The sequence below is a fragment of the Zea mays genome, chromosome 2, assembly GCF_902167145.1.
Source record: "Zea mays cultivar B73 chromosome 2, Zm-B73-REFERENCE-NAM-5.0, whole genome shotgun sequence".
Classification (NCBI taxonomy): Eukaryota; Viridiplantae; Streptophyta; class Magnoliopsida; order Poales; family Poaceae; genus Zea; species Zea mays.
Genome location: NC_050097.1, coordinates 44,028,838 through 44,100,745, shown reverse-complemented (window position 1 = coordinate 44,100,745; position 71,908 = coordinate 44,028,838). Strand labels below are relative to the sequence as shown.

General features: G+C 51.1%; 2 protein-coding genes across 2 annotated transcripts; one reads left to right on the top strand and one right to left on the bottom strand.

The window, feature by feature from the left end:
- The first annotated feature begins 23,889 nt into the window (after positions 1-23,889).
- Positions 23,890-25,529, top strand: LOC542368 (glyceraldehyde-3-phosphate dehydrogenase 1). The gene is given in 4 exon segments (NM_001111944.1): positions 23,890-23,934; positions 24,059-24,169; positions 24,337-24,889; positions 25,027-25,529. Coding segments are annotated over 4 exon segments (1,212 nt in total).
- Positions 25,530-27,189: 1,660 nt separating this feature from the next.
- Positions 27,190-48,701, bottom strand: LOC100193020 (uncharacterized). Its single transcript, NM_001138188.2, has 7 exons — positions 48,345-48,701; positions 48,186-48,221; positions 47,949-48,086; positions 47,620-47,706; positions 47,083-47,130; positions 46,923-46,999; positions 27,190-27,744 (listed from the first exon to the last, which is right to left on the bottom strand). Exons 1-7 carry the CDS (start codon positions 48,417-48,419, stop codon positions 27,597-27,599), a joined length of 609 nt encoding a protein of 202 aa, NP_001131660.2. The 5' UTR covers positions 48,420-48,701; the 3' UTR covers positions 27,190-27,596.
- Between the last annotated feature and the right edge of the window lie 23,207 nt (positions 48,702-71,908).

Sequence of the window (71,908 nt, the reverse complement as noted above, 5' to 3'; positions counted from 1 at the left end):
ACTTGTCCGAAGGGTCCATGTCCGAAGGTACCTGTTCATGTATTACACTCCAGAAACATTGTCAAATCACGTTTTTGAGGACCTTCGGAAGCCGAAGGCCCCCAATAGTAGCCCCTCGCAATATTAATTTATTAGGATAATAAATTGAAATTGCGATATGGACGAAGGCCCAAAGCTGAATGTCCGAAAAAACACCTTCCTTTTGCTAGAATAGCAACAGTCAATGGCAAGCGGGACCCCCCCCCACTTGCAATGCCCTGGGCGTATAAATATGTCACGACCGTGATGTCATTTGGTACGCTTTCTCGCCATCTGCTCTTGCTTACTCAGTTTTTAGCTCTTTGTGCACCAAGACTTGCTTGGCTTTTTAAGTTTTTTTTGAGCTTCGGCTTTGAAAGCAGTTTTTTAGCATTTCCGAAGATGTCTGAAGATAAAAAAGCCATTGCTGAAATGAAGCTGAGCCTCTCTGAGGAGAAGAATCTTGGCTTTATTGAATCAATATCAAAGACAAATACAGAGAAGATTACAAGGGAGATTTTGGAAGGTTTATCTGAAGATACTGGTGATAGTGATAGTTATGATGTGGAAAGCGGAGGTGAAGACTTCGAAGACCGACCATGGCGACCAAGCCACTCAGTCTTCGGAAAATCGAGTATTAAACAAAGTCATCTTGATAACATGAGGGGGAGATACTTTCGAGACATGTCAATTGTGAGGGCAGATGACGGAGAGAGGACTGTGCCAACTCCCGAAGATAATGAAGTCGTGATCTTCCGAAGCTTTTTTAAAGCTGGGCTTCGGTTTCCATTAAGCAAATTTGTGGTTGAGGTTTTAAAGATTTATCAAGTCTACCTTCATCAAATTACGCCCGAAGCAATCATAAGAATGGGAATCTTTGTCTGGGTCATGAAGAGCCAGGGCTTGGAGCCAAATGCAAAAAGCTTTTGTAATATACATGAGCTAGTATATGAGACGAAGCCCTGGGGTAAAGAGCAATATCATAACAATTTTGGTTGTTACAGCTTCGGTGCTCGCTCTGGGTCAAGCTGTCCCGTGCCGACTTTTCGGAAGAGATGGCCTGGAGATTGGATGCAGGAATGGTTCTATGTAAAAAACGATTTGAAGGCACGAGAAGGTAGTAAAGATATCATTATGCGCCCTATCTGGCAGCGCTTCGGCCTCCGGAAGCCGAAGGTGAATGTTGACGAGGCAGTCGAAGAATGCCAGAGGGCCTTCGGCGTAGTCTGCTCTTTCATCAGAACGAGGGATTTAGTCCAAGAGCACATAGCCTTTAGAGTTTGGCCACTTGTAGAAAAGTGGGAAATGCCAAAAGAAACTATCACCAAGCCTGACGAAGGTGGGCTGGTTAGGATGAAGTTCACCTTCAGATACGAGGGTAAGTTTGTTGAGCCAGATGATGACTGGCTGAAATGTATTGAAGCCACAAGCGATGAACTGCTTGGGCCATACTCCAAGACGGAAGATAATGCGCTATCAGCGGCCTTCGGAGGTCGGAAAAAGAAGAGGCTGAACAGAGTTTTTGATGCTATTGGATTCGTCTATCCTGACTACTGTTACCCGTTACGGGGTCAAAAAAGAAAAGGTACAGTTCCTGTGAAGGAAGTTGCTTAGGTCGCTCCTAGTGAGCCAACGCCGAAGAGAAAAAAGGTGAAGGTTCTTACCCACCGGCCACGCTACATTGAGCCGGCCACAGTGCCCGAATTTGTCGGCGAGGCTACTTCGGCCACTGAAGCCAAAAAACCTATACCTGCGTAGAAAGCTGAAGAGCTAACTGCAATACCGAAGGCTGAAAGAATTGAAGAACCGAAAACTAAAGGGACAAAAATATCAGAAATTTTAAGCCCTTCGGCAGAAGTTGGAGTGCCACAAACTCAAAAAGGTCCAGCTGTGACCCCCAAAAGGAAAAGGATGGTTAATGTTTTGGATGTACTGGAGACAATAAAGTCTTCCAGCTCTACTCCTAAAAAAGTTGTCGAAGCTCAAAAAGCACAAATTGAAGCAACAACCTCTGGAGCCGAAACTACAAAACACCAGGCTGAAATCGAAACTGGACCTTCAGAGTCTGCCAAGGAGAAATCCTTGGAAACCGAAGGAGAAAATACAAAGGAAACTTTAAAGCAAATTTTGTCTGAAAAAACTCTTTCTTCAACTCCCGAAGCATTTTCCAAATTGCCTGATTATATTGTACGACACGCTTCGGGCAAAATGCTATCTGAAGAGGAAAAGCAAGAAGCTCATCATTATGCCCAGAAATTAAAATATCCGAAAGGGGCGTTGATATTTAATGGCAGCGGAGAAGAAGACTTCTTGTATTGTCTCCCAGACAGCAAGGAGATCTCTGTCTGCCGGGAGATGGCAAGAAGCTTCGGATTCCCAACTCTAGAGGATGGGCTCTCAGTTTTGTCAAAAGATGAATTGGCCGACAGCTTAGCGTACAACAGCTTAAAGGTGAGAAAATAAACTTTTTGCGTGGTTAAAAATTTGTGTGTTTATTTCTTAATACCACATTCCTTTTGCAGGGCCTTATTCTTAGCAACGCCCTCAGAGCGCAGAAGAGCGCTGAAGACGAGGGATGTACCATAGCATTGAATAACCTTCGTTCCGAAGTGATTGAGCTAAGGAACGAAGGTCTTGAGAAAGATAAAATATTGAATTCATTGCTTAACAAAATAAAAGAAGACGAAGCTACTTCCAAGGCCCAAGCTGAAACCCAGAAGTGCAAAATTGAAAATCTTCAGAAACAGCTGGCAGAAGCGAAATTAAAGTGTTCAACTACCGAAGCTGACCGAGACGCCAGCGATTACTGGAAGAATCATTGGGAGAAAACAACTGCAGAACTTCGGTCTTCAAAAGAAAGATGTTATGAAAAATCCATGAAATGTGTGGAAACAATTAAGACTAGTTTCGCCAGCGTGGGCACATTTTCGAATGAAAGCAACTTTGTACTGGGAGATCCCGAAGGTCCAATCGACTGGATCAACGGCGAGGCCGAAGCTTTTGAAGAAATTTTGAGTGGCCGTGGGGACATATGCGCCTTCTCGGGTGCTAGGGGGATTGCCACTATCTTGGAGAGAAGAGGCTGTGATCATGTGAAATCCTTGGCGCAAACCGAGGCTGCCCAATCTATTGAGGATATAAAAGACCCCTCGGCCGAAGCAAGCTTAGTCGGTGGAAAATTTTTCACCGACATCTGGGAAAATGGCGGTCGGGAGATGGCTCAAGAAATTATAAGGAAAAGTGAAAAAGGTATTCACGATGCTAGAAAAGTAGCAGAGGCCGCTGAGAAAAGTGCGGATCTCGAGAGGCGAATAGGTATTGACTAATAACTTTTGACTTTATGTTGTAATTTTATGACTTCGGACTTATTTACACTTTGTAACACAGCCGCACTATCTCCTCCCCCAGAGCCCGCCGAGCCATTGGTGAACCCCAAAGCGAAGGGAGATGATGAAATTAGAAAAATGGCCGAAGCTATTATGGATAAAGTTGTTGATCAACTACTAAACGAAGCTACATAAGTAGTTTTAAGAGAAGATTAGCTGTTATTGTAAAGACATTTGGAATGTAATATTTGCTGGACAATATGTGTAATATTTTGTAATTTTGAATGTAATATATAAGCTGTTTATGATTCAACTCTTTACGATGCATGAAACTTTACGTACATACCGTTTTTGAGCCTTCGGCGAAAAAAAAACCTTCCCTTCTTTTCATGCTTCGTGAAGAATATCCATATTCCGTAAAAATATTACAGTTTCCGAAAAAACATTTATGCTTTGTGAACAATGGATCTCCTTTTCATATCGAAGTGACGAAGCTGTATTTCTTGAAAACCTATTTTGTGCCTTGGCACTTCTTCGAAACGATCTCTGAAGCTCAATATTGTAGGTTAACATTGTCTACCTTTCCGAAGGTCCATATTGCATCCCCTTCTTGTGCCATTGATGCAATATGATGTATGATGCTATGCTATGCACATGATGTAATGATGTAATGATATGCAAAATGATATTTGCGCCGAAGGCCTACACACATTCCCCAGTGGAGCACACAATCTTTTTGTCATTTTTTGGTATATCAGCGTTGACTTTTCGCTGTAAGCCTCCCTTAGGAGCTTCTTTGCCTTCTATTTCGGCGGTATCAGCGTTTATTTTTCGTTGTAAGCCTCCTTAGGAGCTTCTTCGCCTTCTATTTCGGCGGTATCAGCATTTATTTTTCGCTGTAAGCTCTGCATTCCCTTTGGAACGACTTTTGAGCAGAAAACTTACGATGCGTTCCCTTAAGAACGACTTTTGTTGCTTCGACAATATCTTGCAATGCATTCCTTCGTCAAGACCTTTAGAACTTCATCGATGTTTGAAGAAGGTATATTCATTATGATAATGACGAAGCTATTACAAGAAATTTAAAACAACAAAAGAACTAAGTTTTCAATGATTGCTCTTTATTGAGAAGGTAAGTGATAACAAATGTAAAAGCTGTTTCAAAGGTAGGATATATCTTAGTAGATGTGCTTTGATTCTGGCACAGTACTGTTGACTGTGCGAGCTTCGGACTGCTCCCTAAAGTCTCTCTGCTGGTGATTATGCTAACTCCCTTCTGGCTGCTGGCTCTGGGGATAAGCGGGTTGCATTGGTGGTGGAGGTGGGGGCTGTTGCCAAGATGCCTGAGGTTGACTTGCCGAAGCAACAGAAACTGCAGGATGGTTACCCACATACTCTGGAATGTATGGTGAGTGGTACGAAGCAGTATGCATAACCTGCTTCGGTTGGCTCTGTTGGGCTGCAGCTTCTGCTATCTCTTTCTGTTTTTGAATGGTGACATGGCACATCCTGGTAGTACGGCCCTTGTCCTCACCACAGAATAGACAGTAAATTTTCCTGGGCTGATCCCCAAACCTTCCTCCGAAGCCCCTTGCGCCTCTACCCCTTGGAGCTGGGGGCCGAGGATAGTTCTGTTGCTGCCCCGAAGCCTAGGAGGAATACTGCGGCCTTTGTTGCTGACTTCCCCTGTCGTCAGTCTGAGTAGAATGGATAGATCTGACGTGCCTAGGGTGGATTCTCCCTTCGAAGCCCCTGGTCATCTCGGAGAACCTATAAGCTTCCTCCCTTCTTTGCCGAAAGTCATTATCTGCTCGGATATATTCATCCATCTTCTGAAGCAATTTCTCCAGGGTCTGAGGGGGTTTCCTGGCGAAGTATTGGGCTATAGGTCCTGGCCGAAGCCCCTTAATCATGGCCTCAATAACAATTTCATTAGGCACTGTTGGCGCCTGCGCCCTCAGTCGGAAGAACCTTTGGACATACGCCTGAAGGTATTCTTCATGATCCTGAGTGCACTGGAACAAAGCTTGAGCGGTGACCGGCTTCATCTGAAACCCTTGAAAGCTGGTGATGAGCATGTCCTTCAGCTTTTGCCACGATGTGATTGTTCCTGGCCGAAGAGAAGAGTACCAGGTCTGTGCAACATTTTTGACTGCCATGACGAAGGATTTCGCCATGACTGCAGTGTTGCCACCATATGAAGATATGGTTGCTTCGTAGCTCATCAGAAATTGCTTCGGATCTGAGTGTCCGTCATACATTGGGAGCTGGGGTGGTTTATAAGACGGGGGCCAAGGTGTAGCCTGCAGTTCAGCTGACAGAGGAGAAGCATCATCAAAAGCAAAATTTCCATGATGGAAATCCTTATACCAGTCATCCTCGTTGACGAAGCCCTCTTGGTGAAGCTCTCTGTACTGGGGCCTCCGGTTCTGCTCATCTTGCGTAAGATGACGAACTTCTTCAGAGGCTTCGTCTATCTGCTTTGAAGATCAGCTAGTCGGGCCATCTTTTCTTTCTTCCTTTGCACTTGTTGATGCAGCATCTCCATGTTCCTGATTTCTTGGTCCAAATCGTCCTCCTGAGGCGTTGGACTGGTGGCCTTCCTCTTCTGGCTTCGGGCTTCCCGAAGAGAAAGGGTCTCCTGGTTCGGGTCCAGTGGTTGCAGAGCAGCAGCCCCTATTGCTGAATCTTTCTTTGGCGGCATGACGAAGGTCGATGCTTGCCGAAGGTGGTCAAAAAGGGTTCACCGGAGGTGGGCGCCAATGTTGGGGACTTGTCCTTAAATGCTATGAATTAAGAACAAGGCAACACAGGAATTGTTAAACGTTAAAGTCCTTCGTCCTTCGAAGCATTATTTCCCATTGGGATATAATGAGTTTCGGACGAAGGTTATGAAGGACATACCTTCATCGTACAACAAATAATGAAGAAGAATTCACATAAAGTATGAGAAATAATATAAACACTTAAATATTATTATTAGCTCATTTCTATTTTATTATTATAGAAATGATAACAAATTACAAATGTACCTTCGACTTGAAGGAAAGCAAAAGTACAAGCGTGACGCAAAAGCGAATGCCAAGTCAGCGTGAACAGTACGGGAGTACTGTTCACCTATTTATAGGCACGGGTCGCAGCCCATGTAAAATTACATCCAGGCCCTTTGCTTTTGACAATAACTCTTTTCCTCTTTAAGTCGGTTTCCTCTTTTCTGCTAACATGCCGAAGCTTCTTTGCGCACAGCTTCGGCTCTCTTCCATCCTTTGTTCTCCTTGTGTTTCTTCATACAGCGATTTTGACTTGTCCGAAGGGTCCATGTCCGAAGGTACCTGTTCATGTATTACACTCCAAAAACATTGTCAAATCATGTTTTTTAGGACCTTCGGAAGCCGAAGGCCCCCAACAATACCTTTCTCCCTGATTTGCACTTCTTACTTAGTTAGCAATCTGAATTCAAACCAATGTGTTGGGCATCTAATCACCAAAACAATTATAGAAATGTCCCAAGGACACATTTCCCTTTCACTTACTTTGTGCCAAACTCCCTAGAGGTAGAAGTACATGACTGGGTAGTCATACCCATCCGCTTCCTCATCAACCTTCTTTATCCAAAGAGTTGCATAGAACTAAGCAATAACCTCATCATTCCATGGATATTCCATTGTCATGATATCCTTCAACCCTTTCTGCTCGCATGCTCTCAGAACCCGAGTCATATCATCATCATTCATACGTTCACAACCTTCCCAATCAATCACTCTATGCCTGATGACTAGGTGCTTTTTCGATAGAATAACAAAATTGTAGAAGTCAACTTGAAAGAGATTCCAGAACCTTGGATCATGAACCCCAGGGTGCTTAAGAGTAAGAGTGGGGTTGGTGAACCTTATCTCCAGGAGAACATCGACTGCCCTCGCGCTGAAGTCAGTCAGGTCCTCATGAGAGCCCCGAGACACATTGGCCCGATGCAGACTAATGCCTCCAACAACAAGATCATCATGAGGTGGAAGATCGATTAAGTCGTCTAGAGAGTCGTCTTCCTAATGAATATGAATACCCCCAGCAGAAGATGCTCCACGGATAGAGCGAGAGGCAGACACCTTATGCCTCCCTCCCTGAGAAGGTTGGGAAGGCCTAGAGGGTCCCTCCCCCTCAATCCTGCCAGACCCTCGACCCCTTTTGGAGAGGGATCGATGAGGAGGAGGAGGAGAGGAACTAGAGATTCCTCATGAATCTCCTTCTCATCACTGATGCTGCTAAAATCAATGGTTGATGGATTCTGATGATGAACTCTAACACCCCTGGTGTTACTATTACTAAAACTTGAGCATAACATCATCAGCATTATCATTTCATATGTTTGATACACCTAGAATGCATTCACTAGGCAAAAATCTCAAACAAGTTGTATTGCTATGGTATCTTTGCAAATAAGACCCTAGTGTAGGGCACTTAACCCTAAATGAGGTTCAGAAGGGTAAAACAAAATCCAAATAGAGAAAACCCTAAAGTTTAAGTAAATTAATCATAGAATATTACTAGAATGGATCTAAGTTACATTCACACCCCTGGAATGCCAAAAACCCTAATAAAGACCCTGGAAAAAACCTAAACTTAAACCCTAGGGGGTTAAGTGCAAAATTAGTGCACTTTTGGACTAATGTGTAAAAACTATGATGTTAAGGCATATAAAGTCATTTGGTTCACATTTATGAAGATTTGCAATTGAAACCCTGAGTTTTGGACCTATTGGCAAAAAGGCCCTATTTGGGTTCTAAGACTAAGTCTGAAAATCAGTGTTTGGGCTCAACTTTGGAGCTTTGTAATTTTCAAATTATAAGGTTTTTGCCCTAGGTCACCACATCAATATTGTAGAGCTATTAAAGGTGAACAACTTTGTTTAAGGGGTTAAGCATTGTTGTTATGAAGAATTGGGAGATAAACCCAAAGTTGGGCTGTCAGTCAGGTTACTAACTGAAAAATGACCATCAGTGTTATTGGTCGAGATTTGGAATTGAAATTATGTATGATCTAGTGCTCAACTGAGTTCAGTTCCTATAGTCAAAATGTAGCTGGTTTGTAAATCTACAACTTTGCTGCAGAGATTTGGGTGAGTTGCCATGAAAACTTTAGAGAAAATCCACCCTAAACTTTGGCTGTTAGGAGCACTGAAGAACATTGCCATGGTACAGTACCCAGGAGGATAAGCTTCAGACCCTCGCCGCCGACGACCAATCCGCGTCGTGATTTGCGCCAGGGTCGGGATGGGCGCGCGGCGTGCATCTCCTCGCAAAGATCTTCTTGATCCCGGTAAGATCGCCGCGGTGGAGCGTGATGATTCCGGCCGCCACGCGGCCACTAATCACTCCGGCCATATCCGGTCATCGGCGCAGCTCCTCTTCGTTCATCCACACCCTCACTGATTTGACCGAGTTACTATCACGGCGGAACGTGGCAAGCTCGTAGGAAAGGATAGCGCTCGACGCCGCCGTTGATCACCAGCTAAGGCCGGCGATGGTTATCACCATGGCCATGACAGTGGCTCACTGCGCCTATAAATCCACCGCATCCTCACCCCCTCCGTTCAAATCAACCGAGCACAACTCTTCGTCTCTAAATTGCGAAGCCGAAGCACCCGCTCCCACCCTCGATTAGCCACCATAGCCGGAGAATCTCCCTTTTCCCCCAAATTGGGTCGCCTCGCCACCGTGGCCAGCCCATTCGGGTAAGGCTCTATCCATCTCGAATGTTGTTTTTGTGGCTCTGCATGCTAGTGAAGCTTACTGTGGCACTAGTTTGCTCAATTCGGCCATGATTTGGCGGGAACGTGTGCTCGTGATCCTGGTTTCCGCCATGATCATGGGCAGACAGTTCCCAATGAAGTTTATGTCAAATTAAAGGATGTTCCTAGATTATCCTTGATCGGTTATGCCTCCCCGATAGTTAACCATAGCAGTCATCGCCGGCCATGGCCGATACAGACCACGTCGAAGACAAACGGCGAGCGCGCCGTGGCTAGGGATGTTTCTAGAGAAGAAATCGAAGTACGACGGTATTTCTGCAAAGTGTTAGTGACTGTTTTAAATAGTGTTTTGGACTCCTTCGGGCTAATAAAAAATGCAGGGACTTATTCGCAAAGTCGTCATCGCGCACGCGGGCGCTCATGGGCGCGTCCCTGTTCCTGTGCAAGCTGGGCCGTTTGGGCTACTTTCGGCCCAGTACTGTTTAAGCTTTTCCCTTTTCTTTTTCTGTAAAACTTTAGAAATCTGTAGAAAATTGTAGAAAAATGGTAAAAATGCCAAACCAATTTTCCTAGGTTCCTTATTTTCCATAGTATTTAATAAAAGTAGTTTCATGATTTTTAGAACCAATAAGAAATTTTGGAGCATTTAAATTAGCCTAAAACATTGTTTCTGGATTTTTTAGAAAATAGATAATAATTCCAAAAATCCCCAAACTTTTTATATGAGCTCAAAACATTATTTAGAAGCCTTGGGTAGAATTTGGTATGATTTGGACCTTGTTTGATACTTAGAGCCCAAAACCCTACCCCCTGCCCTTTGAATTCCTTTACTGACTCTGGAAACCCTAGGTTCTCGGAGAACCGTGAAGGAAAATTATACTCAAGACTTTAGAAAATAAACTTTTACTATCCTTGCATCCTCATGAGCATTACATGGGCATTTATTCTTATATATATATATATATATATATGATTATATCTAGAAAACGAGGAAGAAGTTGAAGTAGAAGAAGAGAAGACTTCGCCACCACCACATACGGAACATCAGGCAGGAAATTACTTTTATTTTGACATTTGTGGATCCGAGCCTGAATCACCTGTAAACCAAGGCAAGCCCCGGTGCATTTGCCACCTCCTTGATGTTTTTAAAATCTTTCTCACTTGCCTGATGCATTAGGTGATAGGAGTTGAGTGCTAAAACAATTCCTGCATTACCTTCCTTGAATTTGATTACCTTCCTTGGAATCCCTGTTTTACAAAAAGGTTTTTCCTATGCTTAGTCTTGCTCTAGCAAAACAAAATGTTTTGTTTTTACAAAAAAAGATGATGTGGCAAAGTGGGAGGGATGTTTTTGAAAATAAAACTTGATGGTGGATCCATCATGGCCATGATGGGTTCAACATCGGAAAAGATGTACCTCTACCAGGTACCAAACTTTGGGTTTGAAATAATTAAGCTGAGACCGGGCGGGTGGACTTGCACGAGAAAGGAGTCTCGGTGTAGTGTCTCCGCCTGAGTCGATTAAGGACCGTGCCGATGTAGGCTTGCTGACCGAGGACCCTTTAACTGGTCACATGCCTCGTCATGGGTAAGCTTTGCCTCGGGCAGGCTAATACTAGAATAAGATAACACGCAATGGGCGTGGAGAGATAGTGAGAGTAGCGTGTACCCTCCGTGGCAAGAGGCTGGATGGTGGTGTAACTGTGCTCTCGGTTGGCGTGAACCTGATCTGGTCTTAAGAACCCTGGTGGTGAGTTGACATATGCAAGGGTTATGTGCTACATATATCGTGTGATTGGAGATCCTCAGCGAGTATAATCGATTCGGATCGCCGTACCTTCGCGGTTATGAAGACTTGGTCACTGACCTATACGTAGATATCCAGTAAAGATGAAGGGTTGTTAAGAAATTGGCTAGTGCAGGTCAAGTGTTTGAACTAGGGTAGAAAGAACTCTAGTTGCAGGTAATCTTACTTAACCTGACAAATTAAAATTGGATTTTTAAGGATCCACTTTAGTAAGCATTTCTGCAAACAGAGCCATTGATTATTGATAAGCCTTACCTTGACTCCCTTAAGCCAGCATACCCTTGAGAGTCTTTTCTTTAGTCGGGTAAGACTTGCTGAGTAATTCCATACTCAGGGTTTTATTCCCCGTTGTTTTTAGGTGAAGAAGCGACAAACTTTTGTTGCTTCTGTTCTAAGGTGGTACCAAAGGAAGAGCACCAGGAATGAAGTTGCGGGAGGAAAGGATCCTCCATAAAAACTTTTTGTTTGATACTTATCGGGAGGAGTTTTTGCCTCCCATGGTTTGTAATAATAATTCTCTGCACTCGTATATTTTATCCTGGATTGTAAATATTTAACTCTATCTTACTTTTAAATAAAACTAAGATATTGTAATTGCTTCCGCACTTCCGCATCTCCGATGATTTGTAATGTCTGCGTGACGGGTGAAACGCTCTTGGGAAAGGTAAGAAAAGCATATACCGAACTTGTCAAGTGATTCAGGGGCACCTGCAGGGTTGTCTGAGGTCCGTTGGACAAGGACAACTGTAGGTGAGCCTAATGACTTGGGAGGTTCCGTCACAGCTGGTATCGGAGCGAAGCCCATCTCTGCAGATATTATGAGGCATCTTCAAAAAGAATTTTCTAAAGACTTATCTAGAAAATTTCTTCCCTTCCTATCTAAGTATCTCTGAAGAGTTTATTTTAAAGACCAGATAGGAAGAGTGCAATGTATAGAAGGTTGAGTCAACTCAGGTTGATTCCGTAATTACACATGCATCATGCTAAGAGTTATGCTAATAAGATTCCCCCTTTAGAAAGATGCCGCCACGTACAAGGAAGACTGCACGCAAGTCAACCGGGTCGATCGGTGTACCTCGTCACCAACTTGCCCCGAGACATGACGACAGCAGTAGTGGGAGCAACGATCCGATTGGAGATCTGGAAGCACAAGTTAATCAGCTTCAAACAGAACTCCATCGCAGGAATAACATATGGGTCGCGGATGGTGAGAGGATCAATGAATTGAGAAGCGACATCCGCCACCTGCAAGACCAGCTAGCGGATTGGGATCTAGCACTTGACTGGGTTGTGAGCTCTCGTTCACTAGCCTAGGCAAAGGAAGCTAGAGCTCAAGCCCGCATAGAAGAGCTTAGCTCAGCTGTTGATAACTTGCAGGTATATTGTAATACATTACATGAAGAAGTTCATGTATTGTATTCACAATTACACCCGAACGTTCCCGTGGATCCTGTCTAGATGGGAGCCGGACCATCTGGAACGGCAGGAGAAGCCTTTGGAGGAGAACTGGACCTTTTCAGGCCCCCTCCTTCAATGAATTTGGTCGACCAGTGGTCTCCTACGTCCGACAGCGAGGCTACCAAGAGTGACAAGAAGCAGGAATAGTATAGTGTAGAAGTAGTACTCTTGTGTAATAGGGGGTGCAATCCTATTGTAAAGTACGAGTCTGTAACATTACATTTTTAAGTAATGTGAAATGGATGGTTTGTATGGCATATCATACTGCTCCAAATGTTCTTTGCCTCAGATGCCTTCCAGGACTCGCGCTCAGGATGGGGCTGGTACCTCCCATGGGAGGGAAGCGACCCCGAATCCACCTCCAGTACCCCCGACACTTGCCGAGGCCATCAGTGCCTTGGTAAACGCTACAGCAGACAATACCCGCTTCCTGCGGGAGATGGCAGGTCAACAACTTCAACAACAAGGCAGGCGGGCCTATCCGCAAGGCCCTCGTGAGACATCTTATCTGGACTTCTCTGAGACGCGCCCTCCGTTGTTCGTCAAAGCAGAGGACCCTCTCGAAGCGGATGAATGGATCCGCGTCATTGAACAGAAGTTTGGGCTCCTTCGGTGTTCAGAGGTTCAAAAGCCCCTATTCGCAGCCCAACAATTATGTGGCCCTGTCAGCACATGGTGGGGAAATTTTATAGCCGTTCAACCGGCTGATCATCAAGTAACTTGGGATGAGTTTAAGTTGGCCTTCAGAGAGCATTATATACCTGAAGGAGTTCTCCACATGAAGCAGGAAGAGTTCATGAAGTTGAAACAAGGCGGAGATACTGTCACCCAGTATATCAATAAATTTAATCACTTATCCCAGTATGCAATCGATCAAGTCAACACCGACATAAAGAAGAGGAACTGTTTCATGAGAGGCTTGAGTGATCGGATGCAAAGAAAGATGGCTACCTGCATCGACCTTACTTATGGAAGGGCTGTAAGCACACCACTGGCAGTCGAAGCTAAATATGCAAGTTCCGGAAAATCCAAGGGAGTTGGAGGCGACAGGCCCAACCAGGGGCCTGAAAAGAGACAAAGGTTGGTCATCCGACCTTTCAATCAAAATCATTCTTCATCATGCCCACCCTCCTTCCCTTTCAAGCAACCAGTGTTCATCCGTCCTACCCTACCCCCACTGCTACAAATCAGTCGGGTGCCCCTGGCACTCGTTTCCCTTCTCTTCCCAGCTCGTCAACAGGTTGCTTCAACTGTGGAAAGTCCGGGCATTTCATTAAAGACTGTCCATACCCGATGCAGAATCAGTCAAATAATCAACAGAGTTTTGGGAGTTCTAAGGGAAATGCGGCAACCAATACTGCGGCCAAAAATACACGGAAAACAGGACGGATCTATTACACTCAAGTGGCCACAACACCGGAAGGCGAACCGGTGATGATGGGTACGTTCCTCGTAGCCAACCACCCTGCACTTATTATCTTTGATTCGGGTGCATCACATACTTTCATAAGCAAAAAGTTCATGGAGAAATATTGCATTCCATATACTGAATCAAGGGAAGGGTTTAAAATACATTCGCCTGGGGGACAAATATTTACCAAAGAAGTGGCTTATCAAGTGCCCGTAACATTGGCTGGACTGGACTTTCTTACTAATATGATTGTTCTGAAAGGCCAAGACATAGATGTAATTTTGGGCATGAATTGGTTAGCCCAACATAAAGCTATTCTCAATACTGATCTGAGAACAATCAGGTTGAGTTATGGCCAAGAAGAAATTCTTTTGTCTATCCCCGTAGCCATTCTAGCTAGACCAACTGGCAGAGTGTATGAAGCCATCATACCAAAGATCAAAGATATTCCGGTAGTATGTGAGTTCCCAGACGTCCTTCCAAAAGATTTGCCTGGATTGCCACCCGAAAGAGATGTAGAATTTGTAATTGAGTTGAAGCCCGGTACGGCTCCTATTTCTAGAAGATCGTACCGAATGCCTCCAAATGAGCTGGCAGAACTTAAGACCCAATTACAAGATCAACTTGAGAAGGGATTCATCTGGCCAAGCTCGTCACCATGGGGTTGTCCAGCCATCTTCATCAAGAAGAAGGACCAAACACTTCGAATGTGTGTGGATTATAGACCCCTTAATGAGGTTACTATCAAGAATAAGTATCCTCTTCCTCGGATTGATATTTTGTTTGATCAACTAACTGGAGCGAGGGTATTTTCCAAAATTGATCTCAGGCCGGGCTATCATCAGATCCGTATCAGGCCCGAGGATATACCCAAGACCGCATTCACTACACGGTATGGATTGTTTGAATATCTGGTTATGTCTTTCGGACTGACGAATGCTCCTGCCCACTTCACATATCTGATGAACTTGGTATTTATGCCCGAGTTGGATAAGTTTGTGGTGGTCTTCATCGATGATATCTTAATATACTCCAAGAATGAAGAGGAGCATGCTCAGCACTTGCGGATTGTATTAACGCGCTTGAGAGAACATCAGTTATATGCTAAGTTCAGTAAATGCGCGTTCTGGCTGGAAGAAATCCAATTTTTGGGACATGTGTTATCTGCCAAGGGGATTAAGGTAGATCCTAGCAAAGTCAAGGATATTTTTGAGTGGAAACCCCAACCACTGTTTATCAAGTCCGAAGTTTCCTGGGACTAGCTGGCTATTACCGCCGATTTATACCGGATTTTTCTAAGCTTGTGAAACCAATCACGAGTTTATTAAAGAATGAGATAAAATTCAATTGGTCTTCAAATTGTAATGAAGCCTTTGAGAAATTGAAGATGTTATTAACCACTGCTCCGGTATTGGCTCAACCGGACATTAATAAGCCCTTTGATGTGTATTGTGACGCATCAGGCAGTGGTCTCGGCTGTGTATTAATGCAAGAAGGCTGAGTAATAGCTTATGCTTCAAGGCAGTTGCGCCGGCATGAGGAGCATTATCCAACTCATGATCTGGAGCTAGCTGCAGTGGTTCATGCCCTGAAGATCTGGCGTCATTATCTGCTAGGTAATATCTGTCACATTTATACAGATCATAAAAGCTTGAAGTATATCTTCACCCAGTTAGAGTTGAACATGAGACAAAGGCGATGGCTTGAGCTTATTAAGGACTATGAATTGGAAATTCATTATCACCCAGGCAAGGCCAATGTAGTGGCAGATGCACTTAGCCATAAGGTTTCCTGTCACTGTCTTACTGTGAAGACCTCTGACAATACACTATGCCAGGAGATGGAGAAGTTAAACCTGGGAATGATCCAACACGGAGCCTTAAGTCAACTAAAGCTTGAGTCAGTCCTTTTACAAAGGATAATGGATGCTCAAAAGGATAATGAGGGTATGAAACACATCCATGAGAAAATAGAGGTCGGAAAAGCCAAATGTTTCAGAAAGGATGATCAAGGCATTGTATGGTTCAACAACCGCATAGTTGTGCCGAAGAATGAAGAGCTCCACCAGCAAATTTTGGATGAAGCACATCTTAGTCGCTATTCTATTCATCCCGGAAGCACTAAGATGTATCATGATCTAAAGCAACATTATTGATGGACAAAGATGAAAATTGAAATTGCACGCTATGTGGCAAGATGTGACACCTGCAGATGTGTCAAGGCCATACACATGAAGGTTGCTGGGCCATTGCAATCATTACCGATTCCAACATGGAAATGGGAGGATATTAGTATGGAATTTATTGTAGGATTACCTAGGACCACCAAAGGGTATGATTCTATCTGGGTTATCGTAGATCGACTTACGAAGATTGCCCACTTCCTTCCAGTCAGGGTAAAGTATACAGTGGCCACGTATGCAGAACTATACATTGCCCGTATTCTCAGTTTGCATGGTGTTCCGAAGACTATAGTGTCGGATCGTGGACCGCAATCCGTGTCCAAATTTTGGGAAGAACTTCACAAGGCTTTGGATACTAAGTTGCTCCATAGTTTGGCCTATCATCCTCAAACCAGTGGACAGACTGAGAGGGTAAATCAAATACTTGAAGATATGTTACGGGCTTGTGCTTTGGAATTTCCACAAAAATGGGATGATTGTTTACCATTAGCGGAGTTCTCATATAATAATAGCTATCAAGAAAGTATTAAGATGGCACCCTTCGAAGCTTTATATGAACGACGATGTCGTACTCCGTTAAATTGGTCTGAACCAGGTGAAAGAAGCTTCTTCAGACCTGATATGGTAAAAGAGACCGAAGAAAAAGTTCAGCGAATAATTCATAATTTGAAGAAAGCTCAAGCTCGTCATAAGGGTTATGCAGACAAGCGACGACAACCCTTGTACTTTCTAGTTGGAGATTATGTCTACCTGAAAGTTTCACCGATGAAGGGGGTATCACGTTTCGGGGTTAAAGGGAAGCTTGCACCCCAGTATATTGGCCCTTTTCCTGTACTCGAACAATATGGACCAGTGGCATACCGACTTCAGTTACCCGAAACCTTGTCTGCAGTACATAATGTGTTCCACGTGTCTCAATTGAAGAAGTGTCTTCGGGTTCCCGATTGAACCGTTGACGTAACGGATGTTGCCCTAGAACCAGACTTGACATATTCTGAGCACCCTATTTGAGTCTTGGATCAAAAGGACAGAATTACCCGAAGAAAAACTCTCAAGTTTTACAAGATACAGTGGAACTAGCATTCAGAAGATGAGGCTACATGGGAAACTCAGGACTTTTTAGAAAAGAATTTCCCAGGCTTTTTACCCTCATGTAATTTGTAAAGTGTATACAATTGTTGTAAAGGAGTGAGCCCCAAACCACCCCTGCCTTGTACCAAGAATAAGGAAATAAAGACAAGTCGTGTTTCCTTTTCCATTACTTACCCTAGGACTTTTAATCTCGGGACAAGATTCTTTTATGGGGGGAAGGATGTAACACCCCTGGTGTTACTGTTACTAAAACTTGAGCATAACATCATCAGCATTAGCATTTCATATGTTTGATACACCTAGAATGCATTCACTAGGCAAAAATCTCAAACAAGTTGTATTGCTATGGTATCTTTGCAAATAAGACCCTAGTGTAGGGCACTTAACCATAAATGAGGTTCAGAAGGGTAAAACAAAATCCAAATAGAGAAAACCCTAAAGTTTAAGTAAATTAATCATAGAATATTACTAGAATGGATCTAAGTTACATTCACACCCCTGGAATGCCAAAAACCCTAATAAGGACCCTAGAAAACCCTAAACTTAAACCCTAGGGGGTTAAGTGCAAAATTAGTGCACTTTTGGACTAAAGTGTAAAAACTATGATGTTAAGGCATATAAAGTCATTTCGTTCACATTTATGAAGATTTGCAATTCAAACCCTGAGTTTTGGACCTATTGGCAAAAAGGCCCTATTTGGGTTCTAAGACTAAGTCTGAAAATCAGTGTTTGGGCTCAACTTTGGAGCTTTGTAATTTTCAAATTATAAGGTTTTTGCCCTAGGTCACCACATCAATATTGTAGAGCTATTAAAGGTGAACAACTTTGTTTAAGGGGTTAAGCATTGTTGTTATGAAGAATTGGGAGATAATTAAACCCAAAGTTGGGCTGTCAGTCGGGTTACTGACTGAAAAATGACCACCAGTGTTATTGGTCGAGCTTTGGAATTGAAATTATGTATGATCTAGTGCTCAACTGAGTTCAGTTCCTATAGTCGAAATGTAGCTGGTTTGTAAATCTACAACTTTGCTGCAGAGATTTGGGTGAGTTGCCATGGTACAGTGCCCGGGAGGATAAGCTTCAGACCCTCGTCGCCGACGACCAATCCGCGCCGTGATTTGCGCTAGGGTCGGGATGGGCGCGCGACGTGCATCTCCTCGCAAAGATCTTCTTGATCCGAGTAAGATCGCCGCGGTGGAGCGTGATGATTCCGGCCGCCACGCGACCACTAATCACTCCGGCCATATCCGGTCATCGGCGCCGCTCCTCTTCGTTCATCCACGCCCACACTGATTTGACCGCGTTACTGTCGCGGCGGAACGTGGCAAGCTCGTAGGAAAGGATAGCGCTCGACGCCGCCGTTGATCGCCAGCTAAGGCCGGCGATGGTTATCACCATGGCCATGGCAGTGGCTCACTGCGCCTATAAATTCACCGCATCCTCACCCCTCCGTTCAAATCAACCGAGCACAGCTCTTCGTCTCTAAATTGCGAAGCCAAAGCACCCGCTCCCACCCTCGATTAGACACCATAGCCAGAGAGTCTCCCTTTTCCCCCAAATTGGGTCGTCGCGCCACCGTGAACAGCTCGACCGTGGCCAGCCCATTCGGGTAAGGCTCTGTCCATCTCGAATGTTGTTTTTGTGGCTCTGCATGCTAGTGAAGCTTATCGTGGCACTCGTTTGCTCAATTCGACCATGATTTGGCGGGAACACGTGCTCGTGATCCCGGTTTCCGCCATGATCGTGGGTAGACAGTTCCCAGTGAAGTTTATGTCAAATTAAAGGATGTTCCTAGATTATCCTTGATCGGTTATGCCTCCCGATAGTTAACCATAGCAATCATCGCCGGCCATGGTCGGTACAGACCACGTCGAAGACAAACGGCGAGTGCGCCGTGGCCAGGGATGTTTCTAGAGAAGAAATAGAAGTACGAGGGTATTTCTGCAAAGTGTCAGTGACTGTTTTAAATAGTGTTTTTGGACTCCTTCGGGCTAATAAAAAAATACAGGGACTTATTCACAAAGTCGTCGTCGCGCGCGCGGGCGCACGTGGGCGCGTCCCTGTTCCTGTGCAAGCTGGGCCGTTTGGGCTACTTTCGGCCCAGTACTGTTTAAGCTTTTTCCTTTTCTTTTTCTATAAAACTTGAGAAATCTGTAGAAAATTGTAGAAAATGGTAAAAATGTCAAACAATTTTCCTAGGTTCCTTATTTTCCATAGTATTTAATAAAAGTATTTTTATAATTTTTAGAACCAATAAGAAATTTTGGAGCATTTAAATTAGCCTAAAACATTGTTTCTCGATTTTTAGAAAATAGATAATAATTCCAAAAATCCCCAAACTTTTTATATGAGCTCAAAACATTATTTAGAAGCCTTGGGTAGAATTTGGTATGATTTGGACCTTGTTTGATACTTAGAGCCCAAAACCCTACCCCCTGCCCTTTGAATTCCTTTACTGACTCCGGAAACCCTAGGTTCTCGGAGAACCGTGAAGGAAAATTATACTCAAGACTTTAGAAAATAAACTTTTACTATCATTGCATCCTCATGAGCATTACATGGGCATTCATTCTTATATATATATATGATTATATCTAGAAAACGAGGAAGAAGTTGAAGTAGAAGAAGAGAAGACTTCGCCAGCACCACCTGCGGAACATCAGGCACGAAATTACTTTTATTTTGACATCTGTGGATCCGAGCCTGAATCACCTGTAAACCAAGGCAAGCCCCGTGCATTTGCCACCTCCTTGATATTTTTAAAATCTTTCTCACTTGCTTGATGCATAAGGTGATAGGAGTTGAGTGCTAAAACAATTCCTGCATTACCTTCCTTGAATTTGATTACCTTCCTTGGAATCCCTGTTTTACAAAAAGGTTTTTCCTATGCTTAGTCTTGCTCTAGCAAAACAAAATGTTTTGTTTTTACAAAAAGATGATGTGGCAAAGTGGGAGGGATATTTTTGAAATAAAACTTGATGGTGGATCCATCATGGCCATGATGGGTTCAACATCGGAAAAGATGTACCTCTGCCAGGTACCAAACTTTGGGTTTGAAATAATTAAGGTGAGACCGGGCGGGTGGACTTGCACGAGAAAGGAGTCTCGATGTAGTGTCTCAGTCTGAGTCGATTAAGGACCGTGTCGATGTAGGCTTGCTGACCGAGGACCCTTTAACTGGTCACATGCCTCGTCATGGGTAAGCTTTGCCTCGGGCAGACTAATACCAGAATAAGATAACACGCAATGGGCGTGGAGAGATGGCGAGAGTAGCGTGTACCCTCCGTGGCAAGAGGCTGGACGGTGGTGTAACTGTGCTCTCGGTTGGCGTGAACCTGATCTAGTCTTAAGAACCCCGGTGGCGTGTTGACATATGTAAGGGTTAAGTGCTACATATGTCGTGTGATTGGAGATCCTCAGCTGAGTATAATCGATTCGGATCACCGTACCTTCGCGGTTATGAAGACTTGGTCACTGACCTATACGTAGAAATCCAGTAAAGATGAAGGGTTGTTAAGAAATTGGCTAGTGCAGGTCAAGTGTTTGAACTAGGGTAGAAATAACTCTAGTTGCAGGTAATCTTACTTAACCTGACAAATTAAAATTGGATTTTTAAGGATCCACTTTAGTAAGCATTTCTGCAAATAGAGTCATTGATTATTGATAAGCCTTACCTTAACTCCCTTAAGCCAGCATACCCTTGAGAGTCTTTTCTTTAGTCGAGTAAGACTTGCTGAGTAATTCCATACTCAGGGTTTTATTCCCCGTTGTTTTTAGGTGAAGAAGCGACAAACTTTTGTTGCTTCTGTTCTAAGGTGGTACCAAAGGAAGAGCACCAGGAATGAAGTTGTGGGAGGAAAGGATCCTCCATAAAAACTTTTTGTTTGATACTTATCGGGAGGAGTTTTTGCCTCCCATGGTTTGTAATAATAATTCTCTGCACTCGTATATTTTATCCTGGTCTGTAAATATTTAACTCTATCTTACTTTTAAATAAAACTAAGATATTGTAACTGCTTTCGCACTTCCGCATCTCCGATGATTTGTAATGTCTGCGTGACGGGTGAAACGCTCTTGGGAAAGGTAAGAAAAGCAGATACCGAACTTGTCAAGTGATTCGGGGGCACCTGCAGGGTTGTCTGAGGTCCGTTGGACAAGGACAACTGTAGGTGAGCCTAATGACTTGGGAGGTTCCGTCACATGAACCATCTTGAAATAGATGAATAAACAAAGTATGAGATGGAATTGTTCAAGGTATGAAACATCATATGCAAAGGAGGTGTGAGTGGCAGGGTCAGTTCAACCGTTCATATGAATAGTTCAACTGGATATGAACACAACACATAATCTACCTTAACAAATGCATACAACAAGGCTAAACTTCTTCAAGAAAGTGTTCCATATGCATACAAACATAGATCGGGGCAAAAGAGTAAAAATGGAGAGTTACCTTGATCTAAGAATCTGGACGATGAATTGCAACCAAAGTGGTGGAAATGGAGGAGGATCTCCCTAGGAGTAATCCCTCCAAGTTTCAAGAGATTTGAGTGGGTGGATTTGAGGGATTTTGAGGGGAAAAAGATAGAAAAGAGAGAGGGCTCAGGTCTAGAGGCGACTAGGCTGGAGGAGTTGAAGTGGGGGGAGAGAGAAGAGGGGGCGCGGGATAAAAACCCTGGGCACCACTAGTAGAAACCGGTTGTACCGGGGGTCAGGGCCAATTCAACCGCCTCCTGTCAGAGATGCCTAATTGTTAGACTGGCAGCAGGGCAAGCTGACAGGAGCAGAGCAAGTGAGTCAGAAAAGTTGTCAGTTGACTTTGTCCAGGGGCATGTTGAACCACCCCTAGGGGCCAGCTGAACCAGTTTTGGCCAGAGAAGAACTCAGCTGACCCTAGTTGTGCTGAAGCTCAACTAGATTGAACTAAAGTTCAACTGGTTTTCACCAGTGAACTTCAAGAAGATTGAGATTTTTATATGGCAATTATTATGCCATTCTCAATCAAAGTTAGGGATTTATAGATAGAAATATATGTTTTTATATAGTTTTAAAATTCAACCAAACATACAATCTATCTCAAACAATTTTGTGTGCAAGCCTTCAAGAGACGTTACGAGAATCTAAAATATTTAGTTCACTCCTAAGAAAGAAAAATCTAGTCTCACCATGAGGTTTGGTGAATATATCAGCTAGTTGATTTTTGGTCTTTACATAACATAATTCAATATCTCCTTTGGCTTTGTGGTCTCTCAATAAATGATGTCTAATATCAATGTGTTTAGTTTTAGAGTGTCGCACGGGATAGTTTGCAAGTTTAATGTCACTCTCATTGTCACAAAGTAGCAGAATTCTATTAAACTCGCAACCAAAGTCCTCGTGGTGTTTTTTCGATAGCAACTGGGCACAACATGCACTAGCTGATATGTACTCAGCTTCTGTAGAGCGAGTGCAACACAATTTTGTTTCTTAGAACTCCATGACACCAAGGACTATCCAAAGAATTGGCAAGTCTCCGTGGTGTTTTTTCGATCTACTTTGCAACCGGCAGAATCTGAGTCAGAGTAGCCAAGTAAATCGAAAAAGAAGCCTTTAGGATACCAAAGTCCTAGTTTTGGGTGTGAACTAGATATATTAAGATTATCTTAACAGCAACTAAATGACACTCTTTCGGGTTAACTTAAAAGCGAACACACATGCACACACTTAACATTATGTCAGGTCTAGATGAACATATGTAAAGTAGTGAACCTATCATGGATCTATAGAGCTTTTGATTGACATATTTACCTTCTTCATTTAGGCCGAGATGACCATTTGAAGCCATTGTAATCTTGGTAGGCTTCACCTTTTTCGTGCCAAACTTCTTCAACATGTCTTGTGTGTACTTGGTCTGGCACATAAAAGTTCTTTCCTTTACTGTTTCACTTGAAACCTTAGAAAGAACTTGAGCTCATACATCATAGACATTTCAAACCTATTTGTCATGACCCAACTAAATTCCTCACAAAGCTTATCATCGGTACATGTGTCACATGGGATCAAACCAACAACCTCTATCTCATCGATCAGCAACATCTCCTCTCTCCAGGCCACTTGTTGAGTGTCAGGTGGAGTTAATCTCGTGACGGCTCCGACCTACGAGTCCCCGTGGAGCTGCCAAAGGACTCCTCTCCGCCCCGTGGCCAAAGACCAAAGCTCTACGATTTCTTCTTCCTATCCTATGGTGCTCGAAGCTTAAGATCATATGGGATGGGAGTCTGCCCAGAGCATTTCTAGGTGCCGAGGTTGGAGGAGACTCCAGCTCCATGTGTTGCATGCATCTTACCACACGAGTAACAGTAGAAAGGCAGCTTATCAAACTGAATTTCAACCACTCCGGTTTTGACTCCTAGGATCAGTAACCTAGCTAACCGGCGCACTAGCCCCCCGGTGTTCTTTGATGTCTTTGCTGCTGAATCTGATCTGCTCGTTTGTACCGTGTCCCAGCCTCCCAGGCGTCGACCCGTCTTTTGCATACCACGTCGAACTCGACCCCCCATCCAGAACGATCGATTGATCTCCGCGATCCATTGCACAAGGCATGACCCGACAAGCCGTAACAGGGGAGGGGCGGGCGGGCGGGCACGGAAAATGGGCCACACGTTGATCGCGCAGGAGGGCGGCCATCGACAGCCATTCGTCGGCCATGCTATCCGAAATCTGATCCCTCCCCGAATCCCGACCTCACGATCCCCGATCGCGGCCACGCGCACCACAAACGCGCGCGCCCCCAATCCGCCAACTCGTATCGTATATACGCGCCCGCTTGTTGGCTAGCATCGTCATCTTGTCTTGATCCTCTGGTCCGTGGCCATGGCGTCGTCCATGCTCTCCGCTACCACCGTGCCACTCCAGCAGGTATGCCTCTCGTGCCGCGTCTCTCTCTCCACCCGTGCTGCTACGTAGGATCAATGGTTTGCTTGCACTCTAGCTGCTCCACCGGACAAGCGAGTAGTGATGGTTCTTTGATGTTGTACTCCAGGGGGGCGGCCTGTCCGAGTTCTCCGGGCTCAGGAGCTCCGCGTCGCTGCCCATGCGCCGGAATGCCACCTCCGACGACTTCATGTCCGCCGTCTCCTTCAGGACCCACGCGGTACGTGCCTGCCCCGGCCGATCGATCCACCCTCATGCAGCCGCGTAGGAAAGTAGCTTTGTATCGTATTGCACGTACGGCCGGCTTTGGGGATTCACACGTGTGTGTATGCGCTGCTGCTGCCTGGCTTGCTCGCTCGCTCGCTCGTGCATCACATCAACAACCAGGTCGGCACGAGCGGCGGGTCGCGGCGGGCGCCGACGGAGGCGAAGCTGAAGGTGGCCATCAACGGGTTCGGCCGCATCGGGCGCAACTTCCTGCGGTGCTGGCACGGGCGCGGCGACGCCTCGCCCCTCGACGTCATCGCCATCAACGACACCGGCGGTGTCAAGCAGGCGTCCCACCTGCTCAAGTACGACTCCACGCTCGGCATCTTCGACGCCGACGTCAAGCCCGTCGGCGACAACGCCATCTCCGTCGACGGCAAGGTCATCAAGGTCGTGTCCGACCGCAACCCCAGCAACCTGCCGTGGGGCGAGCTCGGCATCGACCTCGTCATCGAGGGCACCGGCGTCTTCGTCGACCGCGAGGGCGCGGGGAAGCACATCCAGGCGGGGGCCAAGAAGGTGCTCATCACGGCGCCCGGCAAGGGCGACATCCCCACCTACGTCGTCGGCGTCAATGCCGACCAGTACAACCCCGACGAGCCCATCATCAGCAACGCCTCCTGCACCACCAACTGCCTCGCGCCATTCGTCAAGGTGCTCGACCAAAAGTTCGGTGCGTATCGATCTTCTTCACTCAACTCGAGTCGAGCGCCGCAAACTTGATGCTCCCTCCTTGTGATTATTGCAAATCGGACAAACCTATAATAACGGTGTATATATATATATATATATATATATGCATGGATCAAGGCATCATCAAGGGCACCATGACCACCACCCACTCCTACACCGGCGACCAGAGGCTGCTGGACGCGAGCCACCGCGACCTGCGCCGCGCCCGCGCCGCCGCGCTCAACATCGTGCCCACGTCCACCGGCGCCGCCAAGGCCGTCTCGCTGGTGCTCCCCAACCTCAAGGGCAAGCTCAACGGGATCGCGCTCCGGGTGCCCACCCCGAACGTCTCCGTCGTCGACCTCGTCGTGCAGGTCTCCAAGAAGACCCTCGCCGAGGAGGTGAACCAGGCGTTCCGCGACGCCGCGGCCAACGAGCTCACGGGCATCCTCGAGGTCTGCGACGTGCCGCTCGTGTCCGTCGACTTCAGGTGCTCCGACGTCTCCTCCACCATCGACGCCTCCCTCACCATGGTCATGGGCGACGACATGGTCAAGGTCATCTCCTGGTACGACAACGAGTGGGGCTACTCGCAGAGGGTCGTCGACCTCGCTGACATCTGCGCCAACCAGTGGAAGTGAAGCGTTGCATTGTAATAGCACTTTGTAACTCCTCACCCTCCACAGGGCTTTGGGATTCACCCCGAAATGACTCACTTTCGGTGAAATTCACCCGTTTCGGCGAGGTCGTCCGAATATACCGGCCAAATGTTTCCATTGGATTTCAATTATTAGTCAACTCTAGAGTTGAAACAAACATACAAGTTCTTCATTCAATAATCAATATAGAAGTGCATATCTGTTTCCTCTTCATGCCTCTTGACCAAGTTTTGGCCAAAAATTCAGTCAAATCTTAGTTAAATCTGTTTCCATCTTTTTTTCTCTCTATCACGTGAATTGTAATAGGTTTGGCCTGGTAGGCCTACATCTGCAGATAGTTTGCGAAGGGATTTACATACGGATTTCACAAGCTCAGTTACACTGCATTTTGAATTGCGTCTGGAAACAGCGTGCACCAATTATCCGTGATCGGTTTTTTTTTTTTTGGCCTCCTAGGTAGCCTTGCCTTCCATTGTCGTGCCTCAGCTACGAGTAGTTGCCGTAAAAACATTGGTGGCATTTGGTTCACATATTTGTAATATTTATAATATGATAGGTAACTTAAATCCAACCGTAATTGGATACCACACTAGAAACTGATACCGGCCTATTTAAATTTATTACCACTGGTACTCGAGCGTGAATCATTATCATTGTCATTAACGTTATATTTCGTGAATCAAGCAACACCATTGTTTTCATTGCGGAAAACATCTCCATTTCTCCATTTCCAGAGTTGCCAGCAGCACAAGGCAATGAACATACTACTCTTCCCATAATATTCAGACGCTTTGCCTGCCAAGTTGAGAGGGATGTCTCAGTTATCTCGATGTAGGTATTGAATGCAGAGGCTGCCAGTCTATTTTGCTGATAGACGGAGGCCTAGATAGTGTTGTGGAAGAACACCATTACCTCTGATTTGACAGTCTCTCAGGCCGCTCCGTAGAAGGATGTTCCAAAGTCATCAGGTCCGGAGCACTATGGCGTTCCATGGACAACATTTGATGTGTCTTGTCTTGCACTGAGAAATGATGTGCAAGCGCAGCCAACGGTTCAAGTTTGTCTAGAAAGAGCGCTGAAATATCACCCGACGATGGAACTGACGAAGCTGTCAATTTGCATTATTGCACTCCCTGCCATGTTGGCATCTCCTAAGATTTTTCATTGTCGAGGGACGGATTATAATCGACTTCCAGCAAAGGAAATCGCAACGTTGTATGATGTGGGTTTGTATGTAATGTAAACTGTTGGTCGCAGCTTCTCACGTATAGATCCCAACTCTTTATTCAGAGATGACAGAATTATCAAAATTGGACCCGACATTATTTCTTGGGTAATTCATTCAGGATATATACATTGGTAACATGTACACGAGATATATGTTGAATCAGCTAGGGTTAGTTATAAATTAGTTGGAGCTCGTTATCTATTTAGCTTAACAAATTCGTTAGAATATGGCTAAAAATTCGCTATCTGAGGTGCAACATTAACTATTATCAAAAGAAGTTTGACCAACTCGAATTAGAGGAAGCATGTCATCTCCAAGCGCTAAAAGGCTGCATCAAATGTGAAGTCTACCAGAGCTTTTGTCAGGCCATATCGTCCGTACACTCCAAAGTTCACATGCTCGTCGTCCAGGATCCTTGGCGCCAGTTGCGCAATATATAGATATTATCAGGCCATAAAATGAAATGTAAGGATGCCATATTTCCCCTATAAAAATTCAGAAAACTGAAAGCATGCTACTATTGGATTTTTCGTAGCATCAATTCTAATTTCTAAATTTAAATGGCCTGTGTTCAACAGGAACGAGCAGAGTTTGCTTTACCGATGAAGCGACACAGACCATCTGCGTACAATCCACTAGTAGAATCTATCATGACAAACTCAGCTAATGTTCCAGAGGTAAGTTCAATAGGAGTATTTGGAAGATTAAGTCAGATAGCATAATTTCTGACAATGAATTGTAAATCTAGAAAACAGGTAGTAGTCTTCCGTATGTCAACCAGATGCTCTACATCTGATTTTGGAGAGATTATCCACTCTGGTTCAAGGGCCACCATCGAAAAGGTTCCAATCACGCACATTGAAATTCGTCACTGCAAGTTTGAAGACCTCAGACATTGGCAAGCACCCTACTTGTTCAGCAGGTATTGCCGGACCAGCTGCAACTGCCGCAGCACTTTCACTCAGGGGGCTGAAACGAATCATACAGCATATAAATCAATTACGGCTCCTTGTAAAACTGGAAAAACAACAATCACTTAATTTACTAAATATATCAAGGCCTTGGTAATTGTAGGATGATGTCTTGAACTTATATATGTTGGTGTACTCATGTTATAGGCCTCTATCAATCATGTTTCTTGCAATACTTAAAATTATACTTTATGAATTTTTATTTTGGTTGTCCCACAATCCTAGTACACTAGAATTTGGCATGCCAAGGAACAAAGTTGAAGAAATTCATGTATCTGAACAGAAGGGTATTCCATAATGCAAAGATGATAGTGACTTGCACCAAAATAGCATGTTTAACTAGCACAATATTTAGTCATTTACTATTACTAAATGGATGCCCCGTTTAACATCATTGACCCTCATCTTAACATGTCAAGATGCATCAAAGCGTTAAACGCATGCAAGAAATAAAAAATAATACTACCTCGCCCGCTAGTTCATTTTTGAACTAAACGGTGACAAATAAAAAAGAACGGAGTGAGTAATAAAAAGGGCAGACCCAGTGTTGGCAGCTCCCACAATAGTGAATCTGGGTAAGGAATTGTCATGTACGACATCCCCTACTCCAGGCGCCCGCGACGTACGCAGGGCGGCCAAGCGTGCAGCACAGGAGGCGGCTGCCCAAACCAACTAGCCGCAGGATTAGGCAAAAGAAGATATCTAGCCTATTATTTAGGAGGAGATTACTCCTTTCTGTTAGAGGTTATCTAGCCTATTATTTAGGAAAGGATTAACCTTTCTGTTTCAGCCGTGGGCTATATATACATGTAATCAGCACTTGAGAAGGGGGAAGGAAAAACAATTACCCATCTCTCTCTCTATCTACTCTCAAGCCCAGCCGCCGTAAGGGGCATAACCTTCGGTCCTGGAAGACACGGCAGGAGACTACGAACTCCGTAGTCGAGGGCCGCCTACCCTTGATCAATACGCCCTTGACATCTGGTATCAGAGATCCAGCCGATCCTCCACCTACTCACCAGCCGCCGCCAGCCCTAGACAACCGCCCAACCCACCCTCGCCGACCTCTTCATCTGAATCCGCAACCAGCCCAGCAGCCACCATGTCTGAGTCGTCTATCGCCGACGTGCTGGACATGCTCAAGACCATGACCTCAGAGATGCAGACCCTCAAGTCCGACATGGCAGCCATGAAGGACAGGACTGCGTCAGCGTCTGGCACCGTTGAGAGCAACCAGACAGACAGGCCCCGCGATCACGACTTCTTCCCGAGCCATAAGAAGTGGGACTTTCCCCGCTTCGACGGCACCGTCGATCCAATGCTCTTCCTCAACAAGTGTGAAGCCTACTTCCGCCAACATCGCACCATGGCGGAGGAGCGCGTGCGCATGGCGTCCTATCACCTGGACGAGGTCGCGCAACTATGGTATATCCAGCTTCAGGACGATGAGGGCACCCCATCGTGGGGACATTTCAAAGATCTCCTGAACCTCCGGTTCGGGCCCCCACTCCGGTCTGCCCCGATGTTCGAACTCGCCGACTGCCGACGCACCGGAACCGTGGAAGAGTACGCCAGCCGATTCCAGGCCCTTCTACCTCGCGCCGGTCGGCTTGAAGAGGCGCAGCGTGTCCAGCTCTTCACCGGGGGCCTTCTACCGCCGCTCAGCCACGCCGTCCGTATCCACCACCCAGAGACACTCGCGGCGGCCATAAGCTTGGCTCGCCAAGTGGAGCTGATGGAGAGCGACCGGCCGGTACAGCAACCAACGCGGTCCCCCGGGCCCTGCACAGCGGGCTGCCCTGCCGGCAACAGCGCCGCTCCTGGCGCTCCCTGCCCCTCCAGCGGCCGCCCAGCAGGGTCGCGGCGAGAACGACCAGAGGCGTCTCACACCGGAGGAGATGGCAGAACGACGACGCCTAGGGTTGTGCTTCAATTGCAATGAGAAGTTCACCCGTGGCCACAACAGATTCTGCCGCCGCCTTTTCTTCCTCAATGGTGTGGAGATCGATGATGTCGCGCGGGACGGCAACGCAGCAGCGGAGGATCCCGGCGACAAGGAAGCGCCCGTGTTCGCTGTATGGGCCGCACCAGGGGCGCCCACCGAGGAATCGCCGTGTTTCTCCCTCTCCGCTCTCGCCGGGGTCCGCTTCATCGACACCCTCCAGATCGGCGTCACCATCGGCAGCGTCCGATTCTCCGCGCTCCTGGACTCGGGCTCCTCACACAGCTTCATCTCGGAGTCCGCAGCGCGCCGCACTGGGCTCCCTATCTCCGCCCGGCCACGCATGACGGCAACGGTGGCTAACGGCGAGCGAATCACCTGCCCAGGTGTCTTGCACCACGTCACGTTCTCCGTCCAAGGCGACGAGTTCAGCACCGATCTCTTCGTCATGCCGCTGGCTGGGTATGATGTCGTTCTGGGCGCCTAGTGGCTCGACACGCTCGGGACGGTGACGTGGGATTTCAAGCACTGCACCATGTCCTTCATAATGCAGGGGCGCCCGATCTGCTGGCCATGCGCCCAGGGCGCCATCGCGGCGGCCATCTGCTCCACCACGGCCTCTGCGTCCCTCCTCGACGAGCTGCTGCACTCCTTCGACCCCGTCTTCGTCGAGCCTCAGGGACTGCCTCCACCGCGCTCTCGCGACCACCGCATCACCCTCCAACCAGGTGCCCAGGTCGTCGCCGTGCGGCCGTACCGCTACCCCGCGACTCACAAGGACGAGCTGGAACGCCAGTGCACAACGATGCTCTCCCAGGGGCTCATCCGCCGGAGTTCCTCGGCGTTCTCTTCTCCCGTTCTGTTGGTCAAGAAGCCTGAGGGCTCGTGGCGGTTCTGCGTCGACTACCGTGCCCTGAACGCCATCACCATCAAGGACGCCTTTCCCATTCCAGTCATCGACGAGCTGCTCGACGAGCTCCACGGCGCCAAGTTCTTCTCCAAGCTAGACCTCCGCTCGGGCTATCATCAAGTCCCCATGCGTCCCGACGACATCGCCAAAACGGCGTTCCGCACGCACGATGGGCTATATGAGTTCCTCGTCATGCCATTCGGCCTGTGCAACGCTCCGGCGACATTCCAAGCACTCATGAACGACGTTCTGCGTCCCTTCCTCCGCCGGTTCGTACTGGTGTTTTTTGACGACATTTTGATCTACAGCTACTCTTGGGCCGACCACCTCCGACACCTCCGAGCCGTCCTCACCGTGCTGCAGCAACACCAACTATTCGTCAAGCGCTCCAAGTGTGTGTTTGGGGTGTCGTCCATCACCTACCTCGGCCACGTCATCTCCGATACCAGCGTCTCCATGGATCCCGCCAAGGTGCCGGCGGTGGCCGACTGGCCCCAACCGCGTTCCGCCCGCGCGGTCCGCGGGTTCTTGGGCCTTGCGGGCTATTACCGCAAGTTCGTCCACGACTACGGCGCCATCGCAGCACCCCTAACGGCGCTCCTGAAAAAGGAGGGGTTCTCCTGGACTGAGGACGCAGCGGCAGCATTCACAGCCCTCAAGACCGCTGTCACCTCGGCCCCGGTCTTGGCGCTTCCGGATTTCACACGGCCTTTTGTTGTCGAGTGTGACGCTTCTACGCACGGATTCGGGGCGGTGCTGCTCCAAGACAAGCACCCCATCGCTTTCTTCAGTCGCCCCGTCGCGCCACGCCATCGCTCCCTCGCTGCATATGAGCGAGAACTCATCGGGCTCGTGCACGCCATACGCCACTGGCGCCCATACCTGTGGGGACGGCGCTTCGCGGTCCGGACAGACCACTACAGCTTGAAGTTCCTCCTCGACCAACGCCTCGCGACAATTCCGCAGCATCAATGGGTCGGGAAACTTCTCGGCTTCGACTTCGAGGTGGAATACAAGCCGGGCGCCCAGAACACCGTCGCGGACGCGCTGTCCCGCCGGGACACACCTGACGGCGTAGTACTCACCATCTCGGGCCCGCGTTTCGACTACATCGAGCGGCTACGCCAGGCACACGCTCTCGACCCTGGCCTCGTCGCCATCCGGGAGGAGCTGGCCGCGGGTACCTGAAAGGGAATTAGGCTTACACCTAGTTCCTAAATAATTTTGGTGGATGAATTGCCCAACACAAATCTTTGGACTAACTAGTTTGCTCTAGTGTATAAGTTATACAGGTGTCAAAGGTTCACACTTAGCCAATAAAAAGACCAAGTGTTGGGTTCAACAAAAATGCAAAGGAGCAACCGAAGGCTCCTCTGGTCTGGCGCACCGGACTGTCCGGTGTGCCACCGGACATGTCCGGTGCACCAGAGGACTCAGGTTTCAAACTCGTCACCTTCGGGAATTTCCTGGGGCCACTCCGCTATAATTCACCGGACTGTCCGGTGTGCACCGGACATGTCCGGTGCTCCAAGGAAGGGCGGCCCCAGGAACTCGCCAGCCTCGGGTTTTCATTCCAGCCGCTCCGCTATAATTCACCGGACTGTCCGGTGTGCACCGGACTGTCCGGTGTGCACCGGACTGTCCGGTGCATCTGCGGAGCAACGGCTACTTCAGGCGCCAACGGCTACCTGCAGCGCATTTATTGCGCGCCAGCGCGCGCAGAGGTCAGGCACGCCCATGCTGGCGCACCGGACACTCTACAGTACATGTCCGGTGCGCCACCGGACATCAAGGCGGGCCCAGAAGTCAGAACTCCAACGGTCGATTTCCAACGGCACTGGTGACGTGGCGGGGGCACCGGACTGTCCGGTGTGCACCGGACTGTCCGGTGTGCACCGGACTGTCCGGTGCGCCATCGAACTGACAGCCCAGCCAACGGTCAAGTTTGGTGGTTGGGGCTATAAATACCCCAACCACCCCACCATTCATTGCATCCAAGTTTTCCACTTCCCAACTACTACAAGAGCTCTAGCATTCAATTCTAGACACACCAAAGAGATCAAATCCTCTCCATATTCCACACAACGCCCTAGTGACTAGAGAGAGAGATTTGCTTGTGTTCTTTCGAGCTCTTGCGCTTGGATTGCTTCCTTCTTTCTTGATTCTTTCTTGTGATCAAACACTCACTTGTAATTGAGGCAAGAGGCACCAATTGTGTGGTGGCCCTTGCGGGAAGTTTGATTCCCAAGTAATTTGAGAAGAGAAGCTCACTCGGTCCGAGGGACCGATTGAGAGAGGGAAGGGTTGAAAGAGACCCGGCCTTTGTGGCCTCCTCAACGGGGAGTAGGTTTGCAAGAACCGAACCTCGGTAAAACAAATCCGCGTGTCACACTCTTCATTTGCTTGCGATTTGTTTTGCTCCCTCTCTCGCGGACTCGTTTATATTTCTAACGCTAACCCGGCTTGTAGTTGTGATTATTTTTGAGAATTTCAGTTTCGCCCTATTCACCCCCCCCCCCTCTAGGCGACTTTCAATTGGTATCGGAGCCCGGTGCTTCATTAGAGCCTAACCGCTCGAAGTGATGTCGGGAGATCACGCCAAGAAGGAGATGGAGACCGGCGAAAAGCCCACTACAAGCCACGGGAGCACTTCATCGGAAGAGTCCCGCACCAAGAGGAAGGAGAAGAAGAAGATCTCCTCCAACAAAGGGAAGGAGAAGAAATCTTCTTCGCACCACAAAGAGAAGAAGGAGAGATCTTCCTCCCACAAGCCACATCGGAGAGGGGACAAGCACAAAAGGATGAGGAAAGTGGTCTACTACGAGACCGACACTTCATCAACATCGACCTCCGACTCCGATGCGCCCTCCGTAACTTCTAAACGCCAAGAGCGTAAGAAGTTTAGTAAGATCCCCCTACATTACCCTCGCATTTCTAAAAATGCACCTTTACTTTCCGTCCCATTAGGCAAACCACCAACTTTTGATGGTGAAGATTATGCTAGGTGGAGTGATTTAATGCGATTTCATCTAACCTCACTCCACAAAAGTATATGGGATGTTGTTGAGTTTGGTGCACAGGTACCATCCGTAGGGGATAAAGACTATGATGAGGATGAAGTGGCCCAAATCGAGCACTTCAACTCTCAAGCGACAACAATACTGTTAGACTACCCGTCTAGGAGTCTAGGGTTTGGGTTGTAATTACCGTCTCACCCCTCACTGTAATGGGCCTGGCCCAGTTACTACTCTATTAATACTACTCCCCATCCCTGGTTAGGGCATGGGTTCAGTTTCCAACATGGTATCAGAGCTCTAGGTTTAGGTTTTCTGTTTCCTGTCCTACAGCCGCCAGGGGCATCCTCTCCCCTGCGCCGCCGGCCCCTGCCGCCGGTCCCTCCCCCTCCTCTCCCCTGCGTCGGCCGCCGGCACCCAGCCAGCGTCCGCGCCCACCGCCGACCTCCCTCCTCTCCCTCCCAGCCGCCGGCTCCACCGCCGGTCCCCTGCCCCTGCCCGTCCGCCGCCGCCGGCCTTCCCCCTGGGTACGGCGCCCGACGTCCCACCTCCGGTCTTCCCCACGCATCCCGTCGCCCCTCCCCAGCCCGCGACCCCGACGGCGCGCCCGTCTACACCAGGCCGGCACCCGCCAGATCCCCCGTCCACCCGCCCCTGCTCATACGGCCCGACGCCCAGCGGCCCGCGACCGAGCAGCGGTCCGCACCCAGGCGCGCCACCGCTCCTGCCCAGGCGTCCGCGACCGGCCCCGGCCGCCGCACCGCCTGCCGATCCGGCGCCCCGACGCCGCCCGCGCAGAGGCCTGGGCATCCAAACAGGGGCGAGCAGGGCGAGATCCGGCCAGGGGAGTGGCGTCCCACACGTGCTCCCCTTCCCCTACCAGCCGCCGGTCTTCTTCCCCACTGCTCGGCAGCCTTCTCCTCCCTGCTTCACCCGTCCAGGAGCACCCGCCTGGTGGTCCCGCGCCCCTGCTGTTCCGCGTCACGCAGCGCCCCTGCTGTCCCGTGCTGTGGACGCCCGACGCCGAGCACTCAGCCGCCTCTGCTGTTTCGCGCCCGGCTGTCCTGTCCGCGCCTCCTTGCGCAGGCCTGCACCGGTCGCCATGAGCTTTACCTCGCCCGCCGCTCTCGTGACGGTGCGTGTCCTCCTCCACGACGGCCAGCTCATCCGGGGCATGTTCGTGTCCTTTGATCCCGTCTGGAACCCTATTCTTCGGGACTGCGTCGAGGTCCACCCTCAGGCGGGCCGTCACGTGCCTGGACCGCTTGTCTTCCCACGTGCTGCGATCGCCTCCCTAGCGGTTGAGCCCGTGTCATCTCCCTCCCTTCCTAGTGCCTCTGTCGGGGCACCTTCTTTGGCCCTCTCCGCTCACAACGTACCTTCGCCACTTCCACCTCCCCGGACCACCACCGATTGGGTGGTTGACTCTGGGGCCTCCTTCCACACTACCCCCACCACTACTTCGTTACTCCACTCCCATCCACCCCACCCCTCACATCCTACCTCCATCGTCGTCGGCAACGGTTCCACCCTCCCGGTCACCTCAGTAGGTACATCGGCTCTTCCAGGACCATTCTGCCTTAACGACGTCCTTGTTGCTCCCGGGCTAACTCATCCCCTCCTCTCGGTTCGTCGCTTCACTAGTGACAACCAGTGCTCTATGGAGTTCGACCCCTGAGGCCTCACCATACGCCACCTTCCCACACATGCTGTGCTCGCTCGCTGTGACAGCTCCGGCCCCCTCTATTCTCTTCACCTGCCCTCCAATCCCCACACCAGAGTAGCCTCATCTCCTGTCATTACTACTACCACCACTTCACATGCTCTTGCTACTACCACCACCTCCTCTGCCATTTGGCACCGTCGCCTCGGGCACCCTGGACCTGACGTCATGTCCCAGCTTTCCGGCCACTCCGACATATCATATACTCGGGGCTCTTCTGAGCGCCTCTGTCATGCTTGTCAGCTCGGCCGCCACTCCCGTCTTCCTTTTTCTACTTCCACATCCAGGGCTGTCCAGGCCTTTGATCTTGTCCACTGTGATCTCTGGACATCTCCTGTCCTTAGCCTCTCCGGCTACAAATACTACCTGGTCATTCTCGATGACTACTCCCATTTCCTTTGGACTTTCCCCCTTCGGCTGAAGTCTGACACGTTTACCACCCTCACTCACTTTTTCGCCTGGGTATCCACCCAGTTCTGGCGCCCGGTCCGTGCCCTGCAGTGCGACAATGGCCGCGAGTTCGACAACAACGCCTCCCGCTCTTTCTTCCTCACTCACGGCGTCCAGTTGCGTCTCTCGTGTCCCTACACCTCTGCTCAGAACGGCCGGGCCGAGCGCATGATTCGCACCACCACCAACATGATCCGCTGCCTTCTCTTTCAGGCGTCTCTCCCTGCCACCTACTGGGCAGAGGCCCTGCACACTGCCACCCACCTCCTGAACCGTCTTCCCTCGAAGGCGGTACGCCACCCCTACCCCTCACTTCGCCCTATACGGCACAACCCCTTCCTATGACCACCTTCGCGTGTTCGGCTGTGCCTGCTACCCTAACACTTCCGCTACCGCTCCTCATAAGCTTTCTCCTCGCTCCACCCGCTGTCTATTCCTTGGCTACTCCCCTGACCATAAGGGGTACCGGTGTCTGGACCTCACCTCCCACCGCATCATCATCTCTCGTCATGTCATCTTTGACGAAGATGTGTTTCCCCTTGCTAGCTCCACCCCACCCACCGATCTTGACTCCCTCCTCGAGTCCGATCCGATCCCTCCCCCACCTCCGGCTCCCCGTCTTGCGCCGTTACCTGCTCCTCGTGCGGCCCCCACGACCTCTTCCGCGCCACGCGCGGCCCCGTCGACCCCGCCTGCGCCACGCGCGGTCCCGCCGACCCCGCCTGCGCCACGCGCGGTCCCGCCGACCCCGCCTGCGCCACGCGCGGCCCCGTCGATCCTGCCCGCGCCACGCGCGGCCCCGCCGACCCCGCCTGCGCCACGCGCGGCCCCGTCGACTCCGGCTCGATTCGCCAACCCCGCCCTTGTCTACCATCGCCGCGGCCACGCCACTACATCGGCGCCCCCCGACTCAGGCCCGTCAACGAGCGCGGCCCGATTCGCCGACTCCGCCGTCGTCTATCACCGCCGTGAGCCGGCCCCAGCAGCCGCTCCCGACGTCCCGGCGATTCACTCCGAGTCGTCCGTATACCACCCGGTCGCTATCCACCGCGACCCCGGGCACGTCCATCCGATGGTGACTCGGCGCGCTGCTGGCGTTCTCCGCCCCGTCGACCGGCTAATACTGGCTGCTACTACGACTAGCACTCCACCCGACGCTTCCCCGGTACCCTCCTCCGTTCGCACTGCCCTCGCCGACCCACATTGGCGTCGTGCTATGGAGGAGGAGTACGCGACCCTCTTGGCCAACCACACCTGGGACCTGGTGCCGCGTCCACCAGGCACCAACGTGGTCACCGGCAAGTGGCTATTTCGCCACAAGCTGACCTCGGACGGCTCCCTCGACCGCTACAAGGCCCGTTGGGTCCTTCGGGGCTTCACCCAGCGCCCCGGAGTGGACTACGACGAGACCTTCAGCCCTGTCGTCAAGTTCGCCACTGTTCGCGCCGTCCTCTCCCTCGCCCTCTCCCGCGACTGGGCGATCCATCAGCTCGATGTCAAGAATGCCTTCCTCCATGGCACTCTGACAGAGACTATCTACTACAGCCAGCCCACCGGCTTCGTCGACGCTGACCGTCCGGATTTGGTTTGCCGGCTGAACAGGTCCCTGTACGGCCTCAAGCAGGCGCCACGGGCTTGGTACAGTCGCTTTGCCTCCTACCTAGCCTCCATCGGCTTCGTCGAGGCCAAGTCGGACACGTCCCTGTTCATCTACCGGCGCGGCGACGACACCGTCTACCTCCTGCTCTACGTCGACGACATTGTGCTCACGGCATCCACCGCCGACCTTCTACACCGCACGATCGTCGCCCTCCAGCGGGAGTTCGCGATGAAGGACCTGGGGCCCCTCCACCACTTCCTCGGCATCACCGCCGAACGTCGGCCTCAGGGTCTCTTCCTCCACCAGCGCCAGTACGCCATCGACATCCTGGAGCGGGCTGGCATGTCTGACTGCAAGCCTTGCTCCACGCCTGTCGACACTCAGGCGAAGCTCTCTGAGGACGACGGGCCTCCGGTCGCCGACGCGACGTCATACCGGAGCCTCACCGGCGCGCTCCAGTACCTCACGTTCTCCAGGCCCGACATCGCTTACGCTGTCCAGCAGGTGTGCCTGCATATGCACACTCCGCGGGAGCCCCATCTCACTGCGCTCAAGCGGATCCTACGCTACCTCCGCGGCTCCCTCGACTACGGCCTCCTACTCCGCCCATCCCCGACGTCGGAGCTCGTGGTCTACACCGACGCTGACTGGGCTGGCTGTCCTGACACGCGCCGGTCCACCTCCGGCTACGCCGTGTTCCTGGGCACCAACCTCGTCTCTTGGGCCGCCAAGCGGCAGCCCGTCGTCTCTCGCTCCAGCGCTGAGGCCGAGTACCGTGCCGTGGCAAACGGTGTGGCCGAGGTCTCCTGGCTGCGCCAGCTCCTCCACGAGCTCCACAGTCCTCTTCAGCGCGCCACACTCGTCTACTGCGACAACGTCAGTGCGGTCTACCTCTCCACCAACCCCGTGCAGCATCAGCGCACGAAGCACATCGAGATCGACCTTCACTTCGTCCGCGAGCGTGTCGCTGCCGGTGACGTTCGTGTTCTCAGCGTCCCCACCACGCTGCAGTTCGCCGACATCTTCACCAAGGGCCTTCCGTCGAGTGTATTTCTAGACTTTCGATCCAGTCTCAACATCTGTACAGGATAGAGTTGTGACTGCGGGGGGGTGTTAGACTACCCGTCTAGGAGTCTAGGGTTTGGGTTGTAATTACCGTCTCACCCCTCACTGTAATGGGCCTGGCCCAGTTACTACTCTATTAATACTACTCCCCATCCCTGGTTAGGGCATGGGTTCAGTTTCCAACAAATACTCCTCGCCTCTTTAAGTAGAGAGGAGTATAACAAAGTTCAAGGGTTGAAGAACGCCAAGGAAGTTTGGGATGTGCTCAAAACCGCGCACGAAGGAGATGAGCTCACCAAAATCACCAAGCGGGAAACGATCGAGGGGGAGCTCGGTCGGTTCCGACTTCGCAAAGGGGAGGAGCACAACACATGTACAACCGGCTCAAGACTTTGGTGAACCAAGTGCGCAACCTCGGGAGCACGAAGTGGGACGACCACGAAATGGTTAAGGTTATTCTAAGATCTCTCATTTTCCTTAACCCCACTCAAGTTCAATTAATTCGTGGTAATCCTAGATATACTAAAATGACCCCCGAGGAAGTTATCGAGAATTTTGTAAGTTTTAAGTGCATGATCGAAGGCTCGAGGAAGATCAACGAGCTTGATGATCCATCCACATCCGAAGCTCAACCCGTCGCATTCAAGGCGACGGAGGAAAAGAAGGAGGAGGCTACACCAAGTCGACAACCTATAGACGCCTCCAAGCTCGACAATGAGGAAATGGCGCTCGTCATCAAGAGCTTCCGCCAAATCCTCAAGCAAAGGAGAGGGAAAGACTACAAGTCCCGCTCCAAGAAGGTTTGCTACAAGTGTGGTAAGCCCGGTCACTTTATTGCTAAATGTCCATTATCAAGTGATAGTGACAGGGGCGACGACAAGAAGGGGAGAAGAAAGGAGAAGAAGAGGTACTACAAGAAGAAGGGCGGCGATGCCCATGTTTGTCGGGAGTGGGACTCCGACGAAAGCTCAAGCGACTCCTCCGACGACGAGGACGCCGCCAACATCGCCGTCACCAAGGGACTTCTCTTCCCCAACGTCGGCCACAAATGCCTCATGGCAAAGGACGGCAAAAAGAAGGTTTATGCATCCGGGGGCTCAAGTTGGATACTCGACAGCGGGTGCACAAACCACATGACAGGGGAGAAAAAGATGTTCTCCTCATATGAGAAAAACCAAGATCCCCAACGAGCTATCACATTTGGGGATGGAAATCAAGGTTTGGTCAAAGGATTGGGTAAAATTGCTATATCACCTGACCATACTATTTCCAATGTTTTTCTTGTTGATTCATTAGATTACAATTTGCTTTCCGTTTCACAATTATGTCAAATGGGCTACAACTGTCTCTTTACTGATGTAGGTGTCACTGTCTTTAGAAGAAGTGATGATTCAATAGCATTTAAGGGTGTGTTAGAGGGTCAGCTATACTTGGTAGATTTTGATAGAGCTGAACTCGACACATGCTTAATTGCTAAGACTAACTTGGGTTGGCTCTGGCACCGCCGACTAGCCCATGTTGGGATGAAGAATCTTCATAAGCTTCTAAAGGGGGAACACATTTTAGGATTAACCAATGTTCATTTTGAGAAAGACAGGATTTGTAGCGCATGCCAAGCCGGGAAGCAAGTTGGCACTCATCATCCACACAAGAACATCATGACTAGTGACAGGCCACTGGAGCTCCTACACATGGATCTATTCGGCCCGATTGCTTACATAAGCATCGGCGGGAGTAAGTACTGTCTAGTTATTGTGGATGATTATTCTCGCTTCACTTGGGTGTTCTTTTTGCAGGAAAAATCTCATACCCAAGAGACCTTAAAGGGATTCTTGAGACGGGCTCAAAATGAGTTCGGCTTAAGGATCAAGAAAATTAGAAGCGACAACGGCACGGAGTTCAAGAACTCTCAAATCGAAGGCTTTCTTGAGGAGGGCATAAAGCATGAGTTCTCTTCTCCCTACACCCCACAACAAAATGGTGTAGTGGAGAGGAAGAATCGAACTCTATTGGACATGGCAAGGACCATGCTTGATGAGTATAAGACTTCGGATCGATTTTGGGCCGAGGCAGTCAACACCGCCTGCTACGCCATCAACCGGTTATATCTTCACCGAATCCTCAAGAAGACATCCTATGAACTCCTAATCGGTAAAAAGCCCAACATTTCATATTTTAGAGTTTTTGGTAGCAAATGCTTTATTCTTGTTAAAAGAGGTAGAAAATCTAAATTTGCTCCTAAAACTGTAGAAGGCTTTTTACTAGGATATGACTCAAACACAAGGGCATATAGAGTCTTTAACAAGTCCTCAGGACTTGTTGAAGTATCTTGTGACGTTGTGTTTGATGAGACTAACGGCTCTCAAGTAGAGCAAGTTGATCTTGATGAGATAAGTGAAGAACAGGCTCCATGCATAGCACTAAGGAACATGTCCATTGGGGATGTGTGTCCTAAGAAATCCGAAGAGCCTCCACATGAACAAGATCAACCATCCTCCTCCACGCAAGCATCTCCACCAACTCAAATTGAGGATGAGGCTCAAGATGTTGAACAAGAAGACCAAGAAGATGAGCCACCTCAAAATGACGGCCACGATCAAGTGGGAGATGCAAATGATGAAGACAAGGAGGATGAAGAACCAAGGCCGCCACACCCAAGAGTCCACCAAGCAATTCAACGAGATCACCCCGTCGACACTATCCTCGGCGACATTCATAAGGGGGTAACTACTAGATCTCGTGTTGCACATTTTTGTGAGCATTACTCGTTTGTTTCCTCTATTGAGCCACACAGGGTAGAGGAAGCACTACAAGATTCGGATTGGGTGGTGGCAATGCAAGAGGAGCTCAACAACTTCACTAGGAATGAGGTATGGCATTTAGTTCCACGTCCTAACCAAAATGTTGTAGGAACCAAATGGGTCTTCCGCAACAAGCAAGATGAGCATGGTGTGGTGACAAGGAACAAAGCTCGACTCGTGGCTAAGGGTTATTCACAAGTCGAAGGTTTGGATTTTGGTGAAACCTATGCACCCGTAGCTAGGCTTGAATCAATTCGCATATTATTAGCCTATGCTACTTACCATGGCTTCAAGCTTTATCAAATGGACGTGAAGAGTGCCTTCCTCAATGGACCAATCAAGGAAGAGGTCTATGTTGAGCAACCTCCCGGCTTTGAAGACAGTGAGTATCCTAACCATGTCTATAAGCTCTCTAAGGCGCTTTATGGGCTCAAGCAAGCCCCAAGAGCATGGTATGAATGCCTCAGAGATTTTCTTATTGCTAATGGCTTCAAAGTCGGCAAGGCCGATCCTACTCTATTCACTAAAACTCTTGACAATGATTTGTTTGTATGCCAAATTTATGTTGATGATATCATATTTGGGTCTACTAACGAATCTACTTGTGAGGAATTTAGTAGGATCATGACACAGAAATTCGAGATGTCTATGATGGGGGAGTTGAAGTATTTCTTAAGATTTCAAGTGAAGCAACTCCAAGAGGGCACCTTCCTTAGCCAAACGAAGTATACTCAAGATATTCTAAGCAAGTTTGGGATGAAGGATGCCAAGCCCATCAAGACACCCATGGGAACCAATGGGCATCTCGACCTCGACACAGGAGGTAAGTCCGTGGATCAAAAGGTATACCGGTCGATGATAGGTTCCTTACTCTATTTATGTGCTTCTCGACCGGACATTATGCTTTCCGTTTGCATGTGTGCAAGATTCCAATCCGACCCTAAGGAATCCCACCTTACGGCCGTAAAACGAATCTTGAGATATTTGGCTTATACACCTAAGTTTGGGCTTTGGTACCCTCGGGGATCCACATTTGATTTGATTGGTTATTCGGATGCCGATTGGGCGGGGTGCAAAATCAATAGGAAGAGCACATCGGGGACTTGCCAGTTCTTGGGAAGATCCTTGGTGTCTTGGGCTTCAAAGAAGCAAAATTCGGTCGCTCTTTCAACCGCCGAAGCCGAGTACATTGCCGCAGGTCATTGTTGCGCGCAATTACTTTGGATGAGGCAAACCCTGCGGGACTACGGTTACAAATTAACCAAAGTTCCTTTGCTATGTGATAATGAGAGTGCAATCAAAATGGCCGACAATCCCGTCGAGCATAGCCGCACTAAGCACATAGCCATCCGGTATCATTTTCTTAGGGATCACCAACAAAAGGGAGATATCGAGATTGCTTACATTAATACTAAAGATCAATTAGCCGATATCTTTACCAAGCCACTTGATGAACAAACTTTTACCAAACTTAGGCATGAGCTCAATATTCTTGATTCCCGCAACTTCTTTTGTTAGATTGCACACATAGCTCATTTATGTACTTTTGATCATATCTCTTTTATATGCTATGACTAATGTGTTTTCAAGTCTATTTCAAACCAAGTCATAGGTATATTGAAAGGGAATTGGAGTCTTCGGCAAAGACAAATGCTTCCACTCCGTAACTCATCCTTCGCCATCGCTCCAAGCCTCTCTCCATCTTCGGGGGAGAGAACAAAAGGACTTCATCTTTGGTATAATCTTAACTCATTTGTTTATGACCAAAGAGGAAGACATTACTTCGAGGGCTCTAATAATTCCGTTTTTGGCGATTCATGCCAAAGGGGGAGAGAGTATGAGCCCAAAGCAAAAGGACCGCACCACCACCAATTTCAAAAACTTAGTGTTTTCCAAGAGTATTTATCAATTGGTATCCTATTGTGTTCAAAAGGGGAGAAAGTAGTATTTCAAAAATGATATATCAAAACCCTCTTGAAACACTAAGAGGAGGATCTCCTTTAGTGGGAGTTTTGTTTAGTCAAAGGAAAAGCATTTGAAACAGGGGGAGAAAATTTCAAATCTTGAAAATGCTTTGCAAAATCCTATTCATTTACCTTTGACCATTTGCAAAAGAACTTTGAAAAGGATTTACAAAAGAGTTTGCAAAAACAAAACATGTGGTGTAAGCGTGGTCCAAAATGTTAAATAAGAAAGAAACAATCCATGCATATCTTGTAAGTAGTTATATTGGCTCAATTCCAAGCAACCTTTACACTTACATTATGCAAACTAGTTCAATTATGCACTTCTATATTTGCTTTAGTTTGTGTTGGCATCAATCACCAAAAAGGGGGAGATTGAAAGGGAATTAGGCTTACACCTAGTTCCTAAATAATTTTGGTGGATGAATTGCCCAACACAAATCTTTGGACTAACTAGTTTGCTCTAGTGTATAAGTTATACAGGTGTCAAAGGTTCACACTTAGCCAATAAAAAGACCAAGTGTTGGGTTCAACAAAAATGCAAAGGAGCAACCGAAGGCTCCTCTGGTCTGGCGCACCGGACTGTCCGGTGTGCCACCGGACATGTCCGGTGCACTAGAGGACTCAGGTTTCAAACTCGTCACCTTCGGGAATTTCCTGGGGCCACTCCGCTATAATTCACCGGACTGTCCGGTGTGCACCGGACATGTCCGGTGCTCCAAGGAAGGGCGGCCCCAGGAACTCGCCAGCCTCGGGTTTTCATTCCAGCCGCTCCGCTATAATTCACCGGACTGTCCGGTGTGCACCGGACTGTCCGGTGCATCTGCGGAGCAACGGCTACTTCAGGCGCCAACGGCTACCTGCAGCGCATTTATTGTGCGCCAGTGCGCGCAGAGGTCAGGCACGCCCATGCTGGCGCACCGGACACTCTACAGTACATGTCCGGTGCGCCACCGGACATCAAGGCGGGCCCAGAAGTCAGAACTCCAACGGTCGATTTCCAACGGCACTGGTGACGTGGCGGGGGCACCGGACTGTCCGGTGTGCACCGGACTGTCCGGTGCGCCATCGAACTGACAGCCCAGCCAACGGTCAAGTTTGGTGGTTGGGGCTATAAATACCCCAACCACCCCACCATTCATTGCATCCAAGTTTTCCACTTCCCAACTACTACAAGAGCTCTAGCATTCAATTCTAGACACACCAAAGAGATCAAATCCTCTCCATATTCCACACAACGCCCTAGTGACTAGAGAGAGAGATTTGCTTGTGTTCTTTCGAGCTCTTGCGCTTGGATTGCTTCCTTCTTTCTTGATTCTTTCTTGTGATCAAACACTCACTTGTAATTGAGGCAAGAGGCACCAATTGTGTGGTGGCCCTTGCGGGAAGTTTGATTCCCAAGTAATTTGAGAAGAGAAGCTCACTCGGTCCGAGGGACCGATTGAGAGAGGGAAGGGTTGAAAGAGACCCGGCCTTTGTGGCCTCCTCAACGGGGAGTAGGTTTGCAAGAACCGAACCTCGGTAAAACAAATCCGCGTGTCACACTCTTCATTTGCTTGCGATTTGTTTTGCTCCCTCTCTCGCGGACTCGTTTATATTTCTAACGCTAACCCGGCTTGTAGTTGTGATTATTTTTGAGAATTTCAGTTTCGCCCTATTCACCCCCCCCCCCTCTAGGCGACTTTCAGTACCCGTACAGCCCCGTGGGGCCTCGTCGACGGGCTGGTCACCTATGATGGTCGGCTGTACATCCCTCCCACCTCGCCACTCCTGCTGGAGATCGTGGCCGCGGTGCACGGGGATGGACATGAGGGCATGCAGCGCACTCTCCACCGACTCCGGCGCGACTTCCACTTTTCCGACATGCGTCACGTCGTCCAGGACTTCGTCCGCGCCTGCCCTACGTGCCAACGCTTCAAGACGGAGCATCTGCAACCGGCGGGTCTTCTTCTTCCACTGCCCGTGTCGACTGGAGTGTGGACTGACATCGGGCTGGACTTCATCGAGGCTCTGCCCCGGGTCAAAGGAAAATCCGTCATCCTAACGGTGGTGATCGCTTCAGCAAGTACTGCCATTTCATCCCCTTAGCTCACCCGTACTCTTCTGAGTTTGTGGCACAGGCGTTCTTCACCGACATTGTACGCCTCCACGGGATGCCGCAATCCATGGTTTCTGATAGCGATCCGGTGTTCACCTCCACGTTCTGGAGGGAGCTGATGAGGCTCATGGGCGCCAAGCTACATATGACCACGGCGTTCCATCCGCAGTCCGATGGACAGTCAGAGGCTGCCAACCGCGTCATCACCATGTACCTCCGTTGTTTCTCCGGCGACCGGCCGCGGGACTGGTTGTGGTGGCTGCCTTGGGCAGAATATACATACAACACAGCGTACCAGTCTTCTCTACAGGAGACACCATTTCGGGTGGTATACGGTCGCGAACCGCCCACCATCAGATCATATGAAGTAGGGGACACGCGCGTGGCTGCTGTGGCCCAAACAATGGCCGAACGTGAAGAATTCTTGGCCGACGTCCGTCACCGCCTAGAGCAGGCCCAGGCAATCCAGAAGCGCTACTACGACAAAGCTCACCGCCATGTCTCCTATGCCGTTGGGGACTGGGTGCTCCTCCGACTCCGTCAGCGGCCGGTGGCTTCCATTTCTCAGGCGCCGAGGAGCAAGCTTCAGCCCCGCTTCTTTGGGCCGTACCGAGTCACCGAGCTCATCAATGAGGTGGTTGTACGTCTCGAGTTGCCTCCACGCGCCAAGCTTCATGATGTGTTCCATGTCGGCCTCCTCAAGAAATGGGTGGGCGAGCCTCCCGCGACACCACCACCGTTACCCGCTGTTCATCATGGAGCCATCGACCCTGAGCCGGAACGTGCTGTACGCACTCGCATCGCTCGCGGGGTTCGACAGGTGCTCATCCGCTGGAAGGGAGAACCCGTAGCTTCCTCCACATGGGAAGATCTCGACGCCTTCGCCGCCAAGTACCCAGCGTTCCAGCTCGAGGAAGAGCTGGTGATCGAGGGGGGGAGAGATGTCATGTACGGCATCCCCTACTCCAGGCGACGTCGCGCCCGCGACGTACGCAGGGCGGCCGAGCGTGCAGCACAGGAGGCGGCTGCCCAAACCAACTAGCCGCAGGATTAGGCAAAAGAAGATATCTAGCCTATTATTTAGGAGGAGATTACTCCTTTCTGTTAGAGGTTATCTAGCCTATTATTTAGGAAAGGATTAACCTTTCTGTTTCAGCCGTGGGCTATATATACATGTAATCAACACTTGAGAAGGGGGAAGGAAAAACAATTACCCATCTCTCTCTCTCTATCTACTCTCAAGCCCAGCCATCGTAAGGGGCATAACCTTCGGTCCTGGAAGACACGACAGGAGACTACGAACTCCGTAGTCGAGGGCCGCCTACCCTTGATCAATACGCCCTTGACAGGAATGACCAACTCAAGCCTTATCCCTGCATTTTACAGAGAGGCTATGTCGAACCTAGAACCTTAGGCTCGGTGGAAAGGCTTCTACCACTTTGCCAGGCCTGTCCTTCAAGAAACCAAAAATAATAGGTTGTCTTGTGTGATGTAAAATTGGGACACAATCCCAACCTTGACAAAGTACGAAATGTTGAAATTGTTTTGTTCAAGAATAAAATACGAATTAATAATGGAAAGTGCCGTGATAGTGGTCGAGATGGTTTACTTTATCAACAATGGCTCATATGCGGTGATAAGTACATCGGTTGCCGCATTCTTAAGGCGTATGTTTGCCAGGTAAATCTGTAAAAGGAAACATGTAATTCAATTTGAGAAGTAGCTAAAATTTACCATGTAATGTTATCATCAAGGGTGGGTATACTCACTCGAACAATGTTTTGTGCTTCTCTGCCCTGCCTCCCTTTTGAGACGGCCTACGTAAACAATGAGAAGGCAGCATGAGATTCTACAATGAAATTTATTGTACAACTCTTATATGGTGCTAATACTAGATCGTTTCAATGCATACCGATAAACTGAACTAGAAATGCTAACATAACCATTCATACAGTTCAAACATATATGTCACAGTATTTCCTGGATGACCAATTCTCTCAATACATGATATGAGAATGATGTACTTATACATGTCTTGATCATATCTGATTTCTAAAGATGCAGGTACCATATATGAACATTTGAGCAAACTAACTGATGCAGATTCATAGTTATCGTTCTCAAGGATATCAAATTGGTACTGAAAACTAGTTTATTCTATGCATCGCAACAACATAGCATTACATTTCTACAAGACCAGAATTTTTCCACAATCTTATGCAAAGAAACACTGAAAAACACCAATCAGTGGGAGATTGATTGACGATCAGGGTGGCACAACAAATTTCTAGAGTAAATGAGCTTACCAGCTGGCCAACTGCAGTTGCAGCCACTGCAGGAGCTTCTCCGAGATGCAAAGCAGCCAGTTCAAGTGTCCCAGAATGCTCTACCACCTTGAAAAACAAACCAGCAAAACTTTACCAACAGGTCTCTTCTGTTCATCAATGCAGTACAATCAGGTAACATTGCCATCCAAGGCACAGTACGCACACACATGGTTTCGGACCAGATTGGCTGTATTTCATGGACAGTTTACATTGCAAACTAGAGTAGCAGACAGCCTCCAGCAGGCGGTAGCTGATCATTCATTAAACAGTACAGGCAAGTCAAAGGACTATTGACTATTGTTACCAACCAAGTTGTCCCCGGCGTCTTGCTCGTTGGCGATGTCTTGCAGGAACCAGAGCGCGCTGCCGGCGTCGTCCACCTCGCCCTTGAGGTCAAGTAGCTCGAAAATGAGGCTCTCGTCGCGGGATGGATCAACGAGAACCTCCTGCGCAGCACAGCCCAACAGAGTAAATTTAAACAAATTATACAAACGACAAGCGAACATCCATGTAGACAAGAACTCGGAAGAAAGGGTCTTACGAACCTGATGGTCGGGGACCTCCCGGATGTTGCTCACGTCCTGCACAAATCAAAACACGAAAATCCCAACGAAGCGTAAGCACACTGCACACACGCACGACGGGAAAAAAGGAACTACAACTAGGAGGGCAAGGAAGATGCGGCGGCGGGAGGGGGGGGGTACCTGGAAGCGGTCGGGGAAGGTGGTGAAGATGGCGCCGCCGAACAGGGGCTTGGGGACGCAGCTCTCCCCGGCCATCTCTGCACCAGCTTTCTAAACTCTCGAGAAAGGGGAAACAGCTTCCAGAGCGTGGTGGAAGGTGCGCGGAGAGGGCAAAGGAGGGAGCCGCCGATTCGGGCGCGAGTTATATAGGCGGCGAGAGGGTGGGGGGCGGACGCGCCGCGCGTCGATCTGACGCAGCGTCGCAGCAACGGTCCCGCACTCCCGCGTGGAAGGTACGCACGCCGATCGCCGAGGTGTTCCGCCGCGGCCGCTTCGGCTAGTCGCATTTGCTCCGGCCTCCGGTCGACAGTTTGTGGCAGGGCGGCAGGCGGGCAAGCGGGTCGAGTTACGTAGGCGGGCCGAGGCCCAGATTGTATAGGCGTTACGGGAGCTCGCGGGCTCGACGTCATTTAGCTTTTGGCCTTTCTAGTTTTTTTTTTTTGCTTCGGTTTTTTGAAATCTGGTTTTCTGAAAGCTTGCCTATGCAAAAAGCTGCGACTGTCTGGCAAATTTGACAAAACACAACTTTTGGTACGAGGTGCTTGGTGCAGAGCTATGCCACCTCCCACTGACTCCGACGAATTTTACCAAATGACTGCAAAATTACTTTTACCTATTATTAAGGATTTATTTAGCATAACTCTACCATTGAAAGAGAATCAAATCGGACAAATTTTACCAAATGGCTAGTAAATTACTTTTCTCTAATATTAAACATTTATTTAGCAAAATCATGTTGGATCTTTTATGGGCTTGGCCCATTTAATTAATAAACTATATGATGTGTAATTGTGGACAATACCAATAGTATCATATTGCAATTCCAAGGATCGTTAGCTTTACTTATATGGTGAGAATTATTTCACTTAATTTGAGAAGTCAAGAAACGAACAAGGGCGTGTCACGCGCGCGCGCCGCCACCGGCCGGGCTGGGCCGGGCGTGGCAGGTAGCGAGCGGGCGAGCGTGGTTGTGTTAATTTTTTAGCACTCATTAACCGCGGGAGTTTCAACTCCGGGTTAAACCTTTCAGTTGCCCGTCTCTTGAACAGCCGCATGAGAGACCCTTTTCCTTCAGCTTCTCTTCTGCGAAAGGTTAAAAGGGGAGAACTCCTGTCGCTTGGGAACAAGCGCATAACTCTTTCAGAATCACAGTCGAGCAGCAAGTACGGGTATTCCCATCTCGTAACTCTGCGCGCACGGGGAATCGTCAATTAGATTTTTAGGGAGCGTCTACGCGACTGCCCATGCCCCGAACATCACGACATGACAAGAGAAGCTGGATAAGAATCAGAATCCTCGGAGCACATGGAATGGTATGATCATTTCAGTTCCTTACCGTTTTACGTTCTACAGATTATATATGTTTCATACGTTCATCTCTACTGTTTTGTATGTATACATGAATTTATCCAATCTGTTTTGTCATATCATATCATGACATTTCTAATGTCTGTTCATGCTAGTAATATATCATATCTGTTTGTTTTAATTTTACAGTCATACTGTTTATGTTGCTATCTATTTATTTTTAGTTGTTCCGCCATGATACATGTACCATGTTTATATGCTTATTATATTTATATGATTCATATGTTTTATGTTCTCATGTTCCATATTGTTATGGATATATTTGACATCATGGTTTTTATGATTAATCATCTTTTATATGATATCACCATAATGTTAATTTATAGAATTAAAATGATATTGAAAATGTCTAAATTTCTAACAAACCATACCACTTAAAAAACAAAATCTGAATCTCTGCCTGGATTTGAGATTCGTTAAAGTGTGATACAACTCCATCTTGGTCTAACTTCTATACACGGCAGCTCTTCATCTTCTCTTTCTTTCTCTCCATTCCTTGTTTCTCCTGTATGTTTTTCCTTCCGAGCGTTCAGTGGCATGCCTCCTAGGCGGGCTCGCAGCCAACCCTCCACACGCAGCTCACTACCAGCCCCGTGAACGGCATGGCTCGCGGTCGACTCATACAGTGTAGTATATTTGAGGAACTTATAAAAATGTATTATAATTTAAAAATAAGTATATTTTATAGAATTTAGGACAGCAACAAAATATTCTTCTCCAACAATAAAATCATAAATCTAGATTATAGAGCAAACCACTACGGTGTAGTATATTTGAGGAACTTGAGAGTGTTCTATAATTTTTTGACCAAATTTTATGAAATGAGTCACTGTTGGAGTAGTTTTTCCTGTATAGAGTCACATATTTCAATTTAAGACACTAGTTTAAGGCATTGTTAGATATGCCTATTTCATGAAATTTGGTCAAAAAACTACAATTTGACCAATTTAAGGCACCAGTTTGAGTGCAACCCTTCGGATAGTAGCGGTCACCGGCGCGGGACGGAGCTGTTGGAAAAAAGAGGAGGGAGTCACGCTGTCGTTGTCGCGAGGAGGCAAGCGATGCCATGACTCCTGACGAAATCGATGGCGAGTTGTAACACCCCGTCCACTTCTGGACCGACGATACTTACTCATAGCAACAATCTAGGATCATGGATCATCCCCACAGACCAACACGAATCATTTTTGTGCATTTTGTCCTCACTCATGCGCACTCGAGAAAACTTCTCGGTCGGCCACCCATCCCAAATTGCTTCAAGCCAAGCACGCTTAACTTGGAGGTTCTTTCGAGATAGGCTTCCGAAAAAAGATGCACCTTGTTGGTATAAGTATTCTATTAATTCTATTAAGTCTTAGGCAAGGATATCACCATCCATCGAGTTCAGGATGTCACAATCCACCTCCCTTAGAAGACTGACGTCCTCGTCAATCAACCCCAAGCTAGGAACCTCCCCTCTTAGCCATGTTCGTATGTCTAGTGTCGTCATATGCCATGCCATGTGACCCCTCCGGGTCCACATGCACTATACGCCATATACCCGAACCTCTAGCCCACACACGCCCGTAAAACCGCGAGGGTCGGCTCTGATACCATTTGTAACACCCCATCCACTCCCGGACCAGTGGTACTTACTTCTGGCAACCCTATAGGATCATAGACCATCCCCACAGATCAACACGAGTCTTTTGTGTGCACTTTGTCCTCACTCATGCGCACCCGAGAAAACTTCCCGATCGGTCACCCATCCCAAATTGCTCTAAGCCAAACACGCTTAACTTGGAGGTTCTTTCGAGATAGGCTTCCGAAAAAGAAGATGTACCTTGTTGATATGAGTACTCTATTAATTCTATTAAGCCTTGGGATAGGATATCACCATCCACCGGGTCAGGATACCACACGAGTACGGTCCCCCCTCCGCCGCCTCTGTCCCAGCATGTTGTCTTCTTCGTGTCGTCGCTTCCCATAGGTATTGCGCTAATCTAAGTCTAGAAATGTGCCTCATTGCCTTCGTCTTCTCCTGAGCAGTGATTGCAGTGGGGGCAACCTGGTGTTTTTGTGTGAAAGCAAGGGTGAGTACACATCAACATACTCAGTAAATGTCCCATTTTGCTGAAGAAGTGGACTAGCTTTATGTGGAGTTAGGCTATCAACATGTTGCTTTTAGTTCGTCAAGTTTTAGTCATTAATATAAGCCAAGCTTTATCTTGAATCCCAAGTTGTTAGACCAAAAGGGCATCTCCTCGTAGAAGAAATATCATAGTGTATAACCACTACAGCAATCCAAAGCATCCCCGTCGGCTATATTAATTCCCGTCGGCCTGCGTGCGGGCCGACGGGAATTAATTAATTCCTGTCGGCCAGAATAAGGCCGACGGGGATTAATTAATTCCCGTCGGCCAGTCAACGTAGCCGACGGGGATTAAGTAACTCCCGTCGGCCCGCGCTTAGGCCGACGACGATTAACTAACTCCCGTCGGCCGCCACTTAAAAAAGAAAATCTGAATCTCTTCCTGGATTTGAGATTCGTTAAAGTGTGATACAACTCCATCTTGGTCTAACTTCTATACACGGCAGCTCTTCATCTTCTCTTTCTTTCTCTCCATTCCTTGTTTCTCCTATATGTTTTTCCTTCCGAGCGTTCAGTGGCATGCCTCCTAGGCGGGCTCGCAGCCAACCCTCCACACGCAGCTCACTACCAGCCCCGTGAACGGCATGGCTCGCGGTCGACTCATACAGTGTAGTATATTTGAGGAACTTATAAAAATGTATTATAATTTAAAAATAAGTATATTTTATAGAATTTAGGACAGCAACAAAATATTCTTCTCCAACAATAAAATCATAAATCTAGATTATAGAGCAAACCACTACGGTGTAGTATATTTGAGGAACTTGAGAGTGTTCTATAATTTTTTGACCAAATTTTATGAAATGAGTCACTGTTGGAGTAGTTTTTCCTGTATAGAGTCACATATTTCAATTTAAGACACTAGTTTAAGGCATTGTTAGATATGCCTATTTCATAAAATTTGGTCAAAAAACTACAATTTGACCAATTTAAGGCACCAGTTTGAGTGCAACCCTTCGGATAGTAGCGGTCACCGGCGCGGGACGGAGCTGTTGGAAAAAAGAGGAGGGAGTCACGTTGTCGTTGTCGCGAGGAGGCAAGCGATGCCATGACTCCTGACGAAATCGATGGCGAGTTGTAACACCCCGTCCACTTCTGGACCGATTCTACTTACTCATAGCAACACTCTAGGATCATAGATCACAGACCAACACGAATCATTTTTGTGCATTTTGTCCTCACTCATGCGCACTCGAGAAAACTTCTCGGTCGGCCACCCATCCCAAATTGCTTCAAGCCAAGCACGCTTAACTTGGAGGTTCTTTCGAGATAGGCTTCCGAAAAAAAGATGCACCTTGTTGGTATAAGTATTCTATTAATTCTATTAAGTCTTAGGCAAGGATATCACCATCCATCGAGTTCAGGATGTCACAATCCACCTCCCTTAGAAGACTGACGTCCTCGTCAATCAACCCCAAGCTAGGAACCTCCCCTCTTAGCCATGCTCGTATGTCTAGTGTCGTCATATGCCATGCCATGTGACCCCTCCAGGTCCACATGCACTATACGTCATATACCCGAACCTCTAGCCCACACACGCCCGTAAAACCGCGAGGGTCGGCTCTGATACCATTTGTAACACCCCATCCACTCCCGGACCAGTGGTACTTACTTCTGGCAACCATATAGGATCATAGACCATCCCCACAGATCAACACGAGTCTTTTGTGTGCACTTTGTCCTCACTCATGTGCACCCGAGAAAACTTCCCGATCGGTCACCCATCCCAAATTGCTCTAAGCCAAACACGCCTAACTTGGAGGTTCTTTCGAGATAGGCTTCCGAAAAAGAAGATGTACCTTGTTGATATGAGTACTCTATTAATTCTATTAAGCCTTGGGATAGGATATCACCATCCACCGGGTCAGGATACCACACGAGTACGGTCCCCCCTCCGCCGCCTCCGTCCCAGCATGTTGTCTTTCTTCGTGTCGTCGCTTCCCATAGGTATTGCGCTAATCTAAGTCTAGAAATGTGCCTCATTGCCTTCGTCTTCTCCTGAGCAGTGATTGCAGTGGGGGCAACCTGGTGTTTTGTGTGAAAGCAAGGGTGAGTACACATCAACATACTCAGTAAATGTCCCATTTTGCTGAAGAAGTGGACTAGCTTTATGTGGAGTTAGGCTATCAACATGTTGCTTTTAGTTCGTCAAGTTTTAGTCATTAATATAAGCCAAGCTTTATCTTGAATCCCAAGTTGTTAGACCAAAAGGGCATCTCCTCGTAGAAGAAATATCATAGTGTATAACGACCATGATCATCATAATTAAAGTCAGCATCATAAATGTATCAAGTGTACCTCTAATCAAAGAGGATCCCAAGTCCACTCTTAAAAACGTGAGCATGACTGATATATCAGTTTCTAACCCTCTATAGAGGTCGCACACTTTACCCATGAGTCGTGATCCCTTTTTTCCTTGGGTTGTACATACCCTTAAATACCCCCAAGGTGAGTCAGCAAGGTTTCACTATGTAGCCTTTACAAAGATTTTCAAAGGTACAATCACACATTAGGTTTCACTAGTCACATTAAACACAGTACCTCTCCCTAAAGGGGGTGACTAACAAAAGCAAACGGAAGAACCCCGGTACCCAGCCTTAGCATAGCAAGCACTATACCCCAGCCCCATTGACGGTATGACAGTGAAGCAAACTACGCCTCAATTTCCTCTAATTAATTAGCTAAGGGCATCTCATTCCACTCTCATGGATGGACTATTTTCTCGGGTTGTCTCTCAACGAATTGGCCCTTATAGAGAAGTACTCAAAAAACAGTCTGAGTCTCCTTGAGTGTCACAAGTTCATAATCATATCCAAAATAATAAGCAATGTACCATAAAGTGTCTCATCATGTTCATTAATTAAGTTAGAGCACTAGCATACAACTAATCATCTCAGCCCAACCCCAAAAGGTAACAAGGACATGTAAAATAAAAAACTAGTTAGTCTTTAGGTTGATTTATCTTATGTGGGTAATTAAGTTCTCATGTGAATAGGATATAAGTATGCCAGAGAACACTTGCCTTCACCAAACAGTTTGCTGCTCAGAGTCTTCTCCTTCCATTCCTTTAGGAAACATGGATTGCTCGTTGTCTATACAAAGAAATCATTCATTCAACACACTTGGAGAATAAAAAAAGAACAATACACCAAACATATGCAATAGAGCAATCACATGTTTTTAATAGTGGTTGTGGCAATAATTGTGAGGTTCCTAAGTTTGGAATGGGTTTAATGCACAAGGTTCTCCTATACTATGTTAGTCATTAACCAAAATTTATATCTCAATAACACTATTCAAATAAATTTATTTTGTTAATGTCATCAATCACTCGGTTTGTTGTGTTTCATTAGGGCATTCACTAGATTTTTTCTATTCATGAACTACTATGACAAAGTTCTATTTAATCTAAATCTAAATCAAAAATAGAAATTATTTTTAAATGAAACATTTAAATAGGATATAAACATGCTGCTAACATGTAAACAAAATCATAAGGAAAATAATGCAACTTGAACCACTTATTTTGGACTTCATACGACAAAGTTATGAATTTTATAAGATTTGGGTCTAAAATATATTTAAATATAAGTTTATGGGTTAAATTGAGAAGTATGAGGACCTAACTATAAAATTATAGGGGTATTGGCGAAAAGAAAAGGGGTGGTGGGTGATTTCCTAGAACTCAGGGGGCTCTTAAGGAAAATCGTTTGAGCGAAAGGGTATCGGGGAACATCGGTCGTTGGGTCTTAGATCAACGACCGAGATTAGATCAGTGAGGGGGGTGTGCGAGTGCAACGCGAGCAACTGACAGGCGGGGCCCTCGAGGCAGAGGCATGGGTGTGGCACGACGGCTAACAGATGGGGCCCAGGGGCAGAGGCGCGGGTGATTTGGGGCACTGGCTCAATTTTGTGCCATCAGATCTCAGGCGGACGGTTGTGATTAGAATTTAGTTGATTAAAAACAAACTGTTGGATCTATGATGGGTGGTGGAGATTGGGTGGCCAGCTCTGGCCTCCAATTCTAGCCAACTCGGGCGGCGACGCTCGCGTCTGCTGTGGGGGAGTCGCCGGAGATGAAGCGAGCAGTGGTTTTGTTAGGGGAGGTTCAGGTAGCTTGATGGTGAGGGCCAAGTCATGGTGGGAGGACCAAAGGCTAGAGAACCACAACGGGGTGTCTCAGTGAGGTAGTGCCAGCTCCTACGAGCAATTGTGGTCGCGGGAGGGTATCAAGTTGGGCCAAATCCGAGCGAAGAAGGTCTGGTGTAGTGCGAAGAACCCAATGAGGCTGGATTGAGCCACGGTGAGGGCTCAGTGTGAGTGCGTGACGATGAGGAGCAACAGTTGCGTGGAGTGCAACTCCGGCAAGCAATTGCGCATGGGAAATACCAGTAAACAAACGGTAGGGGTCGGGGAAGGTTATTACCATGAGGTCCAGGGTTCACTTCTCGTCAGTAGGGGCACGACCACAACTCCGGACGACGACAATAGTCCTAGGCGGGGGGGGGGGGCATGAGGAGGTTGAGTGGGGGCAGGGCAAACCGATGAGGGCGAGGGGAGACAGGGGCATGTCCCGGGTTGCTGATACCTATGTGAAACTCACTGGGGTGTGAGAGACAACGAAGACTCGACGACGATGAGAGAACGAGCGTGTGATGGCGGGGCGTGAGTGTGTGGCATGGCAGGTTGAGCGCGCGGTAGTGGTTGTTGCAGGGCGAATGAGATAGGGCAGGGTGAGTGGGGCGCACGGGGCGGGATGGTTTGGCTCCGGGGCTCGCAAGGATGTGGGTGTGTCCGCGACGGGGTGAGCGAAGGGAACGGTTGTGGGGAGGGAAAAGATGAGTATACCACTCAAGTTGCATAGTATGCACACCTCTATGAGTGTCGTATCTAGTACTGTTATGATGTACTTAGGGGTGTTTGGTTTGAGGCATCACTCCATCCGAAATGAGGTGGTGCATCATGAGTCCATTCCTCAAATATGGGATGATCACATTCCTCATATTAGTACTAACTAACTAACTATGGGGAATGAGGTGGTGATGGATCAACTCATTCCATTGCACAAACCAAACAAAAAATAAGGAGTGAAAAGATGATGTACTAACTCATTCCTTAAACCAAACACCCTGTTAGTCCCTCACACTCAATTTGGAACCTCAGTGTGCCTTGCCTAGTGCCACATTAGACACATCCAATGAGTGTATAGCCATAAACACTCGTTTGTATAGCTCTCTAGGTGCCCTATCTGGTGCACCGTACCCGTTGCACACTGAACATGCCAGTGTAGTTAGTTCTAAACAGGCCAGACGCCTATGTGATTGCACATATCCATTGGCCACCGAACATGTCCAATGCCTCTATTGCTCTATCAACTCGCTTATTTTAAACACTTTTTAAGTTGGATTAGATCTTAAACTTCCCATGAGCTTTCATAGCATTACTTAGCTCTAGATTTCATAAAGTGCCTAAACTTGTCGAGGGATGCCAATTAGGTTCACAAACTTTAAAAATACATTTCTAGGTCCATGAAATTATTAAGTGGCACGTCGCAGTGGTCGGTATGGTCTAAAAATAGACGTTCAACACATCATTTTTTAAGTTTAGAGATTCATGGTACACCACTTAACAAGTTCAAAGATCTAGAAATGGATTTTTGAAAGTTCATGTACCCATGGTATCACTTCACAAGTTAAGGAGCCACTAATGCACACATCACCACTCACCACCAGATTTAACTAGCTCAAGCTATTCATCTATGCCTCCTTTTGTTGGGGACCATAATTAGGGGTACCCTCAAGACTTCTAATTCTCAGCTGGTAAGCACAAAGCTGCAAAGGCCTGATGGGTGCGATTAAGTCAGGGATCGGTCCATTCGAGGGACTCGATCATGCCTCGCCCGAGCCTAGCCTCGGGCAAGGGCAGCCGACCCCGGAGGATCTCCGTCTCGCCCGAGGCCCCCCTCCAGCGACGAACATACTTCCGGCTCGCCCGAGGCCCAGTCTTCGCCAAGAAGCAACCCTGGCCAAATCGCCACGCCAATCGACCAAATCGCAGAGGCATTTAATGCAAAGGTGGCCTGACACCTTTATCCTGACGCGCGTCCTCCAGTCGACAGAGCCGAAGTGACCGCAGTCACTTTGCCGCTCCACTGACCGGCCTGACAGAAGGACAGTGCCGCCTGCGCCGCTTCGACTGCTGTGCCGCTCGACAGAGCGAGGCTGACAGGCAGCCAGGCCCGGCCTCAGGCACCATAGGAAACTCTACTTCGCCCGACCCAGGGCTCGGACTCGGGCTAAGCCCCAAAAGACGGCGAACTCCGCTCCGCCCGACCCAGGGCTCGGACTTGGGCTCAGCCCCGGAAGACGGCGAACTCCGCTCCGCCCGACCCAGGGCTCGGACTCGGGCTCAGCCCCGGAAGACGGTGAACTCCGCTCCGCCCAACCCAGGGCTCGGACTTGGGCTCAGCCCCGGAAGACGGCGAACTCCGCTCCGCCCGACCCAGGGCTCGGACTCGGGCTCAGCCCCGGAAGACGGGGAACTCCGCTCCACCCGACCCAGGGCTCGGACTCGGGCTCAGCCCCGGAAGACGACGAACTCCACTCCGCCCGACCCAGTGCTCGGACTCAGCCCTGGCCTCCGCCGACGGTCTCCACCTCGCCCGACCCAGGGGCTCGGACTCGACCTCGGCCTCGGAAGACAGACTCGACCTCGACCTCGGAGGAGCCTCCACATCGCCCAACCTAGGGCGCGGACCGGCCACGTCAACAGGAGGCGCCATCATTACCCTACCCCAAGCCGACTCAAGCTACGGGAAACAAGACCGGCGTCCCATCTGGCTTGCTCCGCCAGACAAGCAATGATGGCGCCCCGCACGCTCTATGACAACAGCGGCTCTCAGCCCCCTTACGGAAGCAAGAGGACGTCAGCAAGGACTCAACAGCTCCGACAGCTGTCCTTCCGCCAGGCTTCAGCGCTCCTCCGACGGCCACGACACCACACGAACCGGGTGCCAAAACCTCTCCGGCTGCCACGATGGCATGTACTTAGGGCGCTAGCTCCCCTCCGCTAGACACGTTAGCACTCTGCTACACCCCCGTTGTACACCTGGATCCTCTCCTTGCGCCTATAAAAGGAAGGACCAGGGCCCTCTTACAGAGGGTTGGCCGCGCGGGGAAGAGGACGGGACAGGCGCTCGCGTGAGGCCGCTCGCTCCCTCTCCCGCGTGGACGCTTGTAACCCCCTACTGCAAGCGCACCCGACCTGGGCGCGGGACAAACACGAAGGCCGCGGGATTTCCACCTCCCTCTCTCGCTCCGGCTGTCCTTTCTTCCCCCCCTTCGCGCTCCGTCTCGCGCCGACCCATCTGGGCTGGGGCACACGGCGACATCTCACTCGTCGGCTCAGGGACCCCCCGGTCTCGAAACACCCACAGTTGGTGCGCCAGGTAGGGGCCTGCTGCGTGTTGACGAATAGCTTCCCATCAAGCTCCAGATGGGCAGTCTCCAACAACCTTTTCATCTCGGGACGGTGCTCCGTTTCGGGAGTCTTGAGTTCATGTCCCTCGACGGCAGCTACGACATGATACTCCTTCCCCCGCCGTGCGACAGCAACAATGGCGTCCGACAGCCCGCCCGTCGGCGGCGGAATCGGTGATGTCTTCCCCGCGTGGTGGAAGAGCGACATTCGAGCTCACCCCGCCCTCTCCCCCGTCGACGGAGGAGGAGGCGGGGCAACCAAGGCCAAGCAGGAGGCGGCACCTCGTCGGCTGTCGAGCAAGTCGACGGCGCCGGCGCCCCAACGGGGGGCGCGTCGGGCATCGACCTCGCGTTTGAGACGAAGACGAGCGTCATCTCCCCGCGACACGCCAATTCCGAGCAAACGGACGACGCCAGCACGCTCGCGAAAGGCTTGCTGGGCGTCACCCTCGTACCTGAGACGACGGTGTAGTCAGTCCCTGACGTGACTTCGTCACCGCCCATCGACCAAGAGGTACCCACCGGTTCCCATCTCACGCCCTTTGGATTCAGCCTCGATCCGCCAAGCGACTTCGCTTTGGCGGACGCTCTCGTAGAGGCGAGTCCAAACCCTCTGGGGTTTCGTATGCGGTCACCCTGGGACCGGCTCGCGGACGTCTCAACCTACGGGCCCTCGGGGTCCGAGGAAGATGACGAGCCCGACTTCTGTTGGGATTTCTCTGGACTTGGCAACCCCAGTGCCATGCGGGACTTCATGACCGCATGCGACTACTGCCTTTCTGACTGTTCCGACGGTAGCCGCAGCCTCGGCGACGAGGACTGTGGCCCAAGTCGTGAATGTTTCCACGTCGATCTAGGGGGTCCCTCCAAAGGCAACCATCTCGGTATGCCTGAGAACGGTGATCTCCCTAGGCCTGTGCCATGCGTTGACATTCTACGGGAGCTAGCTGTGGTCCCTGTTCCGGCGGGGGGTCATGACCCACAGCTCGAGCAAATCCGCGGGGTGCCGGCCAGGCTCGACGAGGGAGCAGGAGCGCTTGAGCCGATCCGCCGGGACGTCGGGCAGGAATGGGCGGGCCAACCTCCGGCCGGAGAAGTGCGCCATCTACCCCAGGGTATCCAACACCGCATCGCCGGCGATGTCAGGGTGAGGCCGCCACCCGCTTCCAGTGGGGTCGGCCAGAACCTGGCTGCCGCAGCAATGCTTCTCCGCGCGATGCCGGAGCCATCAACCACCGAGGGGCGGCAAATCCAGGGAGAGCTCAAGAATCTCCTGGAGGGCGCCGCGGTCCGATGGGTAGAGAGCTCCGCCTCCCGAAGGCAGGGGTACCCCTCGGAACATCGCGTCGTGACTTCCCGATTCATGCGGGAAGCCTTGGTCCACACCGGGCGCACGCGCAACACAGCGCCTGTGGCCCCGGGTCGCCTCGGCAACGAGCACCATCACCGCGACCGTCGGGCCCACCTCGACGAGAGGGTGCGCCGAGGCTACCACCCCAGGCGTGGGGGACGCTACGACAGCGGGGAGGATCGGAGTCCCTCGCCCGAACCACCCGGTCCGCAGGCTTTCAGCCGCGCCATACGACGGGCGCCGTTCCCAACCCAGTTCCGACCCCCGACTACTATCACAAAGTACTCGGGGGAGACGAGACCGGAACTGTGGCTCGCAGACTACCAGCTGGCCTGCCAACTGGGTGGAACGGACGATGACAACCTCATCATCCGCAACCTCCCCCTGTTTCTCTCCGACACCGCTCGCGCTTGGTTGGAGCACCTGCCTCCGGGGCAGATCTCCAACTGGGACGACCTGGTCCAAGCCTTTGCCGGCAATTTCCTGGGCACGTACGTGCGCCCTGGAAACTCCTGGGACCTCCGAAGCTACCGGCAGCAGCCGGGAGAGTCTCTCCGGGACTATATCCGGCGATTCTCGAAGCAGCACACCGAGCTGCCCAACATTACCGATTCAGATGTCATCGGCGCGTTCCTCGCCGGCACCACTTGCCGCGACCTGGTCAGCAAGCTGGGTCGAAAGACCCCCACCAGGGCGAGCGAGCTGATGGACATCGCCACCAAGTTCGCCTCTGGCCAGGAGGCGGTTGAGGCTATCTTCCGGAAGGACAAGCAGCCCCAGGGCCGCCCACCGGAAGACGTCCCCAAGGCGTCAACTCAGCGCGGCGCCAAGAAGAAGGGCAAGAAGAAGTCGCAAGCGAAACGCGACGCCGCCGACGCGGACCTTGTCGCCGCCGCCGAGTATAAGAACCCTCGGAAACCCCCCAGAGGTGCTAACCTCTTCGACAAGATGCTCAAGGAGCCGTGCCCCTATCATCAGGGGCCCGTCAAGCACACCCTTGATGAGTGCGCCATGCTTCGGCGCCACTTCCACAGGGCCGGGCCACCCGCGGAGGGTGGCAGGGCTCGCGACGACGACAAGAAGGAAGATCACCAGGCAGGAGAGTTCCCCGAGGTCCGCGACTGCTTCATGATCTACGGTGGGCAAGCGGCGAACGCCTTGGCTCGGCACCGCAAGCAAGAGCGTCGGGAGGTCTGTTCGGTAAAGGTGGCGGCGCCAGTCTACCTAGACTAGTCCGACAAACCCATCACCTTCGACCAAGCTGACCACCCCGACCACGTGCCGAGCCCGGGGAAATACCCACTCGTTGTCGACCCCGTCATCGGCAACGTCAGGCTCACCAAGGTCCTCATGGACGGAGGCAGCAGCCTCAACATCATCTACGCCGAGACCCTCGGGCTCCTGCGTGTTGATCTATCCTCGGTCCGGGTAGGCGCTACGCCTTTCCACGGGATCATCCCCGGGAAGCGCGTCCAGCCCCTCGGACGACTCGACCTTTCTGTCTGCTTCGGAACACCCTCCAACTTCCGAAGGGAGACCCTCACGTTCGAGGTGGTTGGGTTCCGAGGAACCTACCATGCAGTATTGGGGAGGCCATGCTACGCAAAGTTCATGGTCGTCCCCAACTACACCTACCTCAAGCTCAAGATGTCGGGCCCCAACGGGGTCATCACCGTCGGCCCCACGTACAAATACGCGTTCGAATGCGACGTGGAGTGCGTGGAGTACGCCGAGGCCCTCGCCGAATCCGAGGCCCTCATCACCGACCTGGAGAGCCTTTCTAAGGAGGTGCCAGACATGAAGCGTCACGCCGGCAACTTCGAGCCAGCAGAGACGGTTAAGTCCGTCCCCCTCGACCCCAGCAGCGACGCCTCCAAGCAGATCTGGATCGGCTCCGAGCTCAATCCCAAATAGGAAGCAGTGCTCGTCGACTTTCTCCATGCGAACGCCGATGTTTTCACGTGGAGTCCCTCGGACATGCCCGACATACCGAGGGATGTCGCCGAGCACTCACTGGATATCCGAGCTGGAGCCTGACCCATGAAGCAGCCTCTGCGCCGATTCGACGAGGAAAAGCGCAGAGCCATAGGCGAGGAGATCCACAAGCTAATGGCGGCAGGGTTCATCAAAGAGGTATTCCATCCCGAATGGCTTGCCAACCCTGTGCTTGTGAGAAAGAAAGGAGGGAAATGGCGGATGTGTGTAGACTACACTGGTCTAAACAAAGCATGTCCGAAGGTTCCCTACCCTCTGCCTCGCATCGATCAAATCGTGGATTCCACTGCTGGGTGCGAAACCCTGTCTTTCCTTGACGCCTACTCAGGGTATCACCAAATCAGGATGAAAGAGTCCGACCAGCTCGCGACTTCTTTCATCACACCCTTCGGCATGTACTGCTATGTCACCATGTCGTTCGGCTTGAGGAATGCGGGCGCGACGTACCAGCGGTGCATGAACCATGTGTTCGGCGAACACATTGGCCGGACGGTCGAGGCCTACGTCGATGACATCGTAGTCAAGACGAGGAAAGCCTCCGACCTCCTTTCCGACCTTGAAGTGACATTCCGATGTCTCAAGGCGAAAGGCGTGAAGCTTAATCCCGAGAAGTGTGTCTTCGGGGTACCCCGAGGCATGCTCTTGGGGTTCATCGTCTCCGAGCGGGGCATCGAAGCCAACCCAGAGAAGATCGCGGCCATCACCAGCATGGGGCCCATCAAGGACTTGAAAGGCGTATAGAGAGTCATGGGATGCCTTGCGGCTCTGAGCCGCTTCATCTCACGCCTCGGCGAAAGAGGCCTGCCTCTGTACCGCCTCTTAAGGAAGGCCGAGTGCTTCACTTGGACCCCGAGGCCGAGGAAGCCCTCGGGAACCTGAAGGCGCTCCTCACGAACGCGCCCATCTTGGTGCCCCCCCGCTGCCGGAGAAGCCCTCTTGATCTACGTCGTCGCGACCACTCAGGTGGTTAGCGCCGCGATTGTGGTTGAGAGACGAGAAGAGGGGCATGCATTGCCCGTTCAGAGGCCAGTCTACTTCATCAGCGAGGTACTGTCCGAAACCAAGATCCGCTACCCATAAATTCAGAAGCTGCTGTACGCGGTGATCCTGATGCGGCGGAAGTTGCAACACTACTTCGAGTCTCATCCGGTAACTGTGGTGTCATCCTTCCCCCTGGGGGAGATCATCCAGTGCCGAGAGGCCTCGGGTAGAATCGCAAAGTGGGCGGTGGAAATCATGGGCGAAGCGATCTCGTTCGCCCCTCGGAAGGCCATCAAGTCCCAGGTCTTGGCGGACTTCATGGCTGAATGGGTCGACACCCAACTCCCAACGGTTCCGATCCAGCCGGAACTCTGGACCATGTTCTTCGATGGGTCGCTGATGAAGACAGGGGCCGGCGCAGGCCTACTCTTCATCTCGCCCCTCGGAAAGCATCTACGCTACGTGCTACGCCTCCACTTCCCGGCGTCCAACAATGTGGCTGAGTACGAGGCTCTGGTCAACGGGTTGCGCATCGCCATCGAGCTAGGGGTCCGACGCCTCGACGCTCGCGGTGACTCGCAACTCGTCATCGACCAAGTCATGAAGAACTCCCACTGCCGCGACCCGAAGATGGAAGCCTACTGCGATGAGGTTCGACGCCTGGAAGACAAGTTCTACGGGCTCGAGCTCAACCACATCGCCCGACGGTACAACGAGACTGTGGATGAGCTGGCTAAAATAGCCTCGGGGCGAACAACGGTTCCCCCGGACGTCTTCTCTCGAGAACTGCATCAACCCTCCATCAAGATCGACGACACGCCCGAGCCCGAGGCACCCTCGGCCCAGCCCGAGGAACCCTCAGCTCAGTCCGAGGCACCCTCGGCTCGGCCCGAGGCACCCTCAGCTCGGCCCGAGGCACCCTCGGCCCCCGAGGGTGAGGCACTGCGCGTCGAGGAGGAGCGAAGCGGGGTCACGCCTAATCGAAACTGGCAGACCCCGTACCTGCAATATCTCCACCGAGGAGAGCTACCCCTCGACCGAGCCAAAGCTCGACGGTTGGCGCGGCGCGCCAAGTCGTTTGTCTTGGTGGGGGACGGGAAGGAGCTCTACCACCACAGCCCCTCAGGCATCCTCCAGCGATGCATTCCCATCGCCGAAGGTCAGAAGCTCCTGCAAGGGATACACTCGGGGGCTTGCGGCCATCACGCAGCACCTCGAGCCCTTGTTGGAAACGCCTTCCGACAAGGTTTCTACTGGCTGACGGTGGTGGCCGACGCCACTAGAATTGTCCGCACCTGCGAAGGGTGTCAGTTCTACGCGAGGCAGACCCACCTGCCCGCTCAGGCTCTACAGACGATACCCATCACCTGGCCTTTTGCTGTGTGGGGTCTGGACCTCGTCGGCCCCTTGCATAAGGCACCCGGGGGCTACACACACCCCTGGTAAGGGCTGTTCGCCATCGCCAAAGTTCTGAAGCCCGGAACGCACAAGCTGGCCAACAGTCAGGGCGAGGTCTACACCAACACTTGGAACATCCAACAGCTACGTCGCTTCTACCCTTACGACGTTTTCAAGTTGTTCGTATACCTCGTTCCCACGCAAAATTTGGTCATCAAGGAAGGGTCAGCCTTGCCTCGGCAAAGCCCGACCCTCCCTCGGGGGCTAAAAAGGGGGGAACCCCCTCCACGTCAAAATTTTCAATCAAAAAAGGCTTCCGCGTTCCCCCGGCTATGTCGGTAGCAGGACCCCAAGAAGCGAACGCGGGTGCATGTAAGTGGCAAGATTGACTGAGCCGAGGGACTCCTACGCCTCTGGGTTACGGATACCTCACTCGTCACCTACCACGAAAAATGGCTCCTACTTGGGCAAGCCACCCTGCTACTGACGAGCGGAGCCGGACACGCAAAATGAAAAGGAAAAGGGGCATGACTTTATACTACGATAATAAAGTGTTCAAGCCTCAGCGGCCGCAGAAGACACACGTGCATTCAAAGGAAACTGCCCCGACAGAGTTAGGCGCCGCCCGGAGAAGGAGCCGTGCCTTCGGCTTCGTCCCCACCCTCGGCAAAGTCCGCCCCGGCTTCGGACGACGGCGCAGGCGGGAGGATCTCTGCCTCGAAGGTGGTCACCAGCACCGCGCTCGGGCCCGCGGCGGCCGTGTCGAGCCTCTGGACTTCAGCCAGGGTAGCTTCATCTTCGTCAGGAAGACAATATCCCTCGCTGACCCACTCCAGATCCACGACGTAGTGGGAAGCAAGCACGGCGAAGGCCCGCCTGACGCTGTGGTGTAGCGCCTCGCGGAGTCTGCCGCGCACGTGATCGCCCAAGGCCTGTAGGCGACTTTGAGGGGAGCTCCCTGAGGGGACGTCATCGAAGCCAAAGACCCGGCAGAAGTCCGAGACGGCCTCGGACATGGCCGCATGGTCGGCCTCCCTCTGCTCGGCCGCCCCGGCAAGCGCCCTGGTGGACTCATAAAGGGCAGACTCGAGCTCTGCGAACAGCCAGAACGCAAGGCCTCAAACACAAGCGGAGAAAACAAGCTGAAACGAAAACCGAAAATGGCCAGGACATACCTCCGGCTCGGGCACGCTGCTCCAAGGCTGCGGCCTGGGCTACGGCTAGGTCTGCTGCAAGGGCTCCAGCCCGGCTTTCAGCCTCGGCAGCCCGACCCTGAGATTGGTCTCGCTCATTGGCGACCTGGTCGAACTCCGACTGCCGTCGTTGCACCTCTACGCGTGCCGCTGCCGCCTCTGCGCGTGCCGCTGCCGCCTCGGCTCTCAGATCGGTGCAGAGCAACCGAAGGTCCGCCACCTCGGCGCCCTGCTGAGAGAGGCGCGCAGTAGCCCCGGCGAGCGAGGTCCTCAGGGATCGCAGCGAGCCCCAGATGTCGACCTCGTGGCGGATGAACGACGACTTGGCGGCGCTCAGATCCGTCAGATCCTGAGGGAAGGAAGCGGGGCGTCACACAAGACGCCTTGGTCACAAAAAAAGGTATGCCTGAAACCATTACCTGGAGAATTTTGGGGACGTCCCTGCAGAAGACCTCCAGCGACGACCGGAGCGACCCCACCGTTGCTTCGGCACACTCGCGGAGCTCGTCCCAAGACTGCTCCTCCCGCTCATCATCAAGAACGAAGAAGGGATCCAAGGCCTCACGGGTCCGAAACCGGAGCAACTGGCGCCGCCCCTTGGAGCTCCGCCGCGCAGGGACAAGGCTGCCGCTCGGCGGGACGAATCGCGTTTCCATGCCCCCCTCCTCCGAGGCACCGAGCGCCGACGCCTCGGCCATCTCAGCATCGGCAGCAACAGGTCGCTCCCCGACTGGGACGGCAGCGGCTTCAGCAGCAACAGGTGCCAACACCGGCGGCATGTCCGGTGGGCCCGAGGCCACGTCCGCGCCAGCCGCCTCCTCTAGCATGATGGTCGCCTCGGTAGAAGAGCCGGCCTCGGGAACTCGCTCCACAGCGACTGGTGCCGCCTGAGCCCCCTGCTGTGGAGCGCCTTGCGAGAAGGTCAGCTGAACAGCGAGGCCCGGCGCGGCACCGGCTGCGGAAGCCGACGCCGTCTTAAGGGCCTTCCGGGGAGCCAGATCGGTTAGGCCATGGCTTCGCTTGCTGAGGAGGAAAGAAAAGTCGCGGTCGGGACATACGAATGAGAAGCCAGGACGAAGACGTTCCAAGATACTTACCCGCTCCGGGCCATGATCAACCGTGCCTGAGGAGAGGTCTCTCGGATCTCGACCCCCGAAGGCACCGCCGAGGTCCGCCTCGCCGCCAGCTTCGGCACCACCCTCGCCTTGGGCACCTTGGACGCCCGGGAGACGGACTGCCCAGGCGCTGCCACGGCGACCTGAGGGTCGCTCTCCTGCGCGGCCGGCGTGGGCGATGACTCTCGGGGAACAGACGCCTCAGCCTGACTCCCTGGGGTCACCTCAACTTCCCCGGCCGAGGGGTCAAGTACCCTCTCGGTCTGCCCCCGCTCTTCGGGCCGGGACCTCGGCGTCCCGACTCCGGGGACTGACGGCGCCAGCCCACTCGGGGGCTGGCTTGACGACTCCTGGCCCAGCCTCAAGCCTGGGCTGAAGCCGAGGCAGGCAGCCATGTCGTCATCCTCGTCATCATCTTCATCATCGTCGTCGTCAGGCGTTTCCGGCGATGGCTCCCTCGGGAGCCCCTCCCTCTCCTACCGACGATGGAGCTTTTCCAAGGCGTCTCGGGCCCGCATCCGCTCGCGGGCCCGGGCCTTCTCCGCGTCCTTCTTTTTCTTCTTCTCCTCCGCGGCAACCCGCCGCGCTGCTCGGTCCACCGCATCCTCCGGGACCCGTGGCCGAGAAGTCTTGTGCCACCCTACCTCCTGGAGACGGATGGAAATCCCGGCCGTAAGAACCAGGGGCAACCCGACGCAAGGGGAAGGAAGGAGCGGACACTCACCAGGGTCACGCACCCTTGGTCGGGGCGCATCAAGGGCTGGGAGAAGGCGCTAGCGTCCGGTTTTCCCAACGCGACGGCCACCCGCCCGTGGAGAACGTCGATGGGAAGAGGATCCGAGGACATCCACGAGCCCTCCAAGTCAGCCTCCGGCGTCATCTCCCAAAGCGGCAACCGCCGCTCCGCCAAGGGAAGCACCCTCCGGCGGTGGATGGCGGCAATCACTCCCGCGGCGGTGAGTCCCCCTTTCCGCAGCGCCTCCAGGGCCTTGAGAAGGGGCTCGAGGTTCTTCTGTCTGTCGTGCGGGGTCCCATGGCGCCAAGCATCGGCGGCGACGGTGACCACTCGCTGGGAAAACGGCGGGAGCATCTCGCCGTCGTTCCGAAGGTAGAACCACCGGCGCTGCCACCCTTTATTCGAGGACGCAAGGATGGCGGGAATGTACAGCGACGCCCGCGACTGCCTCAGCTGGAGGATGCAGCCACCGGCCCGCACTGCCGCGCGGACCCTTCTCTCCCCCGTCGGTGAAGCAAAAAGCTCCGTGGAAAAGAGATGAGTCCACAAGTCCCAGTGGGGGGCGATCCCCAAATACCCTTCGCACACCGCTACGAAGATGGCGGCTTGCGAGATGGAGTTGGGGCTGAGGTTGTGCAACTCCACCCCATAGTTGTGCAGGATCGCCCGCATAAAGCGGCTCGCCGGCACACCGAATCCCCGCTCGTGGAAGGAGACCCCACTCGTGGAATGAGACGAAGCTCACGACGTACCCCGGCGGCGGGGACGGAGCGGCTCCGCTCGCAGGGGGAATCCACTCCGGCCGCCTCTCATCAGAAAGAGGGCGAAGTAAACCCTCAGCAACAAGATCCTCTAGATCACCCGCCGTGACCGTGGAGAAAGGCCATGGATCGCGCGGCGAGATGATGGTCACCCGGTCGGCCATCACCGAGCAAAAGGGGTGGCGACGGAAAGGACTGGGTAAGCGGTTTCCTTTTCTCTGGCTAAACCTCTCGGGTTGCGAAAACCTAAGGGGGAGGCGAGGAGCGAAGCAAAGAACCGTCGCCAGACCCTCCTCCGAGTATATAAAGACCAAGACGAGACTCGTTCAACGTTTCGCCCGGACCCGCCGCGGGATTCAAAAACCCAAAGCGAAACGGCCGTTCCTTGAACGGCTCGCGCACGTGCAACGGCCGCCCCGCGAACCACTCGCCCCATCGCATTAACTCCGTGGTGGGACAAGCGCCGCCTCTGGCAGGGGAAGCGAGCGACGCTTCGCCTCCGCCATAATGACCGCGTCAAAAAAGGTACACCGCGTCATTCGATTTCGTATCCTTTTCCTTCTCCTCTTTCTCTCTCTTACAACAGGGACCGGGAAAGGGGGATACCCCGAAAAGGATCCTTCTCCGTGAAGGAAACAGGCTCCGAGCCTCCCTATTGATCAGAGGTTCGAAGGCTGGCCCCTCGGAGGGGTTTAACAGCCGCCTCAGAGCGCGTGGGCTCCACACCCACTACTGGTCAGAGGTTCGAAGGCCAGCCCCTCGGAAGGGTTCAACGACCGCCTCAGGCCACTCGGGCTCCACGCCCACTACTGATCAGGGGTTCGAAGGCTGGCCCTCGAAGGGTTCACAGCCGCCTCAGACACAGAGCGAGGGATGACCATGGGTACGTTCGATACATAACCAAGGCTCGGGCTGCGCTCCCGAGGTACCCTAGGACATTTCCGAGACCAGCGGGAACGATCTTGTAACGGAATCCCATCAGAGGGAGGCATCGAGCCCTCGGACCCCGTCGACAGGGGACCGGGTCCGGCAGATCACCCGCATGTACTTTTAGGCGCGCCTCTGGGCCTCTAGCCGACCCCTAACAAATGGGGCACGGACGTCCGCTCGGATTACCCGCCAGCAGCTCACCGGAGACACCATGTTCGGCGCCCTCCGAGGGCAACATGGCGCTTTCCCCCCTCCTCCTTGCGGAAAGGCGACGCAGGGGCGTATGTAAAAAAGTCGAGTGTGTCCCTGACCGTCCTCTTGCCCTATGCAGAGGCTCGAGGGCTGCTCTCGCAAACCCGGCTCTGGCCAAACCGTTGACAGCGTCAACATACCAGCTCGAGAACTTGGGACCCGACCGTGCACCCGGGCTACGGCCAGCTCGCATGAGGGAACGACCAGACCAGCCGAAGCATTGCGCGAGGCATTAAGACCTCGGAGGAGTCAAACCACTCCTCCGAGGCCTCGAGGGCTACACCCGGCGGGTGCGCTCGCGTGCACCCACCGGAACAAAACGCAACCGAGAAAGGCTGGTCCCCTTGCAAAAAAGTGCGACAAAAGCCTCCAAGCGAGTGTTAACACTCCCTTCGAGGCTCAGGGGCTACTGTCGGGGACCATAATTAGCACAAAGCTCCTAATTCTCAGCTGGTAACCCCCATCAGCACAAAGCTGCAAAGGCCTGATGGGTGCGATTAAGTCAGGGATCGGTCCATTCGAGGGACTCGATCACGCCTCGCCCGAGCCTAGCCTCGGGCAAGGGCAGCCGACCCCGGAGGATCTCCGTCTCGCCCGAGGCCCCCCTCCAGCGACGAACATACTTCCGGCTCACCCGAGGCCCAGTCTTCGCCAAGAAGCAACCCTGGCCAAATCGCCACGCCAACCGACCAAATCGCAGAGGCATTTAATGCAAAGGTGGCCTGACACCTTTATCCTGACGCGCGTCCTCCAGTCGACAGAGCCGAAGTGACCGCAGTCACTTCGCCGCTCCACTGACCGGCCTGACAGAAGGACAGCGCCGCCTGCACCGCTCCGACTGCTGTGCCGCTCGATAGAGCGAGGCTGACAGGCAGCCAGACCCGGCCTCAGGCACCATAGGAAACTCCGCTTTGCCCGACCCAGGGCTCGGACTCGGGCTAAGCCCCGGAAGACGGCGAACTCCGCTCCGCCCGACCCAGGGCTCGGACTTGGGCTCAGCCCGAGAAGACGGCGAACTCCGCTCCGCCCGACCCAGGGCTCGGACTCGGGCTCAGCCCCGGAAGACGGCGAACTCCGCTCCGCCCGACCCAGAGCTCGGACTTGGGCTCAGCACCGGAAGACGGCGAACTCCGCTCCGCCCGACCCAGGGCTCGGACTCGGGCTCAGCCTCGGAAGACGGCGAACTCCGCTCCGACCGACCCAGGGCTCGGACTCGGGCTCAGCCCCTGAAGACGACGAACTCCGCTCCGCCCGACCCAGGGCTCGGACTCAACCCTGGCCTTCGCCGACGGTCTCCGCCTCGCCCGACCCAGGGGCTCGGACTCGACCTCGGCCTCGGAAGACAGAATCGACCTCGACCTCGGAGGAGCCTCCACATCGCCCAACCTAGGGCGCGGACCGGCCACGTCAACAGGAGGCGCCATCATTACCCTACCCCAAGCCGACTCAGGCTACGGGAAACAAGACCGGCGTCCCATCTGGCTCGCTCCGCCAGACAAGCAATGATGGCGCCCCGCACGCTCTATGACGACGGCGGCTCTCAGCCCCCTTACGGAAGCAAGAGGACGTCAGCAAGGACTCAACAGCTCCGACAGCTGTCCTTCCGCCAGGCTTCAGCGCTCCTCCGACGGCCACGACACCACACGAACCGGGTGCCAAAACCTCTCCGGCTGCCACGATGGCATGTACTTAGGGCGCTAGCTCCCCTCCGCTAGACACGTTAGCACTCTGCTACACCCCCGTTGTACACCTGGATCCTCTCCTTGCGCCTATAAAAGGAAGGACCAGGGCCCTCTTACAGAGGGTTGGCCGCGCGGGGAAGAGGACGGGACAGGC

Coding starts and splice junctions, on each gene's coding strand:
- LOC100193020 (NM_001138188.2), bottom strand. CDS start 48,419: ATGGCCGGGGAGAGCTGCGTCCCCAAGCCCCTGTTCGGCGGCGCCATC. Junction 47,131..47,619: donor CAACTGCAGTTGGCCAGCTG/GTAAGCTCATTT, acceptor TTGTTTACGTAG/GCCGTCTCAAAAGGGAGGCA. Junction 47,000..47,082: donor AAGCACAAAACATTGTTCGA/GTGAGTATACCC, acceptor TTCCTTTTACAG/ATTTACCTGGCAAACATACG.